Source organism: Ochotona curzoniae, unplaced genomic scaffold, assembly GCF_017591425.1.
Source record: "Ochotona curzoniae isolate NIBS_2020 unplaced genomic scaffold, NIBS_Ocur_1.0 scaffold_3223, whole genome shotgun sequence".
NCBI classification, from domain to species: Eukaryota; Metazoa; Chordata; class Mammalia; order Lagomorpha; family Ochotonidae; genus Ochotona; species Ochotona curzoniae.
Genome location: NW_024467108.1, coordinates 4,708,622 through 4,769,569, shown reverse-complemented (window position 1 = coordinate 4,769,569; position 60,948 = coordinate 4,708,622). Strand labels below are relative to the sequence as shown.

The 60,948-nt window shown below is 51.2% G+C and overlaps 1 protein-coding gene across 1 annotated transcript; it reads right to left on the bottom strand.

Moving 5' to 3' along the window:
• Positions 1–546: 546 nt before the first annotated feature.
• Positions 547–41,238, bottom strand: SLCO2B1 (solute carrier organic anion transporter family member 2B1). Its single transcript, XM_040964303.1, has 14 exons — positions 41,223–41,238; positions 31,680–31,801; positions 30,732–30,869; positions 29,838–30,000; positions 26,601–26,834; positions 26,291–26,389; positions 24,339–24,529; positions 12,154–12,256; positions 7,537–7,894; positions 6,728–6,893; positions 3,528–3,691; positions 2,027–2,091; positions 1,542–1,662; positions 547–739 (listed from the first exon to the last, which is right to left on the bottom strand). The coding sequence occupies exons 1-14, from the start codon at positions 41,236–41,238 to the stop codon at positions 547–549; spliced, it is 2,133 nt and encodes a 710-aa protein (XP_040820237.1).
• Positions 41,239–60,948: the final 19,710 nt, after the last annotated feature.

The following is a 60,948-nucleotide window of genomic DNA, read 5'->3' as shown; positions in this document are numbered from 1 at the left end:
CCCTAGTCTCCCCATGCCTCCTGAAGGCCCTGACAAGCCTGAGCATCCAGGAGGTGAGACCAGCTTCCTCTTCCTTGTGGGTCTTCTAAAGGCCAACTCAGGGCTCTGCCTCCAGGGGGCGCCAAGCGGACACTTCTTGTAGGCTGCCTGGGGCTGGGGAAGAGACTAGATCATGGTCATGGTCGGCGCTGAAAGAGCTTTGAGAGCTGGATAGTTTGCTGGCAGTTCCAAGATGAGGTGGCTGATGCTGAGAGAGGAGGCTCCAAGTAAATGACAGAGCTGGGCTGGGGCACAGCATGATGGGCAGCACTGCCCACCTCTGGCTCTAGGTCAGCCATTTGACTGAGGCTAGGTGGCGGGGAGGGGGAGCCCTTAGAATGACTGCCAACAACTAACTCCTTAGTGTGGATGATCAGACAACGGTTCCGATAGGAGTGCTGGCTTGCCTGACCTCACGCAGCCATAGAGGGGTGGAGCCAATGACAGCGCAGAGCTCCAGACACCCACCCTTGAGTGAAGGGCCCAGTGGACCAGCCTGGGGACAGTTCACACTCTGGAGTCCTCGCGCTTCCTGTCCAGGTCCGACACCAACAGCTTCTTCTGCAGAGCAGGGCTGGATGCAGGAGCCACTCCAGGGGCCGTGGCGCTTGCCTCTTTGTCCTGCTGCCTTAGGACGGCCACAACTAAAGCAAAGCAGATCATGGTGCCCGCTTTGAAGAAGAACTGGAGGCCCACAAACCTGGGGAAGAGAACAAGGAGTCCTTGAACTCAGGAGCCTAAGAGAAAGACACTGGGGACTTAGGGAGGAGCTGACCCCGCTGGGGCCCTTCCCTGGCAGAGAGGAGAGACTCCTGGATGCAGGCAGGAGCCCAGGTGATATCCCTACACTGTCTTCAGCTGTCCTGCATCCAGGGCTTGGCCTGATGGCTCTCAGCCTTTCTAAGGGGCCTGCCTTAGTACCTTACCTGCCACAAGAAAAGCATGGTTCCCTCTTCCCAGTTGAACTTGTCAAGGTCCTTTTAGGTCCTCCGGGAAGTCCTACCAGATATCCCTGTGCCCTGCTCTTAGCCGGAAGAGACCAATTCCCTGTCTCTGGCCCTGGCCCTACCGACAAGCCCTCCCCACATACAGACCAGGCCAGCTGCTTCTTCCCCCTTCAAGTGCCTTGGTGCTCCCCATTGTACAGATGGGAAGATTGAGTCCCAGAGAAGGCAAGTCTTTTGAGGATAGAGATGGACTTGGGCCAGGCACCCAGGTTCTTTCCTCTGACTCCCTACCCTTCATTTGTCTCACAGCAGGACTGCTCTGAATGGACTCTGTGGTCAGACAGGGGAGAGGTAGTAGAGCCTGGGACTTAGTCACCACGTGGCTACTCCCTCATTCCCACTTTGCTTATTTGTGAGTGGGGGGACAGGACTGCTGAGCTCAGCACTGGACGTGGCAGCCGTTACCCAGCACATGGCCTTGCACAGGACCTTCCCCTGCCGGTGTCCTGCGTGGGACCCTCCCAGCCTTGCCCGCCATCCCTGCCCACGTCTCACCGGGTTCGGAGCAGGTCAAGGTTGTAGTAGCGGCATACAGCCCGGCGTCCACAGCTCACGGCCCAGTGCACACATGTGGTGTCGATGGCGCTGCCATGAATCACGGGGCTGGGCATCCAGGCTAGAAGCAGAGCAACTCAGGGGACAGTGGTGCCGTGGCCTTCCCCTAGTCACCGTTCCTCCCTCCCCCTTCCCTGGCACACACAACCCCTCGGAGCCTGCAGGCCATGGGGATCTCTGGGTCCAGGCATCTCTGGTCCTCAAGCCCACTCATCTGTCACCCGGAGATAGTCTCTCTCAGAGCCTGGCTCCTCCCAGTGTACAGAGGGCCTGGGCAGGGTCTGCAGTCCCCTGGCCTATGGGCTGCAGGTCGCAGACTGAATCCTGATTACCCCGGTGTCCCAGGCTTGACAAGCACAGCCATCTCTTCCTCCTCCCCTGCCCTTGCCTCCTGCCACAGCCAAGAGCCCAAGCAAGGACTTTACCCAAAACTCTCAGTAGCATGAACTGGATCCCCACAGCCAAAGTCTTGTCTTCTTTCTTCACTCCCCTAACACACAGGGACAGAGGGACAGGAATGTGGTGCTATAGCCACATGGAGGAATTCTGGACACACCCTTGTGTCTCCTGCCTGAAGATCTAGCCTGACTGGGGGGTGAGGCATGTCCTGCACCCTGGCTCCATTCACCCTGTAGGGCCTGGTTTCTGTGTCCCAGGCCTAACTGCTCACTTGGCCAAGGACACTGGCCTTCTGTCTCTGCTCTAACTGCCAAGCCTGGAGCTGGGACCACCTGACACTCCTCCAACTTTCCAAGCTTCCATAGCATAGCCTGGGATCCCCCTAGCAGTCGCTGGCACTTTCTAACTCACACCTGGGAGGGGCTGGCATTGCTTAGGTTCAATATTTCCATCCTGCAGCCCAAGTCACTCCAATGAGGCAGGTGTATCACAAGCCCCATTGCATGTTTAAGGAAACCAGCAGGTTGAGGTGCTTGGTCAGGATCTCATTGCTAATGTGTGTCTGAGCTAGGACCTGTGTCCTTAGCTCCTCCTACTCAGCTGCCTGCTTTTTCTAATGTATGCAAGACAGCCTGCTTCCAGTTTTCTAGAAAGCAGATGGTGGATAAAACAATGCCAGAGATGAAACTTTGCAATTATCTTGTGCTAGGACAGCCTTCTCCCAGCTTGCACTTCAGAAGGCCCTACCCTTAGATTCAGGTGATAGTTTGTCAGGTCCTACATCAGATTCTCTTAGCACAAAGACCAGAAATATCAGGAGCCAAAAAGCATCCTGGGCTGGGTTCATGGTGAGGAGTACTCATAGACTTGTGCTGTGGTACAGCGAGTAAAGCCACCGCCTGCAGCACCAGCATCCTGTTTGGGCACCTGTTTGAGTCCTGTTTTACTCCACTTCAGATTCAGCTCCCTGCTAATGCACTTAGGAGTGCAGTGGAGAATGTCTCATGTGCGTGGGTCTCCACATCCACGTGGGAGAGCTGGGACATCTCCCGGCTCCTGGCTTTGGAACAGCACTAGCTCTGGTTGTTGAGGCCATTTGAGGAGTAAATCAGGGGATGGGAGATCTCTGTCTTTCAAATAGTAAGTAAATAAATAAATTTAGAATAACTGCTTGTGGCCTGGGAACTGTGTTCAGAATCATGAGCTCCAGGCCCTGGCACCAGCCCTATTCTGTTCAACACTTGCTCTGCACCTGCGACCAACTCCTGAACTTTTCTGAGCCTCAGTTTTCTTATCTGCAAGATGGGGAGATAAACCTCCTCTCAGCAGGTTGCCACAGGGATGCAAGACAGAACAGGGAGGGCCTGGTCTGGTCTGTCGTGGGCAGGAATGACCAGGACACTTGAGTGGCCTCTTCCTGGTCCTTGTCCCTCAGAGGATCCTGCCTAAGGCCAAGGCCCTCTCATTACCCAGGCACCAGGCCCTGCCTCTGCCTTACCTTAGGATGCCTAAGGTTAGGATGCCTACCTTAGGATGAGCATGAAGGAGGGTGTGTGGGTGATGCAGAACATGGCTGCGCTCAAGCTGACCAGGAATATGAAGGGCAGCACCAGGGAGCTGCAGGATGACTCACAGGAGCCCCCCAGCACAGGCTGGCCCCCCGGCACGCAGCTGCAGTTGGTATAAAGAACCTGGTGAGACAGAAGCATGGAGAAGATCCCTCAGGGGCTGCCACAGGCAGACAGCTGACTGAGATCTGAGGCTGGGAAAGGTTCTGGAGGCCTGAGAGCCATAGCCAGCCAGGGTTTAGCCACAGGAGGCCAGGACTTTTGACCCCTGAGCTGAGTCCTGCAAGCTTGAGGAGCCAGGCAGGTGCCTCCTCAGCACAGGCTGTCTGTGCTTGCTCAGCCTGGGCTGAGACCAAGAGGATTGAGGGAGGAGGGTCGTAGACAGAAGGAGAGAAAAAGAGTGTCACCCCCAAGAGTACACACCAGCAGCAAGGCAGCCTTCCATTTGTCCAGGGCTGCCAGGAAGCCCCCTGCCCCCAACACACCTGATCTGCCCTTGCCAGCATCCTCAGGCCTGGCAGGAGGAGCAAGGCTGAGCCAAGAGACCTGGGCTCTGCTTCTCCTCCTATGGATCCCAGCCTCCTGAGCAGTGTGGACCTGAGCAGGTGACAGGTGCACAGGAATCCAGGTCATCCATCCTCCAGGCAGCAGAGGGAATTCATTGGACCTCTCACCACCAGCCCGGCAGCCATGGCTGCTTCTCAATGTTATGGGGTTGGGAAACCCAGAAGGATTTTTTTTTTTTTTTTGCACCTGGGTCAGAGAGATTGAAGATGCAAGGGAGGCTGCTTGGAAGCCGGGGGAGGCAAGGGGAAGGTTTCACAAGTGGCACAAGGGGTGGCTGGATGACAGAGTTCTGATTTGGAGGCGGATCTGGGGAGAGAAAAGACTTTAGGTGTGGGTGACTAATGCTTTCCCTAGTTGGGCATGCTGCCCACTGAAGGGCATGCCTAGGCTGCCTTGCTACCTGTGTGAGGCCTCCTAACCATGCACTCTTAGCCAATGCAGGGTCTTCAACTAGCCTCCTGGGCTGGAGAGGAAAGGAAAGACAGGAAGTGGAGCAGCATGTCACAGCAAGGTTACCAGAAGAAAGACTCTACCTGAGCCTTTCCTCCAAGGCAGAAGGCAGCTGGGATGGATGGAGATGCTGGAGGTCTTTCATGGCTGAATTCCCCTCTACTGTCTCTCAGTCTCATTGTCAGAGACTGGGGGCTGGCCGCTTTTCCCCATCCCTACCTGTTCCCTCAGTCATTTAAAAATGCTTACAGGGTCAGGTGACAGGCACAGCAGGTCAAGTCACTGCTTGGAACACTTGTGTCCCAGTTGGGAGTGCCTTGGTTGAGTCTGCCTCTGCTGCCTGCTAGTGCACCCCCCCATCACACCCCACCAGGAACACTCAATTCCTGGAGTTCCTGCCATCCACATAGGACACCCAGATCAAGTTCCTGGCTTCAGGCTTCAACCTGGCTCATCCCTGGCTATTGTGTAGGTGTGTGCAGAGTGAACCAGCAGAAGGAAGATCTCTCACTGCCGTTCAAGTGAAAATAAATGCAAACTATAAAAACTGTTACAGCGTGCACCTGCATTGGATCCTGGTGAACCCATCCTTGAGCCAAGAGGCAGGCTCATTAAGAGACAAATTCAGGGGGCCCAGCGCGGTGGCACAGTGGTTAAGGTCCTCGCCTTGCACGCCCAGGATCCCAAATGGGCGCCGGTTCTATCCCGGCAGCCCCGCTTCCCTTCCAGCTCCCTGCCTGTGGCCCAGGAAAGCAGTCGAGGACGGCCCAAAGCTTTGGGACCCTGCACCCGCGTGGGAGACCTGGAAGAGTCTCCTGGCTTTGGATTGGCATAGCATCGGCCGGAAGATCTTCCTTTCTGTCTCTCCTCTCTGTATATCTGCCTTTCCAATAAAAAAATAATAAAAATAAATCTTAAAAAAAAAAGAGAGAGACAAGTTTAGGCCAGTGTGATCGCTGCCGAGTGGTCTGATGCCAGACCTCCAAACCCAAACCTCCATGGTTGATCCCAGAAAAAGCTAGACTGGGAGGCCAGAGCCTTGGGTCCTAGTGCCAGTTCTAGGATTGGGACTCAGGAAAACCTGGTCTGCCCTGCACCTCCATCTCCTAGCTATATGATGGAAAATGCTTGTGGAAAAAATGGAATTTAAAGGTCTGTTGATTTTGGTGCCAGGAAAATCAAAGGTTAGAAATCCACACATATGGATTCATTCACAATGAACATTTTGAAGATCCCCTTTGTATAAATGTGGGAGTATTATTGAAGCTTAAAATATCCTGGGTGCCAGGCGAGGCACTCTACATGGATTCCATGCCATAACTTCATTCACACTTTAATGAATAATTCTTGGTAGAGCACTTATCAAGCACCAGGCCTGCTACACAGTATACAGTAGGCAGGCAATGACAGCAAACTGGTTTTTAGACCAGGAAACTGGGGCAGAGGTTCAGTAGTTTGCCTAGTGTGACAGGACCCTTAGAGGTAGGGCAAGGATGTGAGCCGGGCAGCCTGGCCTGTGCCCAGGGACCCCTACACACAAGAGTTCACTGTCTAGTTTTCAGGCAGGATTGGATGCTTCGGGGAGGCCTCTCAGGGAAATGGAACTTGATGAGGGCAGCGAGTGCCAGGAGGTCCAAGGCTGGAACTGTGATGATTACAGGCGCTCAGGTCAGCCCATTCCAGGTTGTGCCAAGCTACTTCTGAGGGATTATCAGCCAGGTGTTGTGCTCATACCAGTCTCTCCCCAGGCTCACACCAGCCTCTCCCCATGCCCACACCAGCCTATCCCTAGTGTTTGGCACAACGGGGACTCTGGAGAGAGGGAGATGTTATCATGACAAGCAGCCTGGCATTGTCTCCCTGTCCCCCACGCATAGTCTTGCAGGTACTTGCAAGAGGCCCCCTCTCCTGCCTCTTAGTATCCCTGGAATTCCCATGAATCATCTTCTCCACCTCCCTGTCTGGATGGCTGAGGGGCTGGAGCTGGCTCGGTTGGGAGCCTGGCCTCTCGGCTGGAGGTGGCAGCCTGTGTAGAGTGTGACCTTTCCCAGTGAACAGGCAACAGCAGTAGGGGAGTGGGAACAGGCAGAGGGGAAGGCAAGGTGCCAGACAGGTAGAGGTTGTGCCAGGGCCTGGACTTACCTGGCTTATGTCCCTGGCTTCCTTGACCACATGGCTGGTGCAGCCTGCATGGCAGGGCGTGAGGTACTCCACGTGGGTACTAGGGTCACACACGGGGTTAAAGTCATCTGCCGGGCAGGAGCAGAGTTTCATGCAACCTGGAAACAGTGCTGGCTCTGGCTGTGTGCTGTGGGGAGAGAAAAGACTGGGCTCCTCAGGTGTGGCCTGGCTCTCTTGGCACCCAGAGTCACAGGTAGGGACCTTGGTAGCCCTGTGCCCATAGCCCAGCACACGGAGCAATATTCAGAGACTTCTGCCAAGAAGGTTGCCCCTGCTGAGGTGGAGGTAATGTACTTGCCAGCCATAAGCAGGGAAGTGGGCTAGCAGGAGATGTGAGGACTGGTCTGAACCAGTGGCCTCCAATCCCCCTAACAGCCCCCAACTTCAAGACCCCAGTTCTGCAGTAACTATTCTATAAGCAACCCAGACTTGCTCCTTCCAGGACTTAGTGCCAGGGGAAGCTGGTTGAGTGGGTTCTGCTTTCTTTTCTCAGAAAATTTGAGCTTGATGTGGATACCTGACTGGGTGCTGGATCTCTGACCTGTTCTGCCTCTTTCTGGACTGTGTGCTGGGTGAGGCTTTGGGGGCACCTCTGTACCATTACCCTGCTCTGCATGACTAGCATATCCCTTTGCTGGTGACCGAGCAGAGGGAGAAACTGAGAGCAAGGTCACCTAGGCAGGAGGAAGGGGTATGGAGACAGGGGTGTGGCCCACCCATCCAGCCCGCACTAGCTTCCCCGACCCTTCACCACGCAGGAGCACACTCACGCAGACTGATGGGTGATGCCTGCAACATGGTGGTTGGAGCAGCCAATGAAGAAGAGGGGCAGGCTAAGCAGCATGCCCAGCCCTGCCGACAGCAGGCAAAGCAGGCCACAGCGCAGGGGGCCCATGTGCAGATGCTTGACCAGGACACCCCCTACCACGATGCCCACGATGACCAAGGGTATGGCGAGGGAGCCGATGAGCAGGTTGGCGTAGGAGGCTGTGATGGAAAACTGGCGTTCCAGGAATTTAGGCAGGAAGGTGGCCACGCCCGCCGCCATGCAGGACATAGACACTTGTGACAGGACCACCAGCAGGAAGATGGGGTGGCGCAGCGTCCGCAGCAGCACCCTGGGGAAGACTGTTGGGGCAAGCAGGGAGCAGTCAGGCCCACCCGCCAGCCACACCCTACACAACCCAGTTTCCACTGTCCGGTTCCTTTTTACTCTCCCCACCCCACATCATTCTGGGGCATTCGATTCTATGCCACTGCATTTCACTCCTGTCTCTTTCATTCTCTTCCACTATTTCAGTCTACTCCACTGTGTTACATTATAGTTTATTCACCGTGTCTATCTCCATCCAGTTCTATTTGATTCCATACAGGGGATATTTCAATTAGTCCCTGGGAAATGGAATGAAAAGATAAAACAGATTGTGGTGTAAAAGATTTTGAGCTCCATGCATAGAAAGGATTTTCTAAAAGTTAATGGAAAATGCACGTTACGAAAACACTAAGCTTGGATTTTAATTTTTAAAAAATATTTGAAAAGCACAGTTACAAATAGAGAGGGAGAAACAAGAGGGGCGAGAAAGAGACAGAGAGATAGAAAGAGCAGAGAGAGAGATCTTCACCCTCTGGTTTACCTGGCTGGGCCAGGCCAAAGCTGGGAGCCTGTAACTCCATCCAGGCCTCTCATGTAAGTAGCAGGGGGCCACAAACTCAGATCATCTGTTGCTGCTTTTCCGAGAACATTAGCAGGAAATTGGATCAGAAGTGTCTGGGAAAGCAGCAAAAGATGGCACCTGCAAGCAGCACATGGACACCTGGATGGAGTTCCAGGCTCCTACCTTCTGGATGGCCTGGTTGTAGCCCATGCAGCCACCTAGAGAGTTAACCTACAGATGAGAGTCTCTCTCTCTGGCTCTTCCCTCTCTCTATAACTCTACTTTCAAGTAAATAAGTAAATCTTTAAAAATGCTTGAAACAATTAAAAATAAAGTTCATGTCCAAAATGCCAAATTTTTTTTTTTTAAAAAGTGGAGCAGCTGAAACTTGAACCAGTGCTCATATGGGATGCTGGCATAGCAGGTTATGGCTTAACTTGTACCAGTCCCTGGCTTTAATTTTCTAATTTTTTTGGCATCCAATAAAACATTTTATGTGAAGTTTAAAAATAAGCTTATCTTTTACTTTCATTTTAGTGTTCTTGCTCAAGTCCCCTTGTATGACTGTCACTTGGGTCCTATTGCATTCACCCCATCATGTTGCACTTTTGCTATTCTACTCATTCACCTCCGACTTAACTCCTAGCCCTGTCCAGTCTGTCCTGCTGGTGCTTTTTCCAAGCCAGCCCAGGTATTCTAGCTCCCTGGAGCCCCTGTGCTTCTCTGTGGCACTTAAGCCATCAATTTCCACAGCTGGCTCACTTAGGTGGTCTAGGTTCACCTAGCCAGGATGGAAGCATCCTCCAGCGCCAGGGTGTGGGGGAGCAGGCTTGTCTGCTGTGTTCATTGATAGACCTCCAGGGCCTGAGGTATCACAGACAGTCAGCTGAGATTAGCTGAATGAACGAATGGACATTCTGATGACTAGGGGATCCCATGTCAAAATGCTAGGGACAGAATTCCAGGCTTTCCAGAGAAAGGTGAACTTAGCAGTCTCCTTGGGCCTGGGACAGTGTCAGGGGCTAGGGACTGGTGGCAGGTGGCTGGGGAGCTGGGAGGAGAAGGAAGAGAGACTCTGAGTCAGAGCACAGCAGGGACCCAAGCAGGGAGGTAGGAAGAGAAGCAGTTGATCTGGCATGGGTGACCTCTCTAACATCTGGAAGGATTCATAGCAGAGCACTTTTGGTTCTAACACATGTGCTCTTCTGTCCCACTATAGCAAAGGAAGAAAAGCTGTGCTTCCACCTGCTGTACAAACTCCTGACTGGGCTGGGCTGGGTAGGAGAGCTGGTTCTGGGGGTCCTCTGAGCCCCAGGAGAGGTAGGGGGTAGGGTATCTCTTTCTGCAGTAGCAGCAGGCCCAGAATCTGTCTCTCATGGGAGATGATTTCTGTGTATCCTCAGTGCATGGCCAAAACGGCTAGGCTCTTAGACCCCTGTCTCCAGCCAGGCATTATTTCCACAGAAGCCAAAAAATAAAGACAAACAGTACTGTTTGGGGTGGGTGGAAACTGGAACTGTGGAATTTCCCCCACTTTCCCATCCCAGGCCTGCCTCCAGTCCCTGATCCTTGGCCACACATCCAGTGCACAAGGCCAGCATTTGGAGTAGGGTGTGTGATGCTGGCCTTCGCCCAGGTCACTACTCCAGTCTCTCTCCCTCCTCCTGCATTGTTTTAGCAAGGCCATGTGATACGTTTGGGAGTGGTGGGGTTTTAATCAGCTTGGGCCAAATTACACAGGTGTCCTCGTTGCCCAGTGGAATCCAGAGGGAGCCAGGACCTTGGTCCAGTTCATCCAGAGAGGCTGGGGGTATGACCAGGGGGAACAGATGGGGCAGCGGATGACCAGAGGAGATGGCCAGGGGGGCCAGGAGTGCTCAGGGTCCCCTGAGGTTCAGGACAAGGGCCATTCCCCTGCTATCATGTCCTGGCGCGTCTCCAGGCCTGTGCCTCTCTGGCTCCAGAGGGCTCGGATGGTTTCTACTCCCTCTTCCATGCTCCTTACTTTGGTGGGCTTGGAGCCTGCACTCCCTCGAGCGTACAGAGATGTGTTTTCATTCACACCTCAGAGGCTAGTCTTCCCCTCTCCAAGGGGCTACCCCTTAGATTAGCACAGTGTCTCCTCCATCAGACACTCCCATTCAACTTGGAGGTCATGTTTAATCCATGGGCCAGGGGCCTCACTCATCCTGGAGACCACTTGTCTTCCATCAGCCTGGGGTTATGTTGGAGGCTTCTCTTCACTCAAGAACAGTGTCTTCTCTGTTAGACAGGAAGCTCCTCTAAGGCATGGACTATGCTCCCCCATCTGACCTTCCTTAGACCAGAGACTGTGTTGTCTGAGAATGCAGGGCTCTTCCAGCAAACAAACCATGCTTCCTGCTTTCTCCTTCATGTAGCCTGGCAGTCAAGGCCAGACCGCAGGATCAGACTGGTCCTCCGTGGAAGCCAGGCTGGTTGAGCAGCCATAGGGTCTATGCCCTGCCTGGCCCCAATCTCACGCAGAAGCTGAAAGTAGCAGAGAACACCCACACTCTGGGATCCAATTTCAGCGCCTGGCCCCAGCTTCGCTCTGGGTAGCAGCCAACGCCACCATGATTAATAAGCTCTTCCGTGGTGCAGTGTGCTGGGGCCTTCCTGCAGCTGCAGGTTAAGGAGCTCCATTCCTTGCCTGAAAGCTCAGCCCAGAGGAATTCAGGTCCTTCTGGGACACTAGAGGACCGGGAACTAGCTGGCTGCCATTGTAGTATCAAGTGCTTTCTCAGGAGGCAGACCCAATTCTTTCTTGTAAAACTCTCAGTAAGGAATTAGTAAGCCCTGTGGACTTCATTTCCTAAAGCAGGCAGCTCTGCTGTCCATCCCAGGGCCATCACAGCAGGGTGGGAGCACACAAGCAAGTAATTGCACCTTATGTAAGGACATATCTTAAAAATAGTATATAGAGTACTTTCCCTTCCTCATTCTGCTTGCTTCTATCAGAGTCCTTGAGAGAGGCAGAGGGAGCATTATTGATCTAATTCTTCCCTTCAGATGAGGAAGCTGGTGAGAGGGAAAGTCACTCGATAAGAATGTACACGGGACTAGCCAGCCCTGCTGCGAGATCAGGTGTGGGCATTCTCAGAGAGGACCACCTGGCTATAGCACAGACGCCGGTCACTTAGTGCTCACCATCTACCCTTCACTGTGCAGACGGTAAAGCTGAGGCCCAGAGGGGAGCAGGCATGCAGTGCCAAAGCTCAAGCCTTGGGTTTCAGCCCAGAGCTCCCTCTCTCCATGCCGGAGCCTAGGGATTGAATGAATATATGTTTCCCAAGGGCCTCCTGTTGGCAGGCTTAGTGATGGGTGGGAAGATAAGGGTCATGGATGAACCACCACAGGCCGTGAACTTCAGGAGCTCACCACTTGGAGGACAAGTCTGTGGCATGGATCCGAGTTGATAAACAAGTTCTGAGGGCACGGAGGGTCCAGAAAGCGGAGGGAAGCAGCCTCACTGGCTGGAAGAACACAGCATGCTAAATGAAGGAGGGCTCTTGAGTTTGACCCAGAGGAGCAGGGAAGATTTCAACACAGAGACCTAGAAATGGTGGTCCCGGGCAGAGAACAGCAGCAGAGACTCATGGGGGATGTGGGGTGCTCCTGAGAGCCTGAATGAATCAAGAAAAGCAGGAAGGGGTGGGACCCAAGGGGTCCCTCCGCCCCCAGTTTCCCATAACCTGGTATGAGCTTCCTTACCTCTGATGAACTGGAGAATGGTCAGGTCTGGTGCGATCTGGGCTAAGCCATCTTGCTTCTTCTGGGACTCCCCCAGGCCCTGTTCAGCAAGGGAGTCCTCAGCCTGGGGGGACACACAGGCCCTCTGGTCAGCTGGGTATCAGAGCTTCTGTCCAGTTCAGAGATGGCCATGAGCCAGGGAAAAGAATGCCAGAAGAGGAGGGTCTTCGACACCCCATTATGAACAATGGGGCCTGATGTGTTTCACTTGTTTTTGGGCTCATAGATTCTCTGCAAGTGGGTTTGGAAGGGTGAATGAAGTTCCTGTGGTTAGACTCGTCATCACCATCATTAGCGTCCATGTGGCCAATGGGTCATCACCCTTGCTAACATAGCAATGGTTACCAACACTACCATGAACATTAACACCATGACCACCCCCTCATCAGTATTGTTCCCATTACTCTCAAGATCACCCCTTTACAGCACCAGTGTCACCATGAATCAATGACCACATATGATGATCCTTACCAGAGTCACTGTCATGATGGCCACCACCACCAGAACCATCATTACCATTATCTCTGTCACCTGAACCTTCAGAATCACCACCAACACCATGATTGTCAAAATCATCAACTCACTACCACTGTTCTCTGTCATCATCATCTTCAGTAACCCTTCCACTGTCTATCACCGCCAACTCCACCAGTGTCACTAATAACAATAACAAATCAATGATTCTATCAGCACTACCACCACTATCTCCAATACTGACATCATTATTAGTGTTGCCATCAGTGTCACCTATCCCAGCAACACCATTCTGCGTGTCACTGTCACCATCAACATTACTAATGTGGTGACCACTAGCCATTGGGTTACTCAAGACTTTCAACAACCTGGAGAGGCCCTGTAACTGTGCCTGCCAAGAGGTGGGGGTTGTTTGGAGTTGGAGGCCTATCCTGTTCTCTGCTCTCCAGTGGGATGGGAAGGGAGTTGGAATGGGTGGGGGTAGTGGCACAGGCAACAGCAGCCCTCCTCTTCTTCTCTGGGGTGAATCTGCCCATAGCTAGCAGGTGTACACAGCTCTAGAAGGATGTTTGTAGGTACTCTGCAGGTGTCCTCTCACCTGGGTGAGGATGGCCCATCTACAGCTACTGAGAGAGAGACTTGTATCCTGGGGAAGGGAAGATTGGGGTGTGTGTGGGGTGAGGGTAAGAGTAGGTCATAATTAGCATCTTTTGTCAGAAAGAAGGAAGGAAATCATGAGGAATTGCTACTGTCTACTAAGCACTTAGTACACTTAGCACTGTTCTGATGACTAGTGGATAACTAACTGAATAATCACGCCAGACTTCAGCAGCTGATATCACCGCAATTGCCACTGTCTTCAGGTCAGAGGTCACCGAAGGGCTGGGACATTCTACCTGCATCCCTCCAAAAGAACAAGGCTCAAGGCAGGTGCAATGCCCATGCACCATTTTCTGAGGAGAAATTTGAGTCTTGGAGAAGTTGTTCCCAATGCAGAGTTATGCCAATACAAGTCATCATTCACTGCAATTTCCTATGTAGTCCTGTTCTTGAGAATGAGAAGCAGCCAGTCCCATGGATGGAGGCTTAAGCCTCTTGCTGGCAAGTGGCTGCCCTGGAAGAAACAGTGTACAAGCAGAGGCTGGCTTCCCTTCTACTGGAATGCTGCATGTTGTAGGAGAGGGTTTCCAAGTGGGCGATAGCTGCATCCCAGGATGCTGGAATTGGAATTGTGCTGGGACTTGTTCCCAGGTGCTCTGATAGGAGCAGCAGGCATCCTAAGCTCAGTTTCGAGTGTCTTCAAGGGAACCAAACACATTAGGTGGACAGATAGACTGATGTTGATGCCAGCTATGTGGGGGTAGGGATCTTCCCATGCTTGGGTACTATGTAAGACCTCAGGACGTTTGGTTTAACTTAGTGGGGAAACATTGAGAAGCTCAGGGAGAACTTTTGCATGACTTGGCAGTTTGGGCCTTTACAATAAAATAAGTTGATTTTTAAGAGAAAACCACAAGATGTTCTATTTTCTATGCACCCAGGCCTGAGTTAAAGCCTGTTCAGTCTTGTTCCCCTGCTGGACTTTAAGCTTTTCAAGGATGGGCATTGTGTTTCTCTTGTTCTTTCTGGAAGCCCTGGTGCCCAGCACAGGGCCTGGGACAACAAACTGAGCACCCAATGAACATTAATTCAAGGGAGGAGTACATGAGATGTCGTGAGCATGCTGGGATGCAGCCTGTACCAGGCTTGAGAAAAATGGGAACATCGAGAGGCGATGCTGTCACGCTTCAAGGCAGTTCCAAGACAAGCCAGAGTCCGCCCACACAGAGTACCCCAGGGGCTGGCAGGATGGAGACTACAGGCTTTGCCAGGTCCCTGGGGTGTGGGCTGAAAGGAGCCTGCGCCGCTGTCACTGACCTCGCTCACTTCCATTTCCCTTCTTTCTTGTCACATCCTTCCCCTCACCTGTGCCCTTTGCCAGCAAGGGGCGAGTCTCACACCACTCCACACGCAAGCAGACAAGCTCTGAGGTTAGGCAGCTTGTTCAACTTCACATGAGTGGAAAACAGCAGAGTGAAGATCTGAGCTTAACCCTGCCTGGGTGGAAGCCTCCAGGTAGAAGACTGCGGCTGGAGCCGCAGGGCCTGCTGAGCCAAGAGTGGCTGAGGTGGGATCTGCAGGGGCCTGGGGCTCTACCACTTAATGTTGCTTTGAGGGAGGCACATCCTAGGTCTGGTGTTCATTTAGACGCGCTGTCTAATGCAGCCGCTGCCACCAGCCACACTGGCTACTGAGCACCAGAAGCAAGATTTGCCCAAATGGAGGTGATGTCTTCAATGAAAAATACACACATTGCGTTGAGGACTTAGCAAAAAAAAAAGATATTTCAGGGGCTAGCTTTGTGGCTTAGCCAGTGAAGCCACTGCTTGCAATGCCAGCATGGTCACTGGTTCAAGTCCCAGCTGCTCTACGTTTAATTCAGCTCCCTGCTAATGCACCTGGGAAAGCAGTGGAGGATAGCTCAAGTCTTTGGGCTCCTGCCATCCACGTGAAAGACTCAGAAGAAGCTCCTGGCTTCGACCTGGCCCAGTCGCGGTCATAATGGTCACTTAGGATAATTAATCAGCAAATTGAAGATCTCTCTCTCTCTGTCTCCTTTTTCCCCCCTATAACTCTGCCTTTCAAATAAACAGATAAATTTTAAAAAGATATTCCATTATTAATTTTTAATACTTCTATGCAAAACTGTGACTACTTCAGATATAATGAGTTAGCTAAAGGATGTGACTAAAATGAACTTTCATTTTTGCATGTGGCTACTAGTGATGCTGCCCTCGTTTCTTCCGGACACGCTGCCTTCTGGAAAATCAGTCCCCATGCGCTTTACTCAGTCCTAGCCATGCTACAGGGGAGTGATCGGGAGGGGCCTCTCAGTGGGACAAGGTGCTTAACAACTAGGAAAATATGCCAAGAGTAGGGTGTTGTCCCAGCAAGCAAATTGGGTGGGGCGTGCTGTGGACAGCCTGGTCAACTCCTGGTGTTCCTTATAGGGGAGGGCTTGGGCGCAACCGTTAGAGAGAAACAGAACCTTCTGAGTTCCTTGCCTGGGGTTCCTTGTCCTCATGCGGACAACTGCAGCATCATCCATTTCCACATGCACCTCCCCTGTGCCGTCCATACTGCACTTCCATACCCATCAAGTCCTTTAATGACCACAGGGCACAGCTGTCTTCCTGGTGCAGTGATTATGACTGCCCATTTTATTTTCATTTGAAAGACACAGTTATGGGCCTGGTACGGTGGCCTAGTGGCTAAAGTCCTCGCCTTGAACTCGCCAGGATCCCATATGGACACCGGTTCTAATCCCGGCAGCCCCATTTCCCATCCAGCTCCCTGCTTGTGGCCTGGGAAAGCAGTGAGGACAGCCCAAAGCCTTGGGACCCTGCACCCACATGGGAGACCTGGAGGAAGTTTCTGGCTCCCGGCTCCTGGCTCCGGATCGGTGCAGCACTGGCCGTTGCAGTCATTTGGGGAGTGAATCATCAGACAGAAGATCTTCCTCTCTGTCTCTTCTCCTCTCTGTATATCTGATTTTGTAATAAAAATAAATAAAATTTTAAAAAAAAGGCATAGTTACACAGAAAAAGAAAGAGATACTTTAAACCACTGACTCACACCCCAGATGGCCACAACAGCCAGAGCTGAGCCGATCTGAAGCCAGGAGCTCCCTCTGGCTCTCTCAAGCGGGTGTATGGACCCAAGGAATTGAACTACTCTCTGCTGTTCCCATTTTAATGAAGAGAAAACTGAGCACCACCCAAAGGGGACAATGCTGCCCAGGAAGCTATTGGCAGAATAGGCTCTCAAATCAGGTCTACCAGCACCCCTTACTCACCCCTGTCTGAGGCTGTGATAAAAAGAGAGAGAGAGACAAGTGGAGAGAGAGTCAAGTCTCAAGGGTAGGCAGGGTAGGTGAGGGCAGGAGTGCAAGAAGTGAGAGGCTGTGTGGCACATGGGCATGGTGTGGGTTGGGGCAGCAGGCAGTTGGAGCTGGCAGTTAAAATATTGTGATCTAGGGCCTGGCACAGTAGCCTAATGGCTAAAGTCCTTGCCTTGCATTCACCAGGATCCCATATAGGCGCTGGTTCATATTCCGGTTGCTCCACTTTTGTTTCAGCTCCCCGCTTGTGGCCTGGGAAAGCAGTCAAGGATGGCCCAAAGCCTTGGGACCCTGCAACTGCATGGGAGACCCAGAAGAAGCTCCTGGCTCCTGGCTTCAGATTGGCTTAGCTCCAGCTGTTGCAGTCATTTTGAGAGTGAACCAGCAGATGGGAAATCTTTCTCTGTCTCTCCTACTTTCTGTAAATCAGACTTTCCAATAAAAATAAATTAATCTTAAAAAAAAAAGAGAAAGAGGGCCCGGCGTAGTGACACAGTGGTTAAGGTCCTCGCCTTGCACGCCCGGGATCCCATGTGGGTGCTGGTTCTATCCCGGCAGCCCCGCTTCCCTTCCAGCTCCCTGCCTGTGGCCCAGGAAAGCAGTCGAGGACGGCCCAAAGCTTTGGGAGCCTGTACCCGCGTGGGAGACCCGGAAGAGGCTCCTGGCTTTGGATCGGCATAGTATTGGCTGTCGCACTCACTTGGGGAGTGAATCATCGGACGGAAGATCTTCCTCTCTGTCTCTCCTCTCTGTATATCCGCCTTTCCAATAATAATAATAATAATAAAAATAAATCTTTAAAAAAATAATAAAAAAAAGAAAGAAAAAGTTGTGTACTACATTGTGTAGTGCCTGGGTTGGTTTCCAGGCTCCAGCAGATTCTTGATGCAGACCCTGAAAGATGTGTGGATGGCTTAGGTTAACTGGGTCCCTGTTAACCTAATGGAGACCTGGACTGTAGTCATGGGTCTGGGCTGCAGTCCTGGTCCCGCTCTGGCTGTTGCAGATGTGTGGGGGATTGAACTAGCAGTTGGGATCTCTCCCTCCATTTCATGTAAGTAAACAAGTAAAACCTTTTAAAAAGTGTGGTGTTCAATAGGGCTGGCACTGTAGTATAATAGCCTAAGCTTCTGCCTGCAGTGCTGGCACCCTATATAGGTGCCAATTCAAGTCCTAGCTGTTCTAGCTCCAATCAACCTCTCTGTTTATGGTCTGGGAAGGCAACAGAGGATGGCCCAAGTCATCAGGCTCCTACCCCTACATGGGAGACCCAGAGGAAGCTCCAGGTTCCTGGCTTTGGACTGTCCACTCTGGCCATTGGGGCTGTTTGGGAAGTGAACTGGGAGATAGATCTCTCTATCTCTCTGTATCTTTCCTCTCTGTGTAACTCTACCTTTCAAATAAAAATAAAATATTTTAAAAGTGTGGTGGTCGAGAGGAAACCTGGCATTTGTGGTGACAGTGATGACACTGACCCGCCTACACCAAGTGCCTCACAGGGCAGGAGCTGCAGCAGGGGAGGAAGTGAACGGCAGACCTGAGCCGTTGGGATGAGTCCAAGTAAGTGATTGGAGCTCCTATTTGGAGGTATGGGGGAGTCCTAAGTGCCCCTGGCTCCCGTCTATTGTCTGTTATGAGCACTGATGGTTAATAGCAGGCTGTAGAGACAGGAAGGCTCAGAGCAGAGCCAGCAGGGCTCCCATCTGTGTCGCGGTTTGCCCATGTCAGCAGCCTGGCTTGAGACACTGCCGGGACTTCCTTCCCAGGGTTTCTGTGCTGACGGCTGCAAGTGCTCCAGGACATGCTGTGTGTGTGGCTGAGCCACAGCGGGCCCCACCGTTTGCCAGACCTCCAGGGATCCAAAATCTACCTTGGGAGGGGGGTGACATCCTAGAGGGCTCTGTCCTAGGCTGGGTTCCAGTTGCACGGAAATCAGTGCTGACTCTGGTGGCCAAAATGGAGCTATCTGCTAGCTCTCAGCATCATCACACACCTCCACACACCAGCCAAATGGGCTTATCTGCTCAACATTGCAGACCCCTAGAGGAGAATGGCTGTGAGACATCAAACATGTTCCCAGCTTCTTTTCAATCCTGTGCATGCAGCTGGCCATAGCTCTTCCTGTTTGCCATCTCAAAGATCTGAACCCAATAAGCACTTTTCCTGGATCCACTGAGTGCATTTTCAAGGTCCATGTGCCTATGCCCTTCTTTCTTATTTGGTTTATCTTTTGCTCTTGTTTGTATCTTACCTGCTTCTCATTATTGATTGAATTGGCAGAGGTCCTGGGATGGGTTTTGGGGGGTTGATTCCCACCTCTACCATTTGCTAGCCATGTGACTAGATTATGTCATCCTATAGGTTTAAAATGGGGGTGATAGCTGGTTGGGTTGAACTAGGTTTTAATGCCCATTGATGTGTATGAAAGCTGAATGGGATGTGGGACAGATTGGACTAGTTTGCTGTACATACTGGCAAGCACGGGAACCAGGGCAGGGGGTGGGCCTGGTATTGTGGGTTGCTCTAACTAGGCTGCAGCTCCCACTGATTTCTGTGAGGGCCAAGTGTGTGCTGGGCAGAATCAGGCTGGACTGCAGCACTCATTGGTTCCAGTGGAAGACAGGGCTGGAAACAGAACTGACCAAGCAATTGCAACCACCAGCTGATTGGGGCGATGGACTGTGCTGGGCCCTGTACTTGCAAGTACACACAAGAATTTGGTCTGGGATCACATCAGACAATGTTTCTTTGGGGACCTCCCCAATCAAACTGCTGGACTCAGAACCCTAACCATGAAGAGAAGTGCAGATTCCATGGTCTGTCATGGAGTGCCAGTGCCAGAGCCAGCCTCCTCAGAGGCTCAGACAGAGCAGCGGAGAACATAACCAGGTGCACATGGAGAATATGGCAGTCTATCGGAATATGCAGAGGATACCTGGTACCACAACAGAGGACAGAACAGATCAATCAACTACCCCAGCCATATGTTGACAGTGAAAAACTGGGCAAATGGAGACTCTAAGGTGGACTATGTCAATCAGTGGATTCTGCAATGACTACATCATGCTTGGAATGGCGAGATTGGTAGCATTCATAACTGTTGAACTACCAAAACCACTTGAGCAAGACCCTCGGAGCATGCCCCACATCAGAGACCTGGGATGGGTGGGAGACTGGGTGGGGCTTCTCCTTTACCTCTCTCTTTACCCCAGATACAGAAAAAAAGAAAAGTGAAAATAATAGTCTTATTTCCCTTGAACCTTTGTGCCCTAATTAACTATGTAAAGATTGTCAAAAATTAAAAAAATAAAAATAAAATGGGGTGATAAGTGCCCCTGACTGGCAGTTGGGATTTATGAGGATTACATGGGATAAGAAGCACAGGATCATAGGCCAGTGCACAGCCCAGCATAAGTCATCAACCTCACCCTAGCTCCTACTATTTTATTAGCATTGAACCTGTGCTTTGTATGAGCTTTCTGGAGCCTTCCATGGAACATAACAGAGATGGGATGGAGAAAAGCATACAAAACTACAGCACGCCCTCCCCTCACTCCTATCAGAGGAATCTTGTAGAGAAGATGGTAAATGATGAGTGCTGGCAAGGATGGGGATCCTTTCCATGTTGTTAGTGGAGATGTAAATTAGGACAGCCACTATGGAAGGCATATGTAAGTTCCTCACAAAGTTTATGCTAGAACAGAAATTCCATTCTTGGATGCATGCCCAAACAATATGAAATCAGTCCGACAAGCAGACATGCACACTTCCTTGTTTGTTGCAGCACTACTCACGCTAGCCAAGGCATGGAAATAACCCAAGAGCCCATCCACCCATGGATAAAGGAAACAGGATCTGCAAGGGTCCTTTTAAAAGTTCATGGAAAATAGTTTCAAAAGTTTATTTCAATGTAAACATTTTTGAGATTCATGCATACAAGGAAGTATCAAAGAGTTCATGGGAATGTCTATTATGAAAATACAATGCATTGTTTAAAAATTTTTGTTGCTCCAAAATAAACTTTTCTTTTAAAAATTTATTACTGGGGCCGGCGCCGTGGCCTAGTGGGTAAAGTACTCGCCTTGAACTCGCCAGGATCCCATATGAACACCGGTTCTAATCCCGGCAATCCCATTTCCCATCCAGCTCCCTGCTTGTGGCCTGGGAAAGCAGTCGAGGATGGCCCAAAGCCTTGGGACCCTGCACCCACATGGGAGACCCGGAAGAGGATCTGGGCTCCTGGCTTGAGATCAGCACAGCACCGGCTGTTGCAGTCACTTGGGGAGTGAATCATTAGACAGAAGATCTTCCTCTCTGTCTCTTCTCCTCTCTGTATATCTGACTTTGTAATAAAAAGAAATAAATCTTTTAGAAATTTTACTAATGTTTAGTGATTCGAGAGGCAAAGCTACAGAGAGATTGAAAGAGAGACAGCTTCTAGTCTCTGGTTCACTCCTCAAGTGCCCACAATGGCTGGAGCTGGGTCAAAGGTGACACCAGGAGCCAGGAATCAGCTCAGGTCTCCTTGGTGAGGGGCGAGAGCGCAGTTACTCAGCTCTTCACTACTGTTGCCTAGGCTCTGCATGGGCAGGCAGCTGTATCAGGAGCCAGAGCTGGGCTTCACACTCAGGTCTCCTAACATGGTGTCTTAACCGCAAGACCCAATGCTTGCCCCTCAAATTCCAGCTTTCCAGGACTTTTAAATGTACCCTTGCTTATGCACAAGTGGACACTACTCAGCCGTGGGAAAGAAGGAAATTCTGTCATGTGTGACAATATGGATGGGCCCAGGAGACATGATGCTAAGCTCAATAAGCCAGGTACAGATAGATAAATGCTTGTGACCTCATTGCTCTGTGAAATCTAAGAATGTTGAAATCCCAAAAACCAAGGAGGAGGGTGTTTGGGGCAAGGTAAAGGGTGTGAGTGGAGGGGAGATTGGAGATGTTAGTCAAAGGATGCAGAACTGCAGTTAGACATCAGAAGCAAGCACACGGACCTATGGCATTGTGTATGATAGTGTTCCCTGATCATTGGGGCTAACTACTGAAAACAGACTCCTGGTTAAAACCATAGCCAGTGAGGAAGGTGGATCTGGAGAGTCCCATACCATGTGAGGCCTGGGATCTTAGAATATAAACATTGAGGATCTCTACACCTTAGCAGTCAAGATTCTAAAACCATGGGTCTGAGGGCCCAACAGCTTCAGCTCGGCCCTGGGAAAGTGACCCAAGAGGAGATCATGGAGTCCAGTAGGACTTGGAGGCTGCTCAGGAATGGAGTCCTTTGAGGAGGGATCTGTCTCAGTCCCTGACCCATCCCCAAGGACTGATCTCCAAAAGGGCAGAGTGGTTTGACACACATACAAAGACACAGTGGAAATGCTCAGATACTGCTGCAGAGACCGGGCGGCACTGAGAAAGTCAGGGCAGGTAGACCTGGCCCCAAATGCCACCATTATACAGATAGGGAGACTGAGGGCAGAGATTTTCTTCTTTCCTTTCCTTTCCTTTCCTTTCCTTTCCTTTCCTTTCCTTTCCTTTCCTTTCCTTTCCTTTCCTTTCCTTTCCTTTCCTTTCCTTTCCTTTCCTTTCTTTCCTTTCCTTTCCTTTCCTTTCCTTTCCTTTCCTTTCCTTTCCTTTCCTTTCCTTTCCTTTCCTTTCCTTTTCCTTTCCTTTCCTTTCCTTTCTTTCCTTTCCTTTCCTTTCCTTTCCTTTCCTTTCCTTTCCTTTCCTTTCCTTTCCTTTCCTTTCCTTTTCCTTTTCCTTTTCCTTTTCCTTTCTTTTCTTTTCTCGTTTTTCAATCACAAAACCCTTATCAGAATCACCTGGTTAGCTTCCAAGATTGCATTTACTTCTAGGAAGGAGACTGCTGAGCCTTGAGCCCAGGAGGCAGTGCCTGAAACAGACCGGCCCACATTTCCCCCTTGCTCAATCTTTCTCCTTGTAGGAGTACCCAGCCTGGTTAGCCACTCAGACTCCAGCCCCTCCCTGGTGGTGGGGCCAGCAGCATCACCCCCACTGCAAGCAGCCAGCAGGACGTGGGTAACGGCTCCTCCCCTTCAATATTTATTGCCTGGGAACTGCGGAAAGCTGACCAGCTGCCATGTTTTCAGCTTTTACTGTCCCCACCTAACCCCCAAGAGCCTCTCACCTCCTTGTCCCTGCACTCTTCCCTTCTTGTGCTAACAAGAAATGTAGACAGCCAGACAGGTCCCCAGCCAGGCAGTCAGGGTTTCAATGAATCAGAGACAATGCTCTTAAGGCTCTGCCCACCCTTGCAGGGCTTGGGGAATTGCTGAATGGCTGTAGCTGCAAGGGACCCTGTACCCTCACAATCCACAATCTGAGGTGCACTGGACCCTGCTTCCTGCTCCAGGAATTTGACCTTGGCACCTGGCAACACAGTGCTGAGTGGGGAAATGACTTGCTGGGAAGGTCACAGTCTTCCTCTCCCCACCCCCAGTCCTTGCTTCTTCCACCTACTTTCCCCCACTGCCCAGCTGGCCTGCTTCTCTTTAAAATTCAACTCCCCACTGGGAGTTGATCCATAACCAGCAACCCAGGCTCCCCTGGCCTGCCTCTGCGAGATCACCCTCATTTCCGAGAACTCTTCCCTACGTTCCGAGAATTCCATCTCATCCAAATTTGGGCCTTAGCTATGCAGATTTGGGAAAGAACATCTGGAGTCCCAAGCTGTCTTCTTTCTCTGAACTTGAGCCCTCAGCCCCCAGCACCTGCTTCCCGTGGCCTCTGAACCTGCCCTGCCCATGCCCAACATGAGCCAACCCTCTACTGCCTCTGCTACACCCTGTAGCAGGCAGGCACATCTGTGCACACCCCTGCTGGCTCCTGAATTCAACCCCATCCCCTCTCAGAAGCCACTCCACTGTCTGCCTGGCCCACCATGGAGGCAGCCTCCCTAGCTCCCTGTCAGCACATCTGTCTCCTGCTTCATCATCCTTTTTTCTGCCTGGCATCTGGCAGTGGAGCCATGGCATTCTCTGCACACTCCTCCTCCTCCAGGGACTAACCACCAGCCTGGAAGCAGCCAAGACCTTTGTTGTTCTAGATTGTCATTTTTTTTTTTTAAGTCACTGCCCCCATGGGCATACCCATTGCTGCTGAGTGCTGTTTCCTTTGGGCAGCAGGCCTGGGCTTCAGACAGACTCAGGCTCCACTCCCAGCGTTTCTGGGCAGAACCATCATCAGCCCTGACCCACCCCTTAAGCTCAGCTTTGCTTGTTCTAAGGCAGGCCCATCCGCATGACAGCCAACATTCAAAGGCATCAGTCCAGCACCATCAACAGGATCCTTCATGATGGAAAATATTCAGCAGAATCTTTTGAAATGTATTTTGAAATGAGAATTGTTTAGCCCAAGTATTCCTGGTTATCTGTGATTCCTTGGCAGGTACCTCTAAGCACACATTTTTCAGAAGCGAAGGGGATACGTATTTGAACATTAAAGAAACATAAATGACATTGAGGAAAATGACATGAAGTTAAACTTCTAGAAAACAACTCTGGTTACTTTCTTTATGATCCAGAGCCAAGGGGTCGCTTTTCAGAGCTCATGTTTTTGGGATCCCTGAAGAATGGGGAGGCCTGAGTTCTGGAGTTATCTTGTTGCCTGGCCAGCTGGTGAGCTCAGCGTCCAGGAGGGTAACACTGTGATCAAGGAGGGCATGTGGGTGGAGGCTGGAGACCACACTGCAGCAAGGACAACCTTACCTGGCTGGCAGGTGATGCTGTAGCTGCTGAAACCTTTCTCCGAAAGTGAAGCTCATGCTTCTCCTTGGGCATCTCCCTGGGGAAGAAGAAGTAGGGGAGGGCAGCCAGGGCTACAGCGCCTGCTGAGATGAGGAAGCCCAGCCACCAGGCACCCACCCAGCGGGGGTCCTTCTGGGTCAGATTGATGCCACCTGGAAGAGAAGGCCACAGTGAGGTTATGGTCAAAGTGGGTTTTACTCCTCAGATATCACCCACCCTGGGGCCCCTGGAGACATTGGGTGGCCTGGGCCTGGAGTCTGGAGAACTGAGTTTTGATCTTAGCCCTGTCACCTGCAGCCTGTGTGACAATGGACCTTGGTTCTTTCAACCTACTGAGGCAGTGTAGCATATGGATCAAGGTCATGGGTGTCAGGCTGGGTTAATGAGTCTGAATTCTGTGGCTTACTTACAACCTTGGGCAAGGCGTTCAGTTTCCTTGTGCCCCAGTTTTTTCCTCAGTGAGATGTAGATATTAATAGTTCCTGCATCAACTGGGAGTGGTAAGGAGGATGGAAAAAACACATGTGAAATGCGTAGCAGAGTTGGGCTATGTGGATGCTGGCTATGTTACTGTTATGATGACTAGTGGAGTGGTAATAGAACCACTGATGCAGTTCTCGGACTTGGCTGCTCACTAATCTAAGCAGGAGTGTTTGTCATCAGTATCTATAGAAGATCCACTTAGGATGCCTGCAGGACCAGCTGGGCAGATGACCAAAGAATGGCCCCTTGCCAAGTTCCCTAAGTGACTCTCACCTCATCTCTCACCAGGTTTAATGAGGATTGGACTATCCTGGATGGCAGCATCCACACTGTGTGTGTGTGTGTGTGTGTGTGTGTGTGTGTGTGTGTGTGTGTGTATGTAGTATAGGTTCCCCAGGTACTCAAGCCTAAACCACAACTGGCCTGGGAGCAGGGCACACAGCTAACATTCATCGCAAGCCTCTGCAATGCCGGCCATGGGTCTAGCCTTTGCACTGACATGACTTGAATCTGTCTCTTACTTTTATGATCTGCCTCTGGGCCAGGCTGAGGAGGGCTCATCCAGGTCCCTTCCCAAACCCTCTACTTTGCATACACACACACACACACACCTGTCCATGCCTGCAACAGGCCTGAGCCGCCCACTCTATGGAATACCCAACAGAGAAACCTGAGAGGTGGCAGAAAGTCGTCACATCTGCCGGGCCAATGGCAAAAGTCCAAAGCCACACATCTGCCCATGGCATAGGTGTGTCTGTCTTGGAGACCTGAGGAACCCTTGGCTTCCAGAAGCTCTACTTCCTGGGAAGAAGGAGATGTTGCAATGGGACCCAGACTTGGTTCCTGGGCCCAGCTTCCTTGGAAGAATGGAGATGGGACAGCCCATCCCTGGTGACCATGGCACTGAGTCACTGGACTCACTCTTGGCTGGGGACATACTTGGACCAAAGCCTGAGAAAGTCAATATAGCTTTTCCTGGCACCTGCGGCCCCTAGAACCTGTGGGAAGCTCTCCCCATATGGGACAGGGCATTACCAGCTCCTGCTCCCTTCTGTTTCCTCTGTGGGTCTAGGAAGCTTGTCTCCCATGACATAGGTGAGCACCCCTGAGGACCTGACAGAGGGTGACAGTGAGACCAGGTGGAGTCCTGTCATGATAGCATGGGCAGTGGTTACCTCACTGTGGGACAGCACCTTATTGTCCACCCCCAGTACCACCACAGGGCTTGAGCACAGTTGTGGCCAAGGTGGAGGTGAGTTCCAAGATGAGAAAACCGAGGAACAGGGAACCTAAGAGGTCTTTTCTGAGGCCAGTGGTGATGCTGGGAGTTGAATTCAGGCCCCAGGCTGCTCCATATCCCCTGTGAGACTTGGGGCAGTTAGCTAGTGGCTGTCTGCCTCAGTGGACAGAGACGGGCACCCAAGGCTCACCTTCTGGCATCCGGTCAATGTCCACGTAAAGGCGCAGCATGAGGCTGCCCAGCCCGAAGGACATGCTTGGTCCCATCATGGTCACTGCAAACAGGATCCCTGCAACACAGGCCTAGGTGAGGGGTTTGGCCCTGGGCTCCCAATGCAGTTGCATGCCACTCCCACCCCCCACCAGGTCCATGCCAGGTGCTCTCAAGGGCATCTCTAGGCCTTTATTAGCTGTATAGGGTAGAGGAGAGCAGCTTCTTCACCCAGCTCCCATACCCAGCCTCTCCTGCTCCTACTAGGAGGACAAGGGGCAGATTCTCACCGAGGTACAGGGGTGAGTTGCTGTGGTGGGCGAAGTCATCGATGTAGGAGATGCCGAAAGGCTGGATGGGCACCCCGCCCACACCCAGCAGGGTCTGTGCCGTGAGCATGATCCCCACCGTGGTCAGATGCCGGGTCTCAGTGTAGCTGGAGCAGGTGCCATTGGAGGAGGCTAGGGCCGGGGCAGGCATCGTGGGCAGGCACAGGGAAGGCTTGAAATCCTGAGAAGTATCCTCTGAGAGATGACAACTGAAGCTGTGACCACAGCCAAGGCCTGTATGGCATGTAGCTGTGCAAGGACCTGTCTGAAGCCTGCCATGGGTGACATTGTGATTCCTGTTTCACAGATGAGAAAACTGGTGCTCCAATAGCAATGAGCCAAGTCAAGGTGTTCTGACTGCAACTCCATGCTCTTCAGCTGTCCCAGGTGCCACCTCTATGGGCACAGGCATTTGAAAGTACCCTAGTTATGGTGGCTCCTGCATGGGGTGGGGCAGTCAGAGCAGATAGAATATGACCCAGGTTTAGAACAAACAGAATTTGGGAGACAGAGAGAGAGAGAAGGCACATTCCAGAGAGAGAAAGGTCATGCAACAGGCAAAACCTAAGACTGTAAAAGGGTACTGTGTTGGTAGGAGGTGTTCAGGATGGGACTGGGTCAGGGCTAAAGGGACAGGAAGCTGGGGCTGGATCATGGGGTTTTCATTCTGGGGAGGTTCTGTGTTAGCTTGGGTCACAGCTGCAGAACTAATTTAGTCTCTGTAGCTGCCTCGTATTTGGTGAGCAAATAGGAGGAGACCCTCACACTATTATTATCCCAGGATAGTTGTCAGTGAGGGCTTTTCTCCATGGCTTTCCCTTTATGGGACTCTGGGCTGGCATAACTCATTCCAGACAGCCACTCCCTCAGATTGAACAAGCCATGAGAACCAAGGTCATAAACCTGGACTCAGGCCTTCAACATGGACTCCAGAAACTGTATGACTGGGACAGTGATCTTTACCCTCTCTGGGCTTGAGTTTTCTCATCTCTCAGGGCATGGGCATTCTCAGAGCTAAGGGATTTAGAAGCAGAGAGTCAGCATGCTGAAATAGGGCTGTGGGCAGGGCTGCCCGGCTAGGTCATCCTCCTGCGGTCAGCTGGCTTGGGATGTGCCTCCCTTCTCCTGAGTGTGCTCACATGGGAGGCCTTGGCTGCCCTCATTCTCACGAACATCACCCTACACAGCACCCCCTAAACATCAGCTCCTGTCATTACTCTAGGGATGGTGGCTGCTTCTACTCTCCAGTGCCTCGCGGAGGGCTTGGCACACAATAGAGCCCCATGGACATTGGGTGGAAGGCTTGGCACACAATAGAGTCCCATGGACATTGGGTGCAGTAAGAATGGATGAGTTGGCCTGGGTGGCAGAGCAGGAGGGGGCTCAGAGGCCACCGAGTCTCGCCTTCATTTTGGGCTATACCTCAGGCAGGAGAAGGGTCTTCCTGGGGTTTCATAGGGAGCTGCAGTCAGGGTCAGGTGCAGTATGCAGTGAAGATAAAGATGAACATGTGGGACTTGCTGCAGAAACACTATGTGAAAGCGAAAGCTCTGGATGCAAAAATGTCAGCAAATATTATTTGGGGGCATTCTAAGCAACAGTCTTCTCGATAATGCTTGGCTTAGACTGAGATAATGACTGTAGACTTTATGCCCACTCTGCCGTTTGCATGGCTCTGGCCCCGCCCCTTCACCTGCACTGTCTCCTTCCTACCAACCTCCTCCAGCTCCCTCTGGCTTTCTGCAGCTGCCATAGTCCTGCCCCTGTTCGGCATCTCTCCAGCCTCCCTCTGGCCATTACCTAGGTGCTGGACTCTAGCAAAGCTGCGCATACTCATCCCAGTGTTGCACTGCATTGGGGCACAGCTGCTTCATCTTCCCATTCCCTGGTCCTGGCATTCCAGGCCTCCCGTGGTCGGAGATAATGGGAGAGTGAGGGAGGAACTGTCATCCCTATCAGGTCTTCTGCCGGGAAGCCTTCCCCATACCAGGCTAGGCCAGGGGATCCTTCCCTTGGCACCTATCCCTGAGGTTCCCTTTTTACTGTTTATTATTATTATTATCATTATTATTAGTTTTTCACCTCCTTTCTCAGACTTGGAACTAGAGTCAAGGACTGAATCTATTGTGAGGATCAGGCACAAAATAGACAGCATTAAGTGTTTATTGGGTGAACCCTTAGATGGATAGATAAAGGGAAGGTTGGATGGATGGATGAATGAATAGATGAAAGATTAGATGGATGGATGGATGGATGGGTGATTGGAAGGTTGATAAAAGTGTGGATGATTGGATGGCTGGATCATTGGATGATTGACGGATGGGTGGATGGAAAGATAAACAGACAGATGGGTGGGTAGATGGATAAATAGAAGAGAGGAAGAACAAGGAAAATTCTCAAGTGGCTTGGATCGCTGTCTAAAGGACATGCATCAAGCATACCCTTAACAAAATCCCACAGACTGGATAGGGCTTCACTATTCCTAATAGTCTCTCCTTTTAAACATTATTTCATTTACACTTTCATCCCTTATTTCATGAATGTCTTCAATTTTGACTGTGACATCAGGCCCTTCCTGGGTATGCCTTGGAAGAGACACCAACCCCACAGGGCATTCCTGATGGAGTCACAGGGTAGGTCAGCCCAGGCCCCAGATCATGCCACCACCCCTGTCACCGGCCAGTGCATAAAGAACCCCCTGAGCTCAGCTCATCACTTCTTCCTGGACACCAGAGGCCAAGTGGGATGCTGAGGCCCTGCTAAGCCTATTGTGACCTTTCTCACCATAGCTCATCTGTGCCACTGCAGCCAAATTTTTGTTGACTATGTGCATCAACACTTGGCTCATGAGCAGGATGTGATGCTGCTATCTTCCTATAAGCATTTTATAAGCTCTGCTACATGTTGTACTCTAAAGAAAACTGTGCTCTAAACCCACCGACATCCCTCTAAAACCTCAGTGACATCCAGGGAGGCCTCCTCCCCCTGCCCAAGAACTGTACCCCTCTGCCTCTGCTCTCCAGAGAGACCAACCTGGGGTTGGGGCTCAGGAAGAGGTAGGGGGTAGAGCAGGAAGGGCTAGCAGAATCCTAAGAAGCCTGGACTCAATTGGCTTATCTCAAGGCCTAAGGGTGGACCAGGCTGCATGGTAATACAACTCCCCATGTTGGGCTCCTGCCCAGTTCCTTGAGTTCTTACCGGGGCTGCTGTGTTCGTAGCGGTACGGCTCTGAGAGGAAGTGTGGGAGAGTCATGAGCAGGCCGGCCAGAGTCACCAGGACAGCCCCACAGCCGATTAGCCGGGGCCGGTGTACCCGGCTGCCGAAATAGCTCACGAAGACAATCAAGGTTGTATTTCCCACCTGCAGGGGAATGAGGGGGCCTGTCACAGGGGAACCTGCACCATCTCTCGGCCCTGTGGTCTGCCATAGTATCCCCATCTGTGTAACTAGCTACCACTGCCTTAGGAGGGGAGAGTGGGCAAAACCAGGTCAGGTTCAGCCAGGGGTCTCCCTGGCAGGGATGCAAAGGGGTCCTGAGGGTCATGCATGTCATGGATGAAAGGGATAGCCTGAGGATTAAGACTGGGTAGCTCAGGCCTCAGAATAGCAGTACTGGAAGGTGAGTGATGCAGGGCAGGGGTGGCTGTGCTGGCACAACCTGGGAGTACACAGGCTAACAACCAGGGGTGACCCCACCCAGGCTCCTTGCTGGGACTGGTGGGGATGATACAATCTCTATAGACGGGACCCTGAGGCCCACAGTTAATAAGGTCCTTCCTTCTTGATCCAGAGATCTGGCCATGGTGGTGTGTATGTAGGAGGTGTTCTACAGAGCATCTGGGGATGCTCTACAACCTGTAGGCCTTGGAGAAGGGATTCACAGCAGTCTGTCCTAGGAAGGGGAGAACACAGCTGGTCGGGGAGGGGCAGGGGCTGGGGCACAGCTGGACTCAGATCTCCAAATCCACCCAAAGCTGCTCATGCATTCCTTCCTGATTGGCTCAGATACCTTGACAGGAGCAGGCTGGGGAGGCTCCAGGGGAGGAAACCATGACAGGGGCTGTCTGAGGGCACTGGGCTGGGGCTGGTACCTCGTTGAAGGCAGCCAGCAGCCCTGAGGTCTGGCTGGAGAGGCCGAAGCGCTTCTCCACGGTTGAGATGGAGCTCTTGAGGTAGCTGGACATCATGAGCTGTGCCAGCTGCAGCAGGCTGTGGCACAGGACGAAGAACTGTTCCAGGGAGTGGTGAGACAGGGGAGGGGAAAGTCAGAGGAGACAGGCAGACAGGGAGGAGGAGTCACTTGGCAAGCCCATGGCTTTCCATGCAAGCCTCCAAAGACCCACCTGAGGGTAAGGGCTTCCTGGGGCTTAAGATGGGGGCAGCCCCCTCTGACCCTTAGAGCTCCCCTCTGGCCTGGACTGGGTCTTCCTCCCTGTGGCTTCCTCCAGGGAGTGACCCCAGATTTACCTAGTTCTCTTCCTAGCACCACAGAGATGTCCTCTGTGAGGCCACTTGCACACAGCTGTCCCCCCACCCCCACCCCGGCAACAGTTCCCAGGCTGCCTAGAGACTTGGTCAAGTTCCCCAGAGAAGAAAATCTGGCTTCCTGACTATGGAAATTAGTCCACTCCCAGGGATCCTTCTGAGTTTGGGTTTTCTCATCTGTATACAGAGGCCTCTACCTCCCAAGCTGATAGTGAAGCACCTGGAACCAGGCGGGCCCCCCAAGGATGGCCACACTGGGTGCGCCAGAACGCCCTCATCTTTACACAGGATTGGGATCCCTGGGGATTCCTGCCCTCCACCCCACTCGGTGGCCCACAGAGAGGACGCACATGGGTACCTTTGGAGTATCTGAAGCCAAGCTAAGTGCTTTTGTAGGCCACCTTTCTGATCCTCATAGTCACCCATTCTACAGGGGGAAAGTGAGGCTGGGAGAAGGCAGCATCTTGCTCTGCATTGTACAGCTGGCATGTGGCACAGCCTGTCCTGCAGGGCCCTGAGGTCTGGCCCCTGCCCCTGCCAGGTCCAAGAGCTACCTTTATGTTGTGGAACACACTGGGGCGCGAGTCCCGAGGGGTTGGGCTGGCGTCCCCTCCAGCCATGTCTTCTGCACACATTGTAGTCTTGTCTGGTGTTGGGGGCTCCTCGCCCGCTGGCCCTGTGGGATGGACAACCAGGGAGCCAGTGACATTCCAGAGAACAGACCTAATTCATGTTCTGTAGATCCCAGAACCCAAGGTGTTTTGGGGAAGGGACTTTAAGGGTCTACAAGAGTCTGAATGGAATTATTTTCAGCTACCCTGACTTCTGATTTGAAGGCAGGAAAGGATCTCACTTCCAGAGTCGGGGTGTCCCTGGTGCCACACTGGTCAGATCACTCCTGCGGTGCACCTAAGTGACATCTTCGCTCTGACCCCAGTTTGAACCTCTGTCCCTGTAAGGAAGAGTTACCTATCCCTTAGCCAGCCACCAGAAGAAAGCACACAGTTTCCCAACCAACTGTAGGCCCATGGGAGTGAGATGGTGGGGACTTTGGAGTCTTGAGTTTGGGCCTGAATCCATCCAGCTCTGTCTGCAAGCAGGTGCAGGATCAAGGTTCAGCCCACAGCCAAGGCGTCAGGCCCTTCCTGGGTATGCCTTGGAAGAGACACCAACCCCACAGGGCATTCCTGATGGAGTCACAGGGTAGGCCAGCCCAGGCCCCAGATCATGCCACCACCTCTGTCACTGGCCAGTGCATAAAGAACTCCCTGAGCTCAGCTCATCACTTCTTCCTGGACACCAGAAGCCAAGTGGGATGCTGAGGCCCTGCTAAGCCTGTAGTGACCTTTCTCACCTTGTCTCATCTGTGCCACTGCACCCAGAGGCAAGCTGAGCCTCTTCAAAGGTATCTCCTGACTCCCAGAGTGGAGCCAGGAAGTCCAGTCTGGTGGGACTCCGCCCACTATTTGATGCAGTTCCCCTGGGCCTCCTGTCCTCCCAGGCCTCACTTCCTGCGGAAGCCTCCCCCATTGTCCAGGCAGCAGTACCCCTCAGAAGACACACTGCTCCTGGAATCTGACCCCTGACCTGAGGGAGCCTCTGACCCAGTAGGCCCTGATGTTGCTGAGACCCTGAACCAACAGGAGCTACACACACGTGGGAGCCTGAGGTTTAAATCCAGACACAATTCATGGACTATAAACCCATGCTTTTGAAGTACACAAGCTGTGGTTTCCAGCCCATCTGCAAAACTGTACAACTATCATCTGGATTTTTTTTTTTCCAGAACTTACTTATTGTTGCAGAAGAAACCTCCTATACTAATTGGTAGCTGCTTGTCATTCCCCTCCCTGCAGTGCCTGGCAAACTACCTGTCATCTCAGGGTTTGCTGCTTTCTAGAAACATAGTTGTGCAGTTTGTATGAGTCTTCTGTGATTGCTTCTTCTTTTAATTAGCAAAATCTTGTCCAAGTTCAGCCTGCAACAGCCCATGTCAGGACCTTACTCCTTTTTGTGGCTGAATAATATTCCATTGTGAGGTCAGCTTATCTGTTCGGGATAGATGGAGGTCTGGGTTGTTTGCGATTTTGTGAACCCCATGAAGGAGCGTGAATGTTTTACAAACACTGTCACTTCTCTCGGGTGCCTTTGTGGGCGTAGAGTTGCTGTGTCACAGGGCAACTCTCGGTTGAGCTCACTGAGGAACTGTCAAACTGTTTTCTACAGTGCTGCGCCATGTTGAATCCTGATTGCCCTGCCTCTCTGCTAATACTCGTTGTTGTCTTTCCAATCAGCAGCAGCCCAGCAGGCGCAGTGTGAGAGGGTGCTTTGATGCAGCACTCCCCATGGACCCACGAGCTTGAACATTGGCGACATGTCTATCTAGGCACCTTAAGGAATATGACTGAGGAAGTGGAAGTGTGTGTAAGTCTGGGGAGAGTCCCTTTTGGGGGGGGAAGGGTTCTCAGAGGAAACAGGAAAATATGAAAACAAAATGGACACCTGACCACCCCAGGGAAAGAGTTGACCTGGGGAAGGGTCCCTGGCAGCAATAGAGGAGTGAGAGTGGCTCAAAGCACAAACACCCTCTCCACCTCCCATCCTCACCCCTGGGGGAGGCTGGGTGTGGCTTCCCCTCCTAAGCAGCTTCAGGTTACCTGTTGGCATCTGGGTTCTGGGCCTCATGGGCCGTGTTTCCACAGCTCCATACCCATCTGTGCTTTCTTGGGGCCTTGTTTCTGATTAGAATACCCATTCCTGGAGCCCCAGCTCTGTTGGGTCATCCTGGCACTCAGCCTCCACCCCAGGGGTTAAGTTCAACTTCACACACTGTTCTCTTCCACAGTCCCCAGAACTTGCAGGGTCAGTCCAACAAAAGCCCAGGCTGGGGCCTGTCTGTGCCCCATAGTCACAACCTCCCAAGCTCTCAACTGCTCTCTTCTGGGGCCTGCTTCCCTGAGTTCCCCAGTTCCCTGAATTCCTCCTCTAGGGGACAAAGACACTTCCCTTTCCCTCCCCACCCTGCACCTCTGGTTTAGGGAGCCGGCACTGGCAGCACCTCCTACTACAGGCTCCCCCTTTCCTGCTCAGGAATCTCAGTTTTGCAGTCCAGCTGAGTCTGGGGCTGGGGGTAGGGAGGAGAGGGAGGGTCATCAGTTGCCAAAGGCAAACCCCAGGGCAACAGAGAGCTTGCCACGACTGGACGCTCTGCCCTAGCTTGGCATCCCAGCTCCGCCCAAAGCCTCAATCTATCGGAGTCTCAGCCTCCTAACCTGCAAGGCAATGGTGATGCTGCCTACCGTTGAGGTCCAGGACCCTCAAATTCTGAACAATTGGCAAAGAGCAGCAGCAGGTCATGAAGCCTTGGAAGTTACTCTGCAACCTGCTGCAGCCCTTCCCCCGCACCGGCTGGCTGTACCAGGGCCCACTACCACCACCACGAGGGCTGCCCTCTCTGTGTTTGATGAGAAAGGAATGACAGTGAACAAGCCCTGCAGAATTTCCCTGTGTTATTATTGTATGACCAGATTCCTGGCTTCTGCCTCGCACACTGGACCAGCCACACACAGGCTCCCTGTTTCCACATGTGCTAAGGCTGGAGGCTTATGTGTTGTGGTAGAGAAGCACACTCTTCTCTGTGCACCTGCCTTTTGTCACAGGTGCCTTCGTTGTGAACTTGGCATTGCAGAGGACAAGAGGACACCTCTTCTCCCTGATGCAAGGTGAGCACAATGAGGGACACCAGCCCAGGGCATGGCACACAGTGGACCCTCCGACCTCCTCCCCATCACACACACATATCAAGGGCCAGTTCCCACTATTTTCCTGATATGTCTTCAAGACCTTCAAGACCTTCAAGACCTTGAGGCTGCAAGACCCATTTTTCATCCCCTTCTAGGCACATACACCTGGTTGTCCTACAACCTGTTACCTGTATCCTGACATCACCCTGGTCATCTCTGCCTCATGTCTCCCCTCTCAGCCCAGCTCAGTCAGCCACGAGGCAGGGGCATTGAAAATGTGCTCTCTCTCACTTTGGCAGCAATGACCCAGGTTTGAAGTCCCCATCTGCAGGCCTACTCTGTAGCTTTAGTTTAGTGGCCTCGAAAGCATCTACTGAGGAGGCAAACCATCCACCCTGCATTCAGCCTGGGCAGGAAAAACCTAAAACTGATATTTACATGACCCCTGCAACTCCACTCTCTTCAATACCTTTTTTTCCTTTTCCAGAAGCATTAAAGCTGTGAGTAGTGGTGTTGTCCCTTATTGTGACAAGCCAAATAACAAGCTTAGCCTCATCAACAGGTTGTACAGGTTGAAGCTAGGGAGCAAACATTAATGGGACACATGGCCAAGGCTCCACTTAGTGTGGCCCTCTCACCCATTAGGCAGTCAGCCCATCCTGTTGGCCATCTGACCTTTGCCAGGACCACTCACCTGCCTTCTTATTTGCTTTGTGGCAGCAACAAGTGTTGCCACATTCAGAACCAGAGTCTCGGGTCAAAGTTAACAGTGGGGGTGGGAGGTGGGGGAAGCTGGGAGAGGGGGAAGAAAATCAACCACAGCCCTGGCTGTGAGGCAGGGTCCTCAGGCTCCCTGCATCCCTAGGGAAGTGGTCAGGTTCAGGAGCTCACCCTGGGGCATCACTGTGAGCTGGGGCCAGGCTGGGCCCATGTGCCTTTCCTCATAGCACTCTTTGGGGGTGCTGCTGAGATCCCACATCACAAGTGAGCAAAAGGGTGCAGAGAGGCAGGCGGTGACTTATCTGGGACAAATGGGCAAGTGGTGACATCATTGGCAAATGGCAAAGTCTGACTCTAGGTCCCCCTGTGACAGACACGAGAAGGTGGCTGGGCTGCAATGACAGCCCTTGGACAAATGCAGAGACAATCACAGGGCCCTTCTGCCCCCTTGTGTGGTGGCAGAGACAGTGACTATCAAGCGGTCGTTATGTTCCTGGCTGGCTGACACTGAGAGGGTGCTGTCAGGTAGGGCTGGGAAAAAAAACCTGGCAAAAGGACGTGTGGCCTGCGGTCGGGAGAGCTGCGTGTGATAGTCCAGCACTCAGAAGCTACACCTAGATTTAAACTTCTGGAGAGGCTGTGCCCAAGCCCAGGGAAAGCTCTCATCCTTGGTGTTCACTCCAGGCCGATCTCTGCAGGAAAATGACCTGAGAGAGATGAGGTGTGATATTTTCTTCCAATCTGTCACTCTATGGAGAGCAAGCCCCGGCACCTGGCATGCTCCTGGGCTAGCAAGTAGATCCTGTGAGTCTGTGAAAGCAGCAGCGAGGTGCCTGCAAGGAGGTCATCTAGAGAAGGTCCTTGGTCAATGTCAAGGTGACCCAAACACCAACTTTGTCAGCTTTCACCCTAAACTCACCATGGAGTCTATTTCCAGACTTGGTCACCTGGCCTCAAAAATAACTTCTCTTCCTTCCTGTGGGAGACACAGCCCAGTGTTTCTCTCATGTTTACCCTCGTCTTGGGAGCAGCGGGCTGACCCCTTAGTCCACCTCCCTCTGCATTTCCTCATCCTTCCCCCACTACTCTGTCCCTTCCCAGTCCAGTTGCATTCCAAGGCTTTTTGTTTTTTCCTAACTTTCCTGTGTTGAAGAAAAAAAGCCTTCCCCGCTCCAGCTCTTGATGTCATTGCCCACCCCCAATCCCAGCCTCATTTTGCTAGGGACAGAACATAGGTAGAAGCTCCCCATGGAGATCAGGCCCCCTCCCTGGTTGAGTGGGGGTGGTGTACTCTGGCAGGCACCCTAAAAAGCACATGTGGCCCTCAGGCTTGTTTTTCTGGGGTTTGCACAATGCCGGCTCCCAGAGTGTTTTCAAGTCAGTTGCCAGCATTTAAGAACCAGGAAATCCCACATGAAAACTTCAGATCAGCAGATCTGGCAACACTGAGTTCCTCTACCCCCCAATAATTCGATACAGCCACACTCAGCTGGGCCTATATGTGGCAGTTTGTCTTGGAGGAACATCCTTGGGCATGACCACCTGTTCACTCCAAACAGGAGGGGTCTTGTCATCTGCCCATAGACCTCGCCATCTGTGGCCTCCAGATGTGAGATGACCACTGGTTAGGGCCTGGCTACCCACTTTCAAGGGGTGAGGAGATAGGGTTAGGGAGTGTGGTGGGGACAGAGCTAAAGCTCTGAAGGCAGATTCACTCCTTAAGCCAGGCCACTGGGGACCAGAGACAGGTGTAGCCCTGTGTCAGCCCTCAGGGAGCCCCCAGTGCATGTGTGACCCCTCATAATCTTTGACAGGTGCTTGGAGCTGCAGCCCAGGGTGTGTCAAGGCTACAGAGGCACAGCAGAGAAGCCCTTGCTGATAATGGAAAATTCTGGAATGCATCCAAAAGGAAAAAACCTTGGAGGAAAGAGAAGAGGCAAGGCTGGCACACTGAGGGACTGGAGGGATTAGAGCAGCTGGGGGACCCACCTTGACTGCCAATCTCACGCTCCGTAATCTCTGACTGTGTGGGAAGGTGGAGAGGCCAGGCTAGAGGCAGGGACATGCTGGAGTGAAGACTAGACATTCCCACAGTGAAGAGGGTAGACAGGGCCTGGCAGGGGGACACTGGGGAAGTAGGGAACGATGTTGGGGTTTGAACCTTCATCATTGGGAGCCAGGCTCACAGGGTGCTCATCGCTGGCTCTGGTGAATTTGGGTGGTAGAGAAGCACCCAAGGGAGACGTTCAGGAGCTGTAGGAGAGAGGACACGGGGTGCAGGCTCAGAGGGCCTGCCCCCCTGCAGCTCCCATGTCACAGCTCTGCTCCAGCTTTTAGCCTTGCTCCCTCCTTTAGCTTAGCTCAGCTCAGCAAACATATCTCTGATCTGGGCAGGCCTTGAAAGCTGACAAGTGGCTTGCAGGGATGACTGGCTGTGTCACAAGGGGATGGCTGAGGGCCGTGGATGGACAGGAGGCTGAGGAAGCCACAGTGGCCACACCTGCTCAGCAAGAGTAAGATGCCAGCACCCATGTGCCCCAACTGAAGAAGAACCCATCTAGGGAGCATGCCAGTGGATACGTCATGAGGCTTTCCACTAGCTGAGATGGAGCAAGATCAAGGCCCGGCAGCAACAGTGGGTCAACAGCCCTGGTGAGGGTAGGCATCAGTGTTCAGAGGGGGGTTAGGGACAGTGGGGTCAGCTTCCTCACGGGGTAGGCAGTGTGGACCCTGCCTCCTGCATTGCCCTGGATCTCATGTCCCTCTAGCCCCTCTGCCTGGCTCCCACAGCCCTCGGCAGCACAGGTTGCTCTGACAATAAACCCTGGAATGGTTAATTTCTCCCTTTTTTGCTAGAGGAGGCAGGCATCTCTCCTGTGGCAGCTTGTGGCCTTGTCCTCCTGACAGATGCCATAGCCCAGTCCTCTGCTAAAACCCTTGGGGTCAGTCAAAAGACTTTGGAGTGAAATATTTGATCTGCTACACTGAAGCTGTATGTCCTCAGGCAGTGCTCTTTGCCCTCCCAGCCTCAATTTCCTTCTGTGTTGGGAAGAGTGCCTGTCCCAGAGCCTTGCTGGGGGGACTGCAGGGGAAGCCCAGCACACCAGAGTCCTTGGCAGTGGTGAGCTCCTCCTGTCCTCTTGCCCCCTTTGTAACACAGGACAGACAGGTTCAACCAGGACAGGCTGGTGGGATCCAGGACAAGTACGACACAGCATATGCAGGTGTCTCAATGCACAGGGAGCCAGGCTCTGGAAGCCATTCCTCTGGCAGGCACCCACACCCCTGAACCTTGTTTTCTGGCCCCAATAGATTATTGCCATTCTTCATATCCTCATGTCCCTTGGCACTGCTAAGCCTTTGCCAGGTTGTGCCACAGCCACTCATCCTTGCAAGCCACTTGTCAGCTTTTAAGGCCTGACCAGATCACAGATATATTTGCTGAGCTAAGCTGAAGGAGGGAGCAAGGCTGAAGGCTAGAGCAGGGCTGTGACATGGGAGTGACAGGGCAGGCCCTCTGAGCCCAGGTTCCCAGGGGGAACAGCCCTGCATCTTGGAGACAATGTCAAAGTCAGGGAGGCAGGAGGTCTGGGCTGTGGACTTGGCTGTCATTTTTGGGAAATTCCTTCTAGCTGAGCCCTTGGGTGGTCGTGAGGCAGCTGAAGTGGCCTCCCAGCTGCTGCTCATGGAGGTGGGAGCACCCAGCATGGGGGAAGGGCCAGACCCTGGCTGGTGGTTTCCAAGCTGGGTCATGGACCCTGTGCTGGGACTTTCTGTTCCCAGTTCTGGCCCCCACTATCTCCTCTAGACCCATAATGACCCTAGTCACAGACACTAGAGCATGGGGGATGGTGTCCCCAGAATTCCCAGGAAGCCACTGTCCTAAGCAGCCCCCAAAGCCATGCTGTTTTCTCCTCCATGTGGCTGCTTTCTTGCAAGGTTCCCTGGTTCCCTCCCTCTAGTGTCTCCAGCGCTTGAGAAGATCCAGCTTCCAAATACTGGGCCTAAGCTGCACCGGCTCCCTGGATCCTGGGGTCTGGACATGGCCTGAACTGGCTCCCTGCAGCTCTCGGCTCTTGGCCCATGTTCAGCAGCCCCAGCCTGCAAGACTTGTCAGAAGCCTAGTGAAGGTCTTGCCTTTCATGTTAGCTTGAGTTTGAGCCTAACTCTGCAGTACCTGGCTGTGCAGCCTGGGATAGGTCACTGGGCTGCTCGTGGCAAGCAGCCATGCTGCAACTCTTTGGAAGTCACATCTGAGCCTTGTCCCTCTGGTGTGTGCCCCTGGCTTGAGTAGCTGGCCCTGTTCCTGTGGTGTCCTGTCCTACCCATGTTTTCACAACCTTCAGTGCCCCCTTTAGCCTAGCCAAGGTGTTCACAGGGCTCAGGAAGCAGGGTATACAAGTGCTTTGGGTGACCTAGAGGAGACACTGGGGCCTGTTCCCTTCTGCAAGCATGTGCATGCGTGCAGGTATGCACATGTGTGCACTTGTACACACATGTGTGGAATGGCAGGGTGGTGGGGGGTGGGGTGTGGTGAAGTAGAGGCCAAAGGATTTGGATCAGAGTTAGGTCAGTAAACATGGGGGGGGGGTGGCAGGGCATGGAGTAGTCCCGCTGTGCCTTCCGCTCAGCACACACCAGCCTTCCCTCCACACCCAACCAGTGGTCAAGAGCCCACTCTCAACCCCCAACCAAGCAACCTTCCCAGATCTGACCTCATTCTCATAGGAGGTCTCCTGGGAGGAAGCATCCACCTAGCCCTTCCTGCCAGTTATAAACTTCGCACCATGCCATGGAGTCCATGGCTATCCTTTAGCCCAGCCTGTCTGTGGGGCACCTGCGATGGAGTGTGGCCCTGCCTGAGAAGGTGTGAGGCTCACAAGGAATAAGATGGAGCGGGGGAGGGGGAGGGCAGCAGATGCCCCTCCCGAGGCCTGTCCCTGCCTGGTAAATGCTCGCCTGGTTGCTACGTTCCAAAATCACCACAGTGCTACACCACCGCTTTCTTGTCACTCACTGAAGCTGGCTTACCTTCTGGCTTCCTCCCAGCCAGTGCCAATCCAGGTAGGTTCTTGCAGATCTTTCTGAGCACCAGCTTTCCTGCTGGGCACACCTCCTGGGGTCCTCTGCCTAGAGGTTCCCCTGTCTGCCTTCTGTTCAGGCATGCTGATGTTTCCCTCTGCAGGGTTGCTTTCCTACCCTTTCCTTGCCACTGCTCATCCTGGTCCGCTTAGCATGGCCTCTGCCCTCTTTGAATGTCTGTCTACTCTCTGACCATACTCCTCTCTCTTTCTGTCCTCTGCTTCCTCTCCCTTTTTGTCACCCCTGGAAAAGCTGAGCAGGACATGATGAGGGGCCAATGAGCCTGTCTTTCCCATCTCCTCAAGGCAGGCTGGCTGGGTTCCCTGCCTCCAGCTGAATAAACAGGTCCCTTCCTGCCCCTGCCACAATCCCCTCCCTAAGCACACCTCCATTGCCTCCTGGCCATGTGCCTGGTTCTATCACGTGCAGATAGCTGGGGAGCAGAGCCGGACCCAACACCCATCCCACCATTGCAGTCCTCTCCCTTCTCACTGCACATCAGCTGCTTCACTTTCCGTCCCAATGCTCCCTCCCCACTTTGTCCCCGCATACCTATCCTAGGTTCCATGATGGCTGGGGTGATGTGCGTTCCAGCCTGCGAGACGATCTCAGGACCTGGAGCTTAGCAGGGAGGAAGTGAGCCTCACCAGGGGTTCTTGAGACTGTAGCTGATGCACCCACAGCAGGAATCTTAGGCACTGGGTGATCCTTCTGGGGTCCCGCAGTTTTATCTGGGAGCCACTGTGGGTTAGGGAGTCCTGCTCAGACCCAGCCCATTCTGGAAGCAGCCGTGCCCCTGGGAGACTTGCTCCTGTGTCTCTGTGCACCCTGGCTCTCTTGACTCTTCTCTCTGTGAATCCTGGCTGTCTGGACTCTTGTGCTTTGTGGTTGGGACAGTCTGGGATTATTTGTTAAGAGGTGGGGTTTGGTTAGGTCCTGCCCCCAGCTAGGAGGAGCAATGGGCTCTTCCCCCCATGGCTTAGACTCAGCTCTTTTCTTTCCAGCTTCATTCTAGGCCTCTCACTTGGAAAAGTTCCTCCTGATGTGTTAGCACTGAGGAATGAATGTGGGGGGACTATCCATGGGCCTATCTGCCCCCTCCCCCGTTCCCCTTTTCCAACAAGCCTCTGAGCCCTATAGGGAACATTTATCCCTTTCTGAGTCATTGTCTTTTGTTCGCACAAACCCTAATCTTTTCACATGCCCCCCTCCTCCACTCCTACTCCCACCTGCCCTCTGAGCTATAAGGTGGAGAGGACTTTGCTCACTGGGAATTCTGACGGGATCTGTCCAAACATTCACGGTAGAAGCCTGGTCATTCATAGCCATCCATGTTAGGCTGGGGAGCAACAGGGCCACCATGAGATGAGCAGTTTTCTGACATGAAGGCTGAGCACAAAAACCTTGGAACAAGCTAGATCAGGGGGCCAGCCAAGCCATCATGTGCTGGTCATTTGAGCAGTCTTGGACAAGTCTCCACACCTCCCTGAGTGGCAGCCCTCTCAGTTGTGTGAAGCGCAGACAATGTTCCTTGCTGGCAGAGCCTCTGTGGGAGTTTGATGATAGAGAAAGACGCCACGCCCGGAGGCCTGGAACTCAGAGAAGGGAGTGGCAGGGAGCAGACAGCCAGAGAAAACAGACCCCTTTTTGCTTTCCCAATTCGCACAGCGTGTTCACACCAGAGGCTCTGGGAGACTCTCCCTATGTTTCACAGATGAGGAATAAGACTCAGCAACTTGCTGGACGTCATCTGGCTAGCAGGTGGTAGGGCCATGGCCTGGACAACCTCTGATGCTAGAAAGCAAGTTTTTCCCTTTGCCCAAGCTCTCCCCTTGGAAGAACATATCTGCGTTTCTCTAAGTCCAGTCCCTGTTCTAGGAACAGGACCTTTGCATTGAATGAATGTATGGGGTTTGGGGTACTAGGATAAACATTCATTAATCACCTTTGGCTCCTAAGGGTTGTATAAACATGTGAATCACAAGTAGAGGATGTCCAAAATAATCACAGATCTACCAGGTACCGAGTAGGCACTCAACAGAGAGAATTGACCGCTGTCTTGGGAGAGGCCAGCAGTTGGCTGGGATTGATAGACCCCAGACCCTGATACTGCTTGAAAAAACCAAACTTGATCTGTCTCTACATTCTGCAGCCTGAGGTCAGCTCTGTGAACCCTCCAAGAGTTGGCAGACATGGAACGTTAGAAACTCCAACTGTTGAGTGTAAGACGGTCCCTTGAGACTTTGCTGGAAACTTTGGCCCCACAGGCTGTGTGAAGAGTCTGGGTATTGTTCTGGGACCAGAATGGCTGCCTAGGTTCATCTTTCCGATAGCTGGGTACAATACTGCCCATGACCCACAGGACAAAACACATGCAGTTCCCGCAGGATTGAGTGGTTTTCATGTATTGCCTTCTGGGGACAGTCCTGAGCTCAAAGCTGTGGACCTGGGGGAAGAGTAAATAAGTCACTCAGGATCCTCTGGGACTATAAGGTCCACAGACAAGCTCCCACACTAACCCTGCAGCGAAGCCTCCTCCCTAACCCCCTGTGGATAGCCCAGGCTCTGGCCCACACGCATGGGTTGCACAGGGCTTTGCCGCTTGCCAGTGTGTTGCTGGCTGTGCTCCCTGTTACGCATCTTCCAGAGCTCCATGATGTATGTGGATCCAGCAGCACCTGCAGAGTTCCAGAGTTTGCCAAACCTGATGCCTTATTTAGAGTCTCAGGTCACCGGCAAAGCTCTACACAATTTGCAGTGTTCTACAGCTCCCAGGGTCCTGTGCCATTGACACATGTGGCTAAGGTTAAGCTGCTGCTACTTGGAAGCCTGGGCTATGTGCTGAACCTAGACCCTTCTCTGCTTCAAGTTAACCCCAGTCAGGGAATTATGGTTTTGTAAACAAGAGGAATAATTGTATCTATTTTTTAAAAGACTTATTTATTTGAAAGACAAAGAAGAGACGGGGGAGATATTTATAGAAAGATCTCCTAACTACTGGTTTACTCCTGAACACAGCTCTAATAGCCAGAGCCAGGCCAGACAGAAGCTAGGAACCTGGAACTTCATTTAGGTCTCCCATGTGGGTGTGGAAGCCCAAGGAGTTGGGATACCTTGGGCTGCAGTCTCAGGCACATTAGCAAGGAGCTGGATGGGAAGCAAAACACCTGGAACTCAAACGGGTGCTTTTGCAGGATGCCACTGTTGCAGGTGGCCGTTTACCCCTCTGTACAACAATGCCAGGGCCGAGATCTCAATTCTGTGGTCCCAGCCTTGCAACAAGACTTGAACCACATCTCCTATCTTGTTGGGCTTCAGTTTTTCCATCTGTTAAATGGAGATGGTTCCTGATAGTCTCACCTTCGGGCTTTAGGATCCCTGTGTGAGCACCATCAAGGCGGGGGCAGGGAGGAGAGGGGAAGAGTGGCCGTGGTTACAGACTCCTTCCCAAAAAAGGCTGCAATGTGCCCTGTCAGCGCCTTCGCTCCCACTTCCCTCTGGCCTGGCTGCCAGGCAGCGGATATCTATAATTGAGCCCTGGCTAGGCAGACAGCAAAGGCCTCACTCCTAGTCTGGGGCTGCCCTCCCCCTGGGTGTTGTCCTGAGGCCAGATCACCCTCCTCACACACACACACACACACACACACACACACACACACACACACACACACACACACACACAGAGATGCTTCTATGCCTGGTAACTTCTCTCTGCTCAGAGCCATACCTTCCCAGTGAGGACACTACCACTCAGATGGATCACGTGACTTACAGAGATGCGGGGTCCTCCATAGGTCAGCATAGAGCCTTCAGATTGGGAAATTGAAGCATGGAGAATGAGGTGTCCATGGGGGGTCCCTGTAAGTGCTCCCATCCCATCAGGCTCCCATTTCCCTGGATGATGGATGAGGATCAGGCCCTATCCTGCCGGGAATCCAGGAGTTTCCCCCTTGCTGGGCTCAGGGGTATGGGGTGTCAGTTAGCTCTTTTGGCCTGCCCAGTCTTATACCAGCCACATTGCTGCTGTACTCTCTGTGGCTGCTCAGAGAGCCTCTCCTCCCACCACCATCCTCCTTATCAGCAAAATGCTCACCCAGAGTTGTTAAACACTCGAATGAGCTGATGGAGGCACCCCTGCTTTTTAAATTCTGTGAGCTACACAGACATAGGCCATTATCAATATGGTAATGATGGTGATCATGAGGTGTCTTGTGATTCTGCAAGAAGAGGATGAGGAAGGAGCAGAGTGCGTGGCAGGCGCATGGCAGGTCAGTGCTCCGCCCCTGCCATGGTCATCCCCAGGGAATATGGGCCAGAGGGTGGGAGAGGCTCTCTAGCTGGAGGATCACTGTTAGCAGCTATGTAAGGGCTGGGGTTGTGGTTCAGCAGGTTGAGCCCCAAAATATGCAATGTCAGTATCCCACACAGGCTCTAATTCGAGTCCAAGCTGCTCCATTTCTGATCCATCTCCTTGCCAATGTGTCTGGGAAAGCAGTGAAATGGAGGACCTGGATAGAGTTCCAGGCTTCTGGCTTCAGAATCGGCCTAGCCCTGGTTGTTTGCAACCATTTGGAAGCGAACAAATAGATGGAAGATTGAGCACTCTTTCTTTCCCTCTCATTCTGCCTTCCAGATAGATTAACAAACTGAATAAACAAAGCAGCTGTTGTGATCCGTGCTTCTCACAGGGCTCTAGACTGGATACTGGCTAGCCTGCAACCTCGGCCCTAGCTCTCCCCTGCTGGTACCTCAGTTTCATTCTTATAAAATGGTCCTGGGAGAAGGAGGTGGTTGGGGGAAGGGTTTTATTCCGCCCTGTCCTTGTCTCTGGAAGACCACAGGAGCTAATGGATGAACCATGCATTTGTAAAGTGTCAGGTGTGGGATTGTAGTTATTAATAATTTGTCTCCTTGGAGAGAGAACACGGCGGGGGAGGAGTTGGGGCAGTACAGGCTGGGAGGGGAGATGAGGTGGGGGTGGCAGTGAGGTGTGGATTGGGGGTGGGGCTGGAGCCAGCATCTGCTTCTGGCTGTGGGTAATTTGGAATTGGGGCTTCAGCTCCCTCGAAGGCTTTGCAACACTGCCCCCTGGGGGCCGGTTGGGGAAGAGGGACATTTCCAAGAAGCCTGGAGACAATAACTAGTTCCTGGCCCCACCTGCCATTCCAATCACAAGGAATCTCTCCAACCTGTCCTTGCTTCCCATCCTGCTGCCTTGCACCCCTCTCTGGGCCACCAGCGTTGCTTTCCTGCTGTGCCCCAGCCTCCCTGCACCTGTAATCTCCTAGTCACTTCATCTTCTTGTTGGCCAATGGGAACTCTCCCAGCCCCGAATCTGACCACATCCTTTCTGCTTTTATCCCTGCTCGGGGATAGTGTTTGGTGCAGCAGTTGCCTGAGTCTTATACTGGAACGGCTGGATTTGGGTCCAAGCTCCTTTCTTCAATCCAGCTTCCTGCACCTTGGGAGGCAACAAGCAATGGGTCAAGTATCTGGGTCCCTGCACTAGGCTTTGGCCTGGTCCAGCCTGGCTGTTGTGCACCGTTGGGGAGTGAATCGGGGGGTAGAACTCCATCGGTCTGATTTTTTAAAATTTATTTTATTTTATTGGAAAGTTAGATATAGAGAGGAAGAGAGACACAGAGGAAGATCTTCTGTCTACTGATTCACTCCCCAAGCAGCCACAATAGCCGGAGCTGCACCAATCCAAAGCCAGGAGCCAGGGGCCTCTTCTGGGTCTCCAACACAAGTGCAGGGTCCCAAGGTTTTTAGTTGTCCTCTACTGCTTTCCCAGGCCACAAGCAGGGAGCTGGATGGGAAGTGCAGGCACTGGGACATGAACTGGTGCCCATATGAGATCCTGGCGCATGCAAGGTGAGGACTTTAGCCATTAGACTACCGCACCAGGGCCCATCTGTCTGATTTTTAAATAACTAAATTAGAAAACAAATAAACGAAGTCCTGTCCTGGCTCCCCAGTGTCTCCAGGACAATTTTCCTCAGGCTGTAGGTGGGCAGCACCTGTCCGTCTGTTCAGCCATACCTTCTGCGGGGTCACCAAGCTTCCCTGTAAGTAGTGGAGAGCTGGGGCAAGACTGAATGGGTGTGGCTCCTGACTTCTCTGCTGGGTGGCTGTGTTGTCATCAGTTTATGGCTTTTGTTATTTGTGGGAACAGGCACATACAATGTTCTGCCAGCAGCCTTAAGTGTATTCCCAGCACAGGGCAGCCACCCACCTCTGGAATGTTCTCATCTTCTCACCAGCAAGTAACCATGTACTGCCTAGCAGGTGGACAGTAGGCATGCAAGTGATGTTACCATTACGCTCTCCTCTTGGGGAAGCCACTCCACTTCTCTGGAAACCCACAGCCCACTCCTTCCAAGCCCTGGATCCATTGTTCAGGCTCCCATGGACTTTCTGACAGCTGCCGGGAAGCTGGCCACGTGTGCATCTGGGAAGATGAGTCATTTCCTTCCCTGATGGGCTTAGAAGCCCGGGACAGGGAACTCAGGAAGCAGGACCGGTACAGACGGCAGCTTCTCCAGCAGGCTGATCTCTCCCCGCCTGGGGGTCCAGTGAGAATTCAGGAGGGGATGGGGCTGGGATAAGATGCCCTGACTTACTTCTTTGTGCATCTCTCAGCAAGGGCTTGCACAGGCCGCTGGTTGTTTCCAGTGCTGTGTATTCAAAACATTGTCAGTTTGCATCTCATTTCTGCTTCTCCTCACACTGAACCCTAAACGCCCACCCCTCCTTTCCACACACACTTTTCTTGGATGCACTCCCTCTCATGAATTGAAAATTCCCTCACCGCTTAATTCAGCAATGCTGTCCTTAGACAAATGCCTGCCCTTTTGTCCTCTAGGAGACTGCAGGTGTGGTTCCTGGGGGAGGGCAGTGGCCAGGGTTCAGGGCTCAGGGGAGGGGAAGGGGGTGTCCATCTCCAGCAAACAGGCCTGCTGGTGATGTTAGCATCAGATCCAGGTCTGGAGGGCTACAGAATCTCCTGCTCGGGATTTTTTTTTTTTTTTGGTTAGGGATTCCAGTACTTTGGGTTGAAGAGAATCTTCCAGAAATTCATCACAAGCAAACCACTCCAGGGTTTGCAACATCCCAGGCCTGAATCCCAACAGCCAGCTGTGTGGTACTTGGCAGTGAGTTTGTTTTTCTTTTGAAAATAATGTTTTCAATTTATTTTCACTAAATATTTGAAACACAGTGGCAGAGACAGATGAGAGAGACCTTCCATCTGTTGGTTCATTTCCCTAATTGTCTACAACAGCTAGGATCGGGCCAAGTCCAAAGCCAGGAACTCAGAAATCAATTTGGGCAGAAACCAAGTCCTTGGGTTATCTATCCACTGCCTTCCCAGGAGCTGGATCCAAGGCAGAGCTAGTATTCTTTTTTCCCCCCTTAAAGATCTATATCTATATCTATATCTATATCTATATCTATATCTATATCTATATCTATATCTATATCTATATCTATATCTATATCCATATCTGCTAGTTTACTCCCCACATGGCTGAAATGGTCAAAGCTGAGCCAATCTAAAACCAGGAGTTTCTGGGTCTTTCACGTGGGTACAGGTTCCCAAGGCTTTGGGCCATCCTGTACTGCTTTCCCATGCCGTAAGTAGGGAGTTGGATGGGAAATGAAGCAAATGGGACATGAACTGGTGTCCATATGGGATTCTGGTGCACGCAAGATGATAATTTGGCTATTGAACCATTGTGTTGGGTCCAGAGCTGGGATTCAAACTAGGGGCCATGGGCGTTCCAAGTACATCATGATGGCTGCATCAGGTGCCCATCCCTGCTGCATTTCTATAGGCTTCAGTTTCTTCAACTACAAGAAGGATGCACTGCTTACAACTAATACTCATTACATGCCAAGTACCATTCTAAGTAATTTACTTCCATGGACTCAGCTAATGTGAGAGCGCCCTCACTTCCCCAAGGATGCACAGCAGCAAGTAGTGGAGCTGGAATTTGAACCAGGTGCCTTTTGCCCAGCCATGTATCAACTCTTCCCTGTGGGCCACACTGTCTTCTGATGGCAATGGCTATGACAATGTTAGCACCTGCACATCTGGGGCTGATTCTGGATGTCCCTCTGCACAGCTCTAGAAGCCTTGGCTCCTAGCCAGGAAGGCAGCACTGGCTCTCCTGGGGTATATTTCCAGCTTCCCTTTCCTTCTTGACACTTTGCTTTCCCCACCTGGCGTCTGTCAGAGCCTTGCACTCTGGGGAGGGTGAGGCGCTTCAGGGGCGAGAGGGAGCGAGACGGAGCGACAGCAGCCCTAGCAATTCCAGGGCAGTGCTGACAGGCAAGGCTAGGGCAAATTTATCTTCTGAGCTGAAAGTACTCCTGAGTAACTAGCAGACATTTCTGGACCTTCCTATGTTGCACAGAGGCAGGGGACTGTGAATTTCAGGAGACAAGGACCAAGGACTTATATGATTAGGAAGGGAGCAGTGGCATTAGCTTGTCTCCTGTCCCTTTCAGCCACTCACAGGGATGACACTTGAGAAGTGCCCAGCGAACAAAGCTCCACTCCACCAAAGAGAAAATGGGTGAGAAGTGAGTCCCAGGCTTGAATCCAGATCAATCTGGCAGCAAGATCTGAGTGCTTACTGTCTCCATTCAGTGGGTACCACCACTCTGAGATCTCACCGCCTTCCTGAGGTCTCCCTGATTCTGGTTTTACTTAAGGATGGGTGGCCTTCCTGTTCTTCACCTGCAGCACCACTTCTGCAAACTTGACCTCACGCTTCCCACCAGGTGTCCCAGATACTGGGTTTATAAGCTTTTTTTCCTCCTTCCCTGTTGACAATCCTCCTCTCCCCTTCCTGTGTCCTCTAACTCTCTACTGGTTGCTTCTAACCAACAAATGGAGGGAAATGCGACCACATGTTGAAAAATACCAGGGCAGGGACTTGGATCAGCGGTTAAGTTGGGGTTTGATTCTTGACTTGACTTTTGGGCAATGCAAGCTCTGGGGGACAGCAGCAATAGCTCAGGTAATTGGGTTCCTGCCACTCACATGAGAGTTCTGAACTGTGTTCCTGATTTCTAGCCTTGGTTCTGGTCCAGTCCTGGTCATTGTGGGCATTCAAGAAGTGAATCAGCATCAGCAAACGGGAACCCGTCTCTCTCTCCCTCTCTCACTTTTTCTCTCTCTCCCTAACTCTTTGCCTGTCAAATAAATAAAATAAATACAAATTTAAAAATAAAATTTGCCATGATTCTTTGCCATTATCTGAAAGTCTGTATCTCCCCTGCCCCAAAATCCATGTGGTGCACCCTCAACCTAAGGAGTTGGTGTGCAGAGGCGGGGCCTTTGGGAGGTGATGTCACCAGGGTGAGACCCTTATAAAGGAGGGAGAAGGAGCTTGTTTGCTTCTCCCTTCCAGGGGAGGACACAGCTGGAAGGCGCCATCTTCCAAGAGGAGGCTGAGTCCTCACCAGACACAGAGGCAGCAGTGACCTTGATCTTGGACTGCCAATCCTCCAGGTGTGCAATACAACTCTGAATGGACTAGAGAATCAAGTTGGTAAAATAGGGAAAAGACACATTTAAACAGATGGAGAAATATTAGCCAGTGTGAAGAAGAGAGGGCACATTCCAGGAAATAGGAGAGGACAGAACAACAGCAGAAGGGTATCCAGAGACTGACAGACACAGGAAAGCAGCGAAAACAATGGTGTGGTGTTGAAATGACTGATATCCCAGTGGCATTCAGTGTGCAGCAATCTGAACTCCACTGGCAGCCAGAACTCCACCAGCAACAAGGTGGGAACAAACTTCACTGGGAGCTCAGGAGGTGAACCCAGACAAAGAACTGTCTGTCCTGCTGGTCTGTTTGGTTTGGCCAGGAGCAGAGACAGAGCAGCAGATACCAGATGAGCAGTGCAGAACAGGGTGCATTTCACAACCCAGTCCATCTCCTAGAGCTAAATTGGGCACCATTTTGTTTAAGGAGGCAAGGGCTATGGGGCAGGACTGCAAATGCACAGACTGGGAGTGAACTCATTCCTGGCTCAATGAATGTAACAACGTGACATCCTATAGCTTCCACCCAAGACAGGTCCAGGTGGCCCTCAGACCTGACGGCCAGCAGATCAAGAACTCTAGTAGTGGCACATCAGGCATCATTTTGTACACTGTGACAAAGAATTTAAGACTGCAGGGGACAACAATGAGCTGTGCATGCATTGACCTCGGCAAGAACTCACTGAGCTCATTGCATTGCACTGATCCCACAGGAAAATAATACTGACTATGACATTGTACAGGTCAAAATAGGTCTGTGTGGCCCTCAGACCTAACGGCCAACAGGTTCCAGCAAAATCAGCACCACCAACCACCTAGCTATACAGGACACCTGGTGTCTCCCTAATCCTTGGACCTGCTCCAACTGGAAGTGGGAGAAAGGTTGTACAGACAACGGTGCAGACTCAGCATGGTGGCACAGGAGGTAGAGAGTGGTGAGCCAGGAGCTGGGGCTACAGAGACCATGGTGGAAATCTAACATAAGAACCCAGACCTGGAACTCACTGGAGGGAGTGGCACAAGTGATTGCAAACAAAGACCAGGGTGCCAACTGCAATAAGTAAAATCGAACTGTAGACCTGTGAGTGACAGAGCTTAGAAAACTGCCCCAAGGAGAAGAATCTGATAAAAAGAAGTACAATGACCAAGAGCAAAAAAAAGAGACAGAGGCACAATGAATATTACTGAAGACTCCCCCCGAAAGGAGCAAAGGTTTTACCAACCTCAGAGCTCACTGAGGAATACCTCGAGAAAATGGGAGCTACAGAATTCAAAACATTTGTTATAAAACTTCTTATCAACAACGAGAAGCACATAAAGCAGGCATTCAAGGAATTCAAGGAATATGTCACACTGGAAATGAATCAAATGAAAGCTCATATATCAGAAATGAAGAACACAGTGGAGCAAATTACAAGTATAGTGGGAAATCTCCAAAATAGAATGAAGGAGGTATCTCCCCTGCACGCCTCCCCCCCCCCCAAAAAAAGACACAACTCTGAATGGACTAAAGTGGCCTGTCATCTGCCTCCAAGCATCTTGAAGGCATCACCTCCCCTCTCTCCACCAGTCCCAACCTCCTCCACCTACTGTTCTATGTCCTCACTCAAGTTGCCCTTGATTCCTCACTGCTCCAGCTCAGGGACTCAGTTCATTTCTCACCCCCTCCTTGCTAGTCTGTAGCATCTGATGCTATAGACCATGACTGCAGTCTGGATTCCTCTGTGATCCCATTGCCTCCTGGTTTCACCTTCCCTTCTGGCCACGATATCTGTTTCTTTTGCTGACCCTCTTTTTCTGCTCCTATCTCAGTCAACCTCTCTAGGTTCCATCCTTCTCTGAGTGATCTTATCCACCACTGCGTTCACCATACGCCTCCCAAGTCTTGGCGGCTCAGCCCTCTCCCAAGAACTCCAGACACAGACCCTGAAATACCTGCTGAGTTCTTCAAATACAACCTTCCCCAGCTGAACTTGCTGTCTTCCTTCCAAGCTTTCTTCTCACCTAGATCGTTTACACTCGCCATCATGTTCTCAGCTTCAACATCACCTCCCAAGCCAGGACACCGGCATCACCTCAGGCTCTTCTGTGGTCAGTGATCAAGTTCTGATGCTCCTACTTCTGGAAGATTTCTCTAGTCCTTGATGGCCAAGAGGCATGGGTTTAAGAGATGAAATGTGTTCCATCATGGACTTATTCATTTGACCAAGAAGTTGATTACTGAACTTCTCTGCGATTCCACACTGATAAAACAAGGGTAATCAAAACTGAGACTCAGACTGAATGAAGAGGTGACCCCCCAGGCGCAGTTTTTAGCACCAGCAAACACTCAGTGAAGGGCAGCTGTCTTCTGGTCTGTTGCCATCACCATTTCTTCTCCTCATTCCTCTTCCTGCTGCCATGTCCTCCTGGCAGGTCTCTCTGCCTCTGATCTCTCCTGCTTTATTCATTCTCCTCTTTCTGCAACTTGGAGTGGGCTCTATTAGTTCCCTATTTAAAGGTTAGCTCACACTATCTTGGGTCCTCTTGCTAAATTCTGTCTTTAATCTCGAATTCAAGATCCTATTTTCTCTGCCTCTTGCTAATTTAACCTCACCTTTTGAGACTCCTGTTCTCTCTGTCCACATTGCGACCCCAAATAAGCTTCTAGCTGCCCCTCCAAGAAACGTCCATTTTTCATCCATCTGTGGTTTTGCCGACTTCTTCCTTTTTGGTCCATCTTATAGCAAGAGCTAGTGAGAAGGAGAGAAGATTGGGAAGGCACAGTGGCTCTCCTGGTGCACTGGCCCTTACAGCATCAGTACACTCAGAAGGGCCAGCCTCTGGCATAGCAGCTGACGCAGTTGCATCCCATATTTGAGTGCCTGGGTTCAAGTCCTGGCTCAGCTCCGGATTCCAGCTTCTTACTAATGTGCATCTTGGAAGGCAGGAGGTAATGGTGAGTAGGCTGAATCCCTGACACCTGGGTGGGAGACCAGAAGAAGTTCCGGTCTGGGGAGTGAACTAGCAGGTGACAGTACTCACTCTTCCATCTTTCCTTCCTTACGTCTTTTGTTTCTTTTTCCTTTTCTCCCTCCTTCCTTTCCTTTCCTTTCCTTTCCTTTCCTTTCCTTTCCTTTCCTTTCCTTTCCTTTCCTTTCCTTTCCTTTCCTTTCCTTTCCTTTCCTTTCCTTTCCTTTCCTTTCCTTTCCTCTCCTCTCCTCTCCTCTCCTCTCCTCTCCTCTCCTCTCCTCTCCTCTCCTCTCCTCTCCTCTCCTCTCCTCTCCTCTCCTCTCCCTTCCTTTTCTTCCTTCCTTTCTTCCTTCCTCTCTCCCTCTCTGTCCCCCACTTCAAACCATAAATGACTAAAAATTTCTACAATTTTCTACAAGAACCACTAGAAAAAAGTGCTTGCATCCATACAGGGAAGTTTTACAACTTTTTCCTTTCTTTGTGTTGTTGGCTGGTACAGAGGTCAGGATGACAACAAATGTAAGACTGCATCTTGCCCTATACTTGGCTTGCTGGGTGACTTTGGGCAATCACTCACACCTCTGAGACTTGGTTTCTTCATCTACCAATGGTTAGAGATGCCAACCATTGCCCAGAGAGGATGATTAATCTGCTGTTCTAATCATCAGCAAGCCCAGTGAGAGCTGTTAACTAGCCACTGGGAATCCCTGGAAAATGTTACTTGGGGACTCCTTTAAGGGGATCTCTGTCAGGCTAGGAAGAAATCATACTTAGAGATTTAATGGAGTCAGCCCTAAGGTGGTCTTTCCCATTGAAGTGGCACTGGCTGGGGAGAGGAAGGTATAGATGGAGTGCCTGGATCAGGCAGGTGAGCTAGACTAACCTGCACAGGTATGGGGAATGAGGACTAACAGTAAAGTGCCCAGAGCCAGTCAGAACCCTAGGAGAGTCTGGGGAAGGCACTGGGCGCCGTCTTCTGTTATGAGAGGGTTCAAAGTTATAGAAGCTGGGCTCTGACTCAGAGCATCCCGGACCTGCTGATTTTGCTCTTTTAGCTTGCCATCTGCATGACTCTGGGCAGACTGTAGCCCTCTCTGCTCACAAGAGAGGAGCTGGACTAGTGGCTCTCTCTAGAGCAAGATGGTGCTGGATTCTGCAGCCACACTGGAGAGAAAACCTGAGGTTATCAGCACAGCTGTCATTCACTCACACCTGAACTGGGCAGCAGGAGGCTGGGCCCCAACAATATGAGGTTTAATAGCAGCAGGATAAGAACAGTCACCAGGGGCCCAGTGAGATAGAGTAATGGTTAAAATCATCACCTTGCATGTGCCAGGATCTCATATGGTCACTAATTCTAATCCTGGTGGTCCTGCTTCTCATCCAGCTCCCTGCTTGTGGCCTGGGAAAGCAGTCGAGGACGGCCCAAAGCCTTGGGACCCTGCACCTGCGTGGGAGACCTGGAGGAGGTTCCTGGCTCCTGGCTTCGGATTGGTACAGCACGAGCCATTGTGGCCATTTGGGGAATAAATCATCGGATGGAAGATCTTCCTCTCTGTCTCTCCTCCTCTCTGTGAATCTGACTTTGCAATAAAAATAAGTAAATCTTTAAAAAAAGAAGAAGAAGAACCAATCACCAACAATAAGAGACCCAGGTCAGTGAGGAAAACAGAGGTACACATGGATGACAACTCCCAGTACTAACTGGGCTGCCAGACAGCAAGTATCAGCCTCTTACAGTGGACATGAAGGAGTGGGACCTGGAGCAGGCAAGTGGCACTTTGCCACCGACTTTCTGTGTGACTTAGGCCAAGTCACTCTCCTCTCTGCTTTCTTTCTGTTGAAAACTGGAGCTGAAAGGGAACAAATTGGACTGCTGATGATTCTCAACTTAGAATGGTATGCCAATGATTTTTCTTTTTTAAAATGTAATTTTTTAAAAATTATCTATTTTTGCTGTATTTGAGAGTGACAGTTCCATGTAGGAGCCTGGAACTCAGTCTGAGTCTCCCACATGGGTGGCAGGGACCCGAGTACTTGTTTCAGGTGCTGCCCTTTCCCCTTTGGAGTGATGTGTGGCACCGTATTCTCTCACGACACCAGCCAGCCCTGGCGGTGTTATGGAGTGCAGTCAGTGATTGCTCCTTCACCTCTCCTTGTATACTCTTCCCACAATGTCCTAATTAGGATGTTGGTTGCAGATGAATCCAATTAGTCTTTTCAGCTACAAGCCCAGTTCCTGCCCATCCCAATGAGTGCCAATTAACTCCTTAACTCACAACACCTAGGTATTCACTCCTGCCCACCTGTGACTCATCTATCAACTGAGAGGGACCATATTGCCTTGTTGTGTAACCACACCCCTCACAAAGCCCCTTTAAGAGGCCCGTGAAGCAGGGGCTCATGCTCTCTCTTTCTGGTCAGGTGTTTCCGTTACTCCAGCACCTCAACTCTTCGCTGACCCAGGACAGGTAATCCTCTGAGCATGGTCCCTGTATACTGCTTAGATTGGACAATGGATATAGTAATGTTGCTTCTGGTTTGTGCATTATCAGGAGTTCCAGGAGAGGTGAGGCCTAGCAGTAGTGGAATGTGGGGAGAGAAACCAGGGAAAGATGAATGTCTGCAGCTTTGTAAGTGTGTCCAGGTTATTTGTTGCATATCTCCTAGGATAACTTATATTGTTGGGGAAGCTGGGACATAAGTCTTCAGGTTAATGGATGGACTTTAGGATAATGACCATTTGTTCCTTTTGGGATTATGATTGGTTGGATTGCTGCATGGACTTGTGATTTGCTATTGTACTCTATTGTCACCAAGCTTGATGAATAGAGACTCCTTAATAAACCTTAGACATGTTTGGTGTGATCTCGCTCACACCCCGTAACAGTGGGAGCAGCTCCCAAATAGCCCTGTGCCTAAGGTGCGGTGAGCATCCCATTTCATCCAGGGAACCATGCTGCCTGCAGGCTGCAGATATAGTGTGTGAGTTCACATCCCATTATGCCTATGCAACCCACCTGTGTGCACATGAGATCATCAGCATTCTTATAAAATCAGCTTTATGTGAGGTCGTTTTGGATACTAACAGAAGTATTCCAGGCACATTTTGTGTGTTTGGCTAAGCTATTGGTGGTTCCTAGATTAGACGTAGTAAGTGCATTTTGTCCTCATGCTGTTTTTAGGGTACAATGGGTTTATTGGGGTAAGATCCATGGGAAGCCAGGGAGTTTATTTATACTGCTGGCTTCTTAAAAAAGATGTATTTACTTTTATTGGAAAGTCATATTTACAGAAAGAAGGAGAGATGGAAAGATTCTCCATCTTCTGGTTCATTCCCAAAGTGGCTGCAACAGCAGAGCTGGGCTGATCCAAAGCCAGGAGCCAGGAGATTGTTTCAGTCTCCCACATGGTTGCAGGGTCCCAAGGCTTTGGGCCATCCTCCACTGCCTTCCTAGGCCACAAGCAGGGAGCTGGAAGAGAAGTGGAGCAACCAGGATACGAACCAGCGCCCATATGGGATCCTGGCACATGCAAGGCAAGGACTTCAGCCACTAGGCTACCACAGCGGGCCCCCATGCTGCTTGCTTTTAAGTATCCATCTGGCTGTGAGGTCCCAAATATCCTCAGTCCTACATGCTCCCAGCCAGCAGTGGAAAAAACTCCCAGAACTGTAGGAATTTGGGGGCCATGTGGTATGTGTCAGTTCACATGCTAAGATAAAAGAAAACAAAGATTCCTGCTATCTGGTGTGTTACGGGGCAAAAGTGCACTGTAATTCAGGCAAGCCTTTTCACTCATCCACTTACAAATATTTATAGCTTGTCACGAGCCAGTTTTCTCCAGGTGTGAAACATTTGTGCTAAAGCTCTGAGGCCTGGCTGCCAGGATCGTTCTTCACACAGGTGTGCTGTCCATCTCTGCCTTAAGTCATCTCTTGCAAACAGCCCTCTTGCTAGTTAGGTAGAGTCTCGCTCTCATAACCAGTCCACCCAAAGCTGTTCTAAATTATCCTTGACACTCATCTCTGACAGCCTAAATAGCAGAGAAATGAAAGAAAAACCTTTGGCTGAACTCCACCCAGGTAGAAGTCAGAGTTTCCATGTTCTTTCAGGAGCATGGCTTGGTGGAAAAAGCCAAGGCCAGAGTCAGGAGGCCTGGTTTCCAGGACTGACTCTGACCTGCTAAGGATGCCTTCACCCCTAACGCAGTCTGATTTCCTCAGCTCAGTTCTGTGGGTGGAAGGACTCATCGCAGAAGTCCTGGAGTTGCTGTGCACTCAGCAGCTTGCAATAGCTTCTAGGGAGGGGAGCTCCTCTTGAAAGCACCTAGTCTTCCCTCAAAGCACTGGCTCTAAGAGTCTGCCATTTCCTAAACTAAGGCCCAGGAAGACACTGGGGGAGTGCACATGAAGTGACTGGACACCTGCTGAGTCGCAGCAGTCAGGAGCAAGGGAGACTGGATGAATGACCAGAAGCACCCTGGAATCTGTTCATTACCCCCATGGTGGAGGGTAGAATTCAACTAGAACTGCATTGGATGAAGTGATTTCTCCTATCAGAGACACACAGACATTCCTTGATTGTTGATATGATTATACCCCCCAGTGAACCCCTTTCTAAGTTGAAAATCTCAAGTGGAAAATGCATTTAACAGATGTAGCTTATCAAACATAGCTTGGTTTAACCCATCTTAAATGTGTTCAGAGCACTTCCATCAGCCTATAGTTGGACAGAATCATCTAACAGAAAGCCTATCTTATCATCAGATGCTGCAGATCTCACATAATCTATTGGACACTTTAAGGAAAGTAAAAAACAGAATGCTTGTATGAGTACTTGGCTTAACACGAATTAATATAGCTAAAGTTTTTACTGACTGCAAATGACTTTTGCACCACTGTGAAATGGAAAAATCCCAAGACTGTTGGGGGCCATTTGTAACATCTAGACCATTGTTTGGAACACATCTTGGCCTTGAGGATTTTCCCAGAACATGGGACTTTCAGTGCTAAAATCAGGACAGTCCTGGACAAATCAGTATGGTTGGTAACTCTATGATATGACAGAGAGAAAGATGGGTCACAAGCACAAGGTGAGACTGGGGCATACCAAGAGCCTCAGGCTTGCAGACACAGGTAAAGGGCAGCCCTTCCTGAGGAAGCTGGCCACCCTGCAGTGTTGCTTAGAGGAAGCAGCTGAAGAGATCGCAGGAAGAGAATTCTCCAGTAAATGGAAACACAGTCTAAAACACAGGCACAAAATCAGCCCCAGCATTATGGCCGAGAGAGTGAGATGAGCAGTTGAACCCAGGGCAAAGCAGACACAATTCTGAAAGAGCCTGGTCTTCAGAGTATATTAGCTCAGAGTCGTTTTCAGAAGCCACTGACAATCTTCTACATTCAGAGGTAGGGAATCAGAATCAAGAGAAGCTTATCATGAACTAAGCACAGGGTTTTCACTTCAGAATTGAACCTTACTTGCTCTCAACCAGTGATTCTGGAATCTTCATAGAGCCCCAAGTTAAAGAACAGCAGTCAGTAATGGTGTAGAGCTAACGGAACTCAGTGGGATCATGTCTAGTGACTGCAGTTAAGATGCCACTGGGCAAGATCTGATACATCAACACCACCACAGCCAGAATGCTCCCTCATTTCTCAGAGCAGGAACTAAGCTAAAAAGTCAGACATTCTTAAAAGAGATTTTAAAAACTTTATTAGAAAGACAGAATGACAAAGAGCAAGTAAGCGAGAGCATGAGAAAAAGAGATTTACTTGCCAGTTAATTCCTCAAACACCTGCAGCAACTGGGACTGGGACAGGCTGAAGCCAGGAGCCAAGATTTCCATTTGTGTGTCCCATGCAGGTGGCAGAGACCCAAGTACTGCAGCCATCACCTGCTGCCTCCCAAGGTGAGCATTAGCAGAAAGCCAGGTTGGAAATGAAGGAAGGACTCAATCCCAGGCACTTCAGAATGGGATGCATGCATCTCAACCCACTGTGTCACAACACACTACTTTAAAAAAAAAAAAACTTTTTGTTTAAGAGATATAAAAACAGAACCCTAATACCAGCAATGGCTGGAGCTGTGTCAAATCAAAGCTGGGACTGGAAATCTCCCATGCAGGAAGCAGACACTCAACCACTTGACCTGTTGCCTGCTGACTCCCAGGGTGTACATTAAGAAGCTGGAATCAGGAGGTAGTCAGGTACTTGGCAGTGGACCCATGCATCTTAACTAATGTTTTTAACTAATGTATGCAGATGGCATAAACTGTGGACATTGATAGTAAAAATCAGAATCAGTTACTTACACAGGACAGGGATGTGTTTGAAATATGGGGAAGACAATAGGCATTAGGAGGGCTTGATGATCTATTTTCTGACACATGATAGCAGTTTTCAGGGTTATTTTCATTTTTTAGAAAAGATTTATTTAGTTTTACTGGAAAGGCAGATCCATGAAGGAAAGGAAAGGAGAGACAGAGAGAGAAAGATCTTCCATCTACTGGTTTGCTCCTGTAATGGCTGTATCAACTGGAGCTGAGCTCATCCAAAGCCAGGAGCCAGGAGCCAGAGGTTCTTCTAGGTCTCCCATGCGGGTGCAGGGTTCCAAAGATTTGTAACATTCTCTGCTGGTTTCCTAGGCCACAAACAGGGAGCTGGATAGGAAGTAAAACAGCCAGGACAGGAATTGGCAGCCATATGGGATGGTGGTACCTGGAAGTGGAGGATTAGCCAATTGAGCCATTGTGCTAGGTGAGGGTTACTTTCAAATGAAGCTGCTTGTCTAGGAGTTACATGCTTATGTTCAGTATGAACATTGTATTTCTAAATAAACTTTCAGAAGGCATTGGTCCAAGGGCAGAGGCTATAACACCAGCTCTCAGTGTTTGGTCAAGGTCTTCCCAGGGGTGTCATGGGGATGGTGGTTCTCACACTCACAGTAAGCATGAGGTTGCTCAGTATAATTATCCCATGAGTTCTTTCATTTAAGCAGCCTTTACTGAGATTTTGGAAGGTTCTAGATCATGCAGGGAAAGGGAGAGATGCTAAAATAAGTCAGGACCATCAACTGCCCTCAAGATGCTCCTCCCAGTTGGGACTGGTGTTGTGACACAGTCGGTTAAGGTACTGTTTAGGACACCTGTATCCATGTCAGAATGCTGGCTTAGGCCCTGGCTGCTCAGGTTGTGATCTTGCTCCCTTATAAAGGGACTGGGAAAGCAACAGATGATCTCAAGCACTTGGACTCTTGCTACGAGGTGGGAGACCTGGATGGAATTTCTGACTCTGGTGCCCAGCCCCAGCTGTTGCAGCATTTGAGTGAGTAAGTGAATGAAAGACCGCTCTCTCTCTCTCTTCTCCCTTCTAAATAAATATTTTTTAAAAGATGCTTCCAGGGGGCACAGTAGCCTAGCGGCTAAAGTCCTCACCTTGCACACTCCAGAATACCATATGGATGCCAGTTCTAATCCCAGTGGTCCCACTTCCCATACAGCTCCCTGCTTGTGGCCTGAGAAAACAGTTAAGGATGGCGCAGCTCTGACCATTGCAGCTACTTGGAGAGTGAATCAACGGACAGAAGATCTTCCTCTCTGTCTCTCCTCCTCTCTATATATCTGACTTTACAATAAAATAAAATAAATATATTTTCAAAAATATTTAAAAAGAAAGGACTGGGGAAAAGAGAAGAGAAGAAAATAAGATGGAGGGAGGGAGAGAAAGGGACTAAGAGGGAGAAGGAAAGAAAAAGGATAGGGAAAGGG

Coding starts and splice junctions, on each gene's coding strand:
- SLCO2B1 (XM_040964303.1), bottom strand. Junction 12,257..24,338: donor CAGCATCACCTGCCAGCCAG/GTAAGGTTGTCC, acceptor GTGTCCCCCCAG/GCTGAGGACTCCCTTGCTGA. Junction 6,894..7,536: donor GGCATCACCCATCAGTCTGC/GTGAGTGTGCTC, acceptor CTCTCCCCACAG/CACACAGCCAGAGCCAGCAC.